Raw genomic sequence first — 61,245 nt, forward strand, 5'->3', positions numbered from 1 at the left:
CTAAAGCTTCTCGTTTATCTCTCAGTATCAAAAAATGTGAACTACTCCCGATTCATACAAGCTCTGACTCCTCAATAGCTTTGGTTAAAGTTGAACCTATTCAATTCAATTCAATTCAATTCAATTTTATTTATATAGCGCCAAATCACAACAAAAGTCGCCTCAAGGCGCTTTATATTGTACAGTAGATAGCACAATAATAAATAATATTCTTCACCAGGCTAATAATCACAAATAGTTATAGCTGATTACTTTTATTTAACCTAAAGTTAAATATAGGGCTGATAATATCTAAAAAACCCAATTAGCAGAGAAGACACTAATATTTCTAACTGTATCATGGAGATGAAGAAATCACTTAGCCACTGGTTAACCAGAGACCTCGCTATTTTTGGCAGAAACATCCTATCTAAAGCTGAAGGCATCTCCAAATTGATTTATCCTTGTCACTCTCTATATATCTCCTCTAAAAACATTAATAAGGCTAACACAGTTATTTTCGAATTTTTGTGGAGGAATAAAACCCATTACATTGAAACATCTCAGCTTGTGAAGGAATACAATAAAGATGGTATCAAAACTCCAGAATTAGAATTTATGGTTGGCACCCTTAGAATTAAATGGTTAAAATCTGAGATAATGAGATATACCCACAACTTCTCCCCATAATTAAACCTTATGGAGTCATAGGGTAATAACACTTAATCAAAAATCAATTTTCAAGAGTGACTGGTTTAAACAAAAAGATTATATTCATAACAGATTTGTTGGATGATAACGGTGTCATTCTAAGTTACACAGACTTTTTGGAAAAATATTGTCTAAACTGTTCTCAAAGAGAATATAACAAATTTTGTGAACTGGTCCCACTGCCTCTGCTTCATTTGATTAAAAATTTTATGATATACAATAATTTCTCATCAGTGCTCCCAAATTTATTGCTAGGGCAATGTCAGCTGTTTGATAAAAATGCAATAATAAATTTATCAGTAGTTTCTTCAAAGACAAAATATTTACAACAGAATGGTTACATTACATGGTTCTAGTTTAGTTAAAAGCATACTAAAAATTCATGAAATAGCCTATTCTACCTAAAGTTAAAGAAACACACTTAAAGTAATAAACAAAATTAATCCTGTGGCAGAATTTCTAAAAAATAGATTTGGTTTTGAGGTGGATCAATGTTCTTTTTGTACTGATGAAAATGAAACCCTAGAACATCTTTTTTTCTATGCCCTATCACACAATGCACTTGGTGCAACTTAAAAATTGATTTCCTAAATATTAATGATGTGCCACTATTTGAATTACATCATAAATTTTTTTATATGGATCATCTAGCATTGGGTGTCTCAGACATTATTAACATCATCATACTTTTGAGTAAATATCATATCCATTGTGCTAAATGGAGGAACGCTAAGCCTTCTCTCCCTGGTTTTATTAATGACTTTAAGATATTTTTTTTTTTGCTAAAAAGACAAAAAGCACATATGCCAAAAAAAAACCAGGATAATGCCCGTCTGCTATTCTAAATTTTGACTTATGCTGAGGCTTATATATTGTTAAGTAATGTAGCTGCTTCACTTAGGCTACTAGCAGGTTGCTGAGTAGACATCTGAGTAGTGGTTTGTTTGAAATCTACCACTTTTTCCTTCAGTTTCCTTGTCAAGAAACAACTTCCTGTTCAACTGAAATTCCTTCCTGTTCAACTGAAATGCCTTGATTTTTCAGTAGTGTGTGTGAGAGCAAAAATTTCAGTTGTGTGTGTGAGAGCTAAAATTTCAGTAGTGTGTGTGAGAGCGTTTCAGTAGTGTGTGTGAGAGCGTTTCAGTAGTGTTTGTGAGAGCGTTTCAGTTGTGTGTGTGAGAGCGTTTCAGTTGTGTGTGTGAGAGCTAAAATTTCAGTAGTGTGTGTGAGAGCGTTTCAGTTGTGTGTGTGTGAGAGCTAAAATTTCAGTAGTGTGTGTGAGAGCATTTCAGTAGTGTGTGTGAGAGCTAAAATTTCAGTAGTGTGTGTGAGAGCGTTTCAGTAGTGTGTGTGAGAGCGTTTCAGTAATAATGTCCCTTACGGCACCTCATATTAAAAAGCCAAAGAAACTGACAACAACTGCTCTGGTCAAGTTTGTATTTGAGCTACGCATCTTTGAATAGAAGACATCAAGAGTGCTTGGCAAACTGCCAGTCAAGCCATGTTGCAGTAGGGCAACATGCAATAAGACCTACTTGATACCTACTGTTTTCAGGTGCACTTAGAATCCTTTAATTTTCTCAAAAATCCACAGTGCACCTTATGTATGAATTCTGGTTGTGCTTACTGACCTCAAACAGATTTTATGTGGTACACAGCGCTCAAAGATTTGTCAAAAAATGTTTTAGTACGACTTTGGTAAGCTACAAAGCCGCACTGCTTGATGGATTGTTGGAACATTACGCTTACCGTAGTCAGGAGCCTCGCGGAGTAACCTGGGTGCAAAAGTCCGTCCACTTCAGGCCTCAAAGTCAAACGAACACTACGGCATCACTGAGAGTTAAAAACTGTCTAAATTCTTTCATCAGCGTTGCTACTTTACCAGGCGTAACATTTAAGTTTAACATCCAGGCATCCATGAAAACAAAATTTATTAAATTTAACAGTTAGCAGGAAGTTAGCTCGCTAGTTTCCACCTAAACATGATATACCATGTTCTGACTGAGATTTCTGAAAAAATTAAAGCGTACAGCTCTGCTATCACTTCCAACATGAATGAAGACAGAAAACTAAACAGCAGTGATGTTTGTAGGGTTACTGAAGTTGGACTAGCTGGTATATAATGATGTGCTACGTGATTGCTAGCGACATAGCTATGTTAGCTTAACATAAACAGTGAAGCTGGAGGATGAACGCTAACTTTTTTCCACTCAATAAAAGTTAATGTGAGGTTTCCCGATGGTTATGGACAAAAAAAATTGCATGGCAGGATGCTGCAAACGGCACAAAGAGCACATTGCAAGTTTAGAGGTATCTCTAAGTAATAATCTGGCTCGTTTTAAGTGTTTCCACTGAGAAGAGTTTAACATTTTGTGTTGCCAGCACTAATTTGAAGTCGCTAAATATCATTTACTTTCTTCTTAGCTCAAGTTGTTTCCCATGTGGGTGGAGCCATCGCCAAGTTGTTCTTTTTTTGGAGCCAGAAGTGGCCACAGTAGAGCGGTAAGTTATCAGCTAATGCTAGCAAGCTGCATCTATAAGCTATGCACAGAGACACATATTTGATAGTCGGTGTTAAGTAAGACTAATAAGATTCAAACGTTTCACTCACCAAAACTAAAGCACAAACTTTGATGGTGGTGTATAATACACAGCAGGAGATTGTGTCAGATCATTGAATTTGACTACTTCTGAGTTTTTCTGTCAAAAAAAGAGGTTTGGTAATTGGAAGGTTGGTTCTCAGCAGGAACCAGGAAATAACAGGACCAGGAGGATATGCAGCATCAGTCAGCCTTTCTTATATAAAAGGAAAAAAATATATATTTGAAAAGAAAAAAAGTTTCTGAATAGAAAAAAAAAATATTTTACATACCATTAGTCATGCACATAATTAGTGTCATACTAGGTTTTATCTAAGTCCATTGGACTGAAAAAAATTACAAAAAGATACCAGGTTTGCCATCTTATTTCATTTTTAATTTGCATTTAGCTGGTATGATTGCAATGGTTCTACAATGGCAATGAGCAGTTGGCTGACAAGGTGACACCCTGCTACAACTCCAGAGCAGGGCCAGCTCTACAACCTGGAGTGGTTCAACAAACAGTTAAATCTTTCCAAGATGAAAGAAATTAAACACTCTACTGCAAAATGTAGGCCATCCATCCATCCATCCATCCTCATCCGCTTTATCCGAGATCGGGTCGCGGGGGCAGCAGCCTAAGCAGAGAAGCCCAGACCTCCCTCTCCCCAGCCACCTCCTCCAGCTCATCCGGGGAACACCAAAGCGTTCCCAGGCCAGCCGAGAGATATAATCTCTCCAGCGCGTCCTGGGTCTGCCCTGGGCCTCCTCCCGTGGGACATGCCCGAACACCTCACCCAGGAGGCGCCCAGGGGCATCCTTGTCAGATGCCCGAACCACCTCAACTGGCTCCTTTCGATGTGGAGGAGCAGCGGCTCTACTCTGAGCCCCTCCCGGATGGCCGAACTTCTCACCCTATCTCTAAGGGAGGCCAGCCACCCTTCGGAGGAAGCTCATTTCTGCCGCTTGTATCCGCAATCTCGTTCTTTCGGTCACTACCCACAGCTCGTGGCCATAGGTGAGGGTCGGGACGAGATCGACCGGTAAATTGAGAGCTTCGCTTTTACACTCAGCTCCCTCTTCACCACGACGGACCGGTGCAGCGTCCGCATCACTGCAGCCGCAGCACCAATCCGCCTGTCGATCTCCGGCTCCCTTCTCCCATCACTCGCGAACAAGACCCCGAGATACTTAAACTCCTCCACTTGGGGAAGGAACTCATCCCCGACCCGTAGTGGGCACTCCACCCTTTTCCGGCTGAGAACCATGGCCTCAGATTTGGAGGTGCTGATCCTCATTCCCGCTGCTTCACACTCGGCTGCGAACTGCTCCAGTGCGAGCTGGAGGCCCTCACCGATGAAGCCAACAGAACCACATCATCCGCAAAAAGCAGAGATGAGATTCTGAGGCCACCGGTGAAAGCCTTCCGCCACTTGGCTGCGCCTAGAAATCCTGTCCATAAAATTATGAACAGAATCGGTGATAAAGGGCAGCCCTGGCGGAGCCCATCACCCACCGGAAACGAGTCCGACTTATTGCCGGCAATGCGAACCAAACTCTTACAACGGTTGTATACGGATCGAATGGCCCGTAGCAATGGGCCAGACACCCCATACTCCCGCAACACCTCCCACAGGACACCCGAGGGACACGGTCGAATGCCTTCTCCAAGTCCACAAAACACATGTAGACTGGTTGGGCAAACTCCCATGCACCCTCAAGTATCCTTGAGAGGATAAAGAGCTGGTCCAGTGTTCTGCGACCAGGACGAAAACCGCATTGTTCCTCCTGTATCCGAGGTTCGACTAACGGACGAACTCTCCTTTCCAGCACCCTGGCATAGACTTTCCCAGGGAGGCTGAGGAGTGTGATCCCCTGTAGTTGGAACACACCTCCGGTCTCCCTTCTTAAAGATGGGGACCACCACCCGGTCTGCCAGTCCAGGGTACTGCCCCTGATCTCCACGCAACATTGTAGAGGCGTGTCAACCAGGACAGCCCTACAACGTCCCAGAGCCTTCAGGAACTCGGGCGGACCTCATCATCACCAGGGGCTCTGCCACCGAGGAGTTGTTTAACTGCCTCAGTGACCTCGACCCCAGAAATTGGCGGGTCATTCCCTCATCCCCAGACTCTGCTTCCTCCTCGGAAGACGTGTCAGTGGGATTAAGGAGGTCCTCAAGTATTCCTTCCACCGTCTGACAATTTTCTCAGTCGACGCAGCAGCGCACCGCCAGCACTATACACAGTGCAGGTAGAGCACCGCTTTCCCCTCCTGAGACGCCTGACGGTTTGCCAGAATCTCTTCGAGGCAGTCCGAAAGTCTTTTTCCATGGCCTCTCCGAACTCCTCCCACACCCGAGTTTTTGCTTCAGCCACTGCCCGAGCCGCATTCCGCTTGGCCTGTCGATACCTGTCAGCTGCCTCTGGAGTCTACATGCCTACATTTTGCCTCCAGAGGCAAAATGTAGGCATGTTTTAATATTCTACCATTCACTGGCCGTAAGTGATAAAATAGTAGAAAATATCAACAGTAGCCAAGTATTTTATGATGCACAATTATCCAGACATATATTAATTTCAACACTACCGACCATTCATCTTTTTCCCTTGTTCCAGCAGGTGTGGCTGTCCCCCAGGTGCCCCAAATGGCTTGTCACCGCTCGCTGTGATCATGAAAAGATTTGCTGGTTGTGGTGTCACCCGACGCTATCAGGAGCAAAATGTTCGCAGCACAGAGCACTGCTGAGTAATGACTGGTACCCAAAGAGTCACCCCAACAATTGGATCCCTTTAAGATTAATGTGAACTTAAACTGCACCCAAAGCCATAAGAAAATGGGAAAAAAGTTGGAAATAAAACAAAAAGTCTGCAGGAGGGCGTGCTGCACAATCTTCTACAGGCAGAAATATTTCAGAGAAGTCAGGAAATGCTACTGAAATTAAGGTTTTGATGGAAGAAAATGATTAATCTTTATGTCTCATGTTTTATGATTTTCTGTCATTTCTCTTCATTTAATAAGTGACATAGAAAGTGTATTGCTGACCAGATTGACCAGCTGATTCTGGCCACCTGCGTAACCTCTGGCAGGCTTGAGTGAGAAAAATGGATTAGAAAACAAACAACAGAAGCGCCTGAGGCTCATACTGCTGGCTGCATGTTAGCACCATGCAGCTTCAGTAAGAGAAAAAGCAGAGCTCACATGTCAAGAAAAAAATAAATCAACAAATACAGTGAAAAAAAAAATATATATATATATAACCCAGTCTAGGGGCAGTTGGTGGAAGATGACGGGGGGCAACAGTTTCTTCCTTTAAGGCAGTAGTTGTCAAACCTTTTCTCTCATGCACCTCTTCTGCTGCCAAAAAACATTTAGTACCCAAGCCCAACACTTTGTACTAAGCATTAACAATAAAAAGTATCCAAGTTTAAAATTAGTGACAAAAAGGATTAACGTGTTAGGATCAGCAAACTCTTGTTTGTATTTTATTCTTATTTTGCCCAAATAAATCATATTCATCCTATTAAGTGTATTTTCACTCCATGTTTTCCCCTGGTCATTCAGTTCTTAGCGGCAGTAGCTTTAAGGCCAGCAGAATGAGAACCATAATATTTTACTATTACTATATAACCATTATATTATACTATTTTATGCTACTGATGTTTTATTTTTAAAGTATTTTTTCTCTAATTAATATGTTTTTAATCCTTTATTATGTTTTTCAGGAGTCTCTTTACCTGTCTGTTGTCTGGTGTCTGTGTGCGTGTGTGCGTGCATGCGTGGGTGTGTGTGCACGCTTTTAACAAACAGAGACATTCATCCTGACTTCAGTGACTAAAAGAAAGAGAGTTAATGATCAGCCAGGTCAACATGACCTGGCTGCCTTGAGAGTCAAACTGTGGCACCATTTAACTGTGCTTCCAGGTGAATGTTGGCACAAGACAGGGTTGCCAGGTCCATGGTTTTCATGTGAAATTGGGCCACAGTGTGTGGCTGGATGGGTTGACATTTTGTGCCCATGGGTTGGGTAGACCTACTTGACATGAAAAGTAAATGAATATGTAAAAATAAAAATATTATTTTCATAAAAGTAATCATTTAGTTTTACAAGAATCCTACTATAGTGAAGCCAGAGCACAGACTATATATAAAAGTGAAACTCCTTAATGTCAGATTGCTAATTAGTTCTAAGTAAGTAATTAACAATAAAATACTTGTTTCACTCATCAAAAATGTCATAGAAACCTTTTCTCACACAGACTTCTTGTCTAGATTACACAGTAGGTCATAGCTTTCATCAAGTAATCCAATTTAAAAGTAAATATAAATTACAAGCACTGTAGTGAATTAGGAACATGTCCATTTGCCCCAAACCTGGTTTTTATACCATATTTTTTAATGCTGTTAAAAATATGGAACATGGGAAACTATGGATGCCATCCTCAAAAGGCCACTCCAGGAACTGCAGATTTTCAGTCATGCTGAAAAGCCATGAAGTAGGCTAGCCCTGGGTTAGGGTAAGTGTTGCATGTGCCAGATCTGTCAAAGAATGCAACATACACCTGATATTTGACACATAAAAGGTGGATCTGTAGCTGAATTGAGGCAGCCAGACTCCTGGTGACTCAAGCCTCTCAATGAAGTCCAGATGTTGCCCATAGAAAAACTCAGAAATGGGCCAAACATTCATTGGAATCTGGGACAGCCACCCATGTACACGCACAGCTTGTTGTAGTGCTGTACGTGATATTTAATGGTTAACATCTCCTGGTCATTGGGCCGTTTTTATGGTGTTTGGATATCCTCCATGTGTATGCATGGGTGCTCTGGTTTCCTTCCACAGTACAAAAACCATACCATACCATGATTTATTTATATAACACTTTAAAAACAACATGGGTGACCAGAGTGCTGTAAATAAAGCTGTAAATAAATAACAATAAAATAACAGTTTCAGTTACCCACGAATAAAACTCTGTTTTTAATCTGGATTTAAAAACCACCACTGATTCCCTAATGTGAAGAGGAAGATCATTCCAAAGCTTTGGGTCGACTATAGAGAACACTCGGTCTCCTCTAAGTTTCAGCCTTGATTTAGGGACTGAGAGCAACAGCTGACCAGAGTGAACGAGAGGGGACATAGGGCTTCAGTAAATCGGACAAATACACAGGTGCCAGACCATTTAAGAATTTAAAAACCAGTAAAAGGATTTTAAAATAGATTCTAAATTGAATTAAAAGCCAGTGTAAGGAGGCCAGAACCAGTGTAATAGGTTCAAATGTTCTTTTATCAGACATGCATATTAGGTAAATTAGTTATCTTAAATTAGCCATGACTGCTAGGTGAGTTTCTGAAGGAATATAGAATAAAGAGTATGGTTAAAGAAATGGTTAAAATGGTCCTGTAATATTTGTAATGTATCTAGTCTTACTGACCGCTCTGAGTGGCCAGTAAGACTAGAAAAGCACCATATAAAAGACTATTTCCTTATAAAATACACAAATTTTCTGATGACACAGATTGATGTGAAACGTTATCTTTAAAAAGCATTTTCTTGCATTTTCTTATAAAACGCAATGACCTTCTTTGCTATAATCCACAAGTAAACACTGTAACGTAAGGAAACAGTGTGAGGATTACTAAAGTTGTGTATGTAAAGTGCTGCACCTTTGTTTTCAACTTGTGTATTCATATTAGTATCTATATATGACCATTAACAGAAAAGCGGAGAACATAGGTTTCTTTCCTCTGCAGATAACAGTTCCAAATTGAGTGAATCGACAGAGATGGAGTTAAAGAGAAGGGGATGTGAAAAGAGAGACCAGAAAGAGATTAAGATCGAGGAGCAAAGGAAAGGAAAAAACACAGCAGGAGAAATCAAGAAACAAAGACAGAGTGAGAATACTAAGGAAAGGAGCACTGAGATGGAAACGATAGAAAAACGAGAGGCTGACAGATTTAAAGGCACTAAGAGGAAGAGGTGTGTGTGCTTAGGGGGGGGGGCGGGAGGCGTGTGTGTAAAGGTATAGCTGGGGCATCGCAGGCACGGCTGCCCAGGTCTGCGGTTTGTTAAATAGCTTTTTGATGGAATTGGTAAAGCAGTGAAGCTTGTGACACTGTTAGCTGGCACACCAGAGAGGGAGGGAGAGAGAGCAATGCAGAGGTTAAAAGAAAGAAAGAAAGAAAGAAAGAAAGAAAGAAAGAAAGAAAGAAAGAAAGAAAGAAAGAAAGAAAGAAAGAAAGATGCCAGTTGAAGGCAGAGGGGTAAAAAAGAAAAGTGAGTTAGAAAGAGATTGAAATGTTGATTTTTCTCTTTTACTGTGGAGTTATTCTGCCCTCAAGAGGTCATAAATGTTGCAGCAGCTTAACAGTGTCTGCAAATGCCTGCTTATTGAGCTGACAAAAATAAGCTGACTACCACAGGTTGTTAATGCTGCTGAGCATGTGGGATTGGGGATTTCCACACATTAGAAAGAGACATTTTCCACATTATACGCCGCAGCTTCTCTGGTATGTTGGTTTTTTGTCACACAGGGAATTATGTGCATTATCTGTCACCACTAGGTTTGAAATAAACTGAAGAACAAGCTTTCTGCATGGGGACCTAAGACCACTGTGGCTGAACAGATGCTAGCAACATCTACATAAACAGTATGAAGAAAAACCTTTCAAACAGAAACTGTTTCTTGTGTGTGAGTGTGTGTGTGTGTGTGTGTGTGTGTGTGTGTGTGTGTGTGTGTGTGTGTGTGTGTGTGTGTGTGTGTGTGTGTGTGTGTGTGTGTGTGAGTGTACAAGTCTGCACAGAGAATACATTGCATGCACTGAAATGTGATGCAAAGATTGACAGATGCAAAGATATTTTGCATCTGTCGATCATGTTTAAATCTATAGTGCATGAATACATTTATTATGAGAAAACACGTTTAATTTCTTTTGCTGTTGGGTTAAACAGAGCAGCCTTGAACTTTAACTGTTCAGGAATTTGTTGCACAAGAAAAGGCACAACAAGACAAAACATGAATCAGTGTTAATGCACCAAAACTAAACAGTATTAAATGTCCTTTCAGCCTGTTTCAAATGTTTCTAATATTTTGTTTACAGGTGACTGGATAAAATATTTCACAGCTTTTTTTTTTCCTTGATAGATTTTAAGCTTTGTGGAAGAACCCTGAATGCAGCACTGCTCCTGTAACTAATGGCTCCCTACTGCTGCTCACCCACCATGATACACACACACACACACACACACACACACACACACACACACACACACACACACACACACACACACCAAGCCAACGTGACTCACTCATGCACACACACAGATTTAAAAATTCATACGTAAGCTTCTGCTCTTTTCTGCTCCGAAGGGTAAACTTTGATTCCACAATGCTCCCGACAAAATAACACATCACAGCATCAAAAGACTATAAAGAAAGTCTATTTTTGTGATTTTTCCCATTCCCCCTACTTCTCCGTTCCAGATCGATTTGTTTCTTTGAAGACGGATTGTGAGAAGAAAACAGAACGGCTCAATCCATCATTCTGTCTGCCTGAGGCCCTGTGCCATAAACAATACATTACTGGTGGTATCTGAAAGCGCCCATAGGAGACCGGCACAGTTCAAAGCTATAACCACAAACAAACAGAATGGAACCACACAACTTATTTCGGATAATTCATACTGCTATCCCCCCCCTGTTGCCAGTTCCTCTGCTTCGCACCACTTAGAATCACACTGAAGGAGCGTTTAGCGCATGCATTTATCAGACACTCTTAACGCAGAACAAGAAGAGACATAGTCAGCATTCATGATTCACTGCGCAACAGAAACAAGCTGCTGTGCCTGTGCCCCAGCACAAGAGGAGTGAGGGAATCCTGCAGAACAAAAGCCAGGAGAGATGAGGGGTGGAGGATTACAGCTTCGTGGATTTTAATGCTCTGATGTTAATACGGGGAAACGGGAACCCAAGTAGCGAGATGTCTGATGGCATTTTTTGGCTTACAGATGCTGCATGAAAATGAGTTTGAAATGTCCGCAGTTTCTTATTTATTGCATATATTTGTTTCAGTGATCAAAAATGTGGATGCACAGTCTCTTACTGTCTTTTTTTTTTTTTGGCTGTTGTTGTTTTGTTGACTTTGACTGGAAATAAACCAAATATCGATGTGGAGTCACCTCCTCAGTGGAGTCACAGGATGAAACTGTTGATATTTGTTGTTTATACAAAAGCCAATGGAAATGCTTGTGGCTATCAAAATAGCACCAGACAAAAGCAGAACAGAATAGATCTCCATTGTCCTACACAGTACCCTCCTCATAATTCCAAAATGACAAAGGACACGTTAAAACAGTTTATATTTGTTGCTTAAATCTCATGAGAACTAGCCCACACATTCCTGCAGATTCAGTCATGCTTGCTTTCTTTCTTGACTTGGGTGATGTCACTGAGTAGGAGGCTCTAGCTAGGGATAGCCAGGAAATAAATGTAAACAGAAAGTGGCCACTGAAGCCATGTGTGTGACACTGGTTGGCAACTTCATTTCACACTTCTGTCTATAACTACACTGGCAACATTACTCCTCTTAATTTTGTCATGTTTACAGTAGTAGAGCAATAGAAAGATCTGTAAACAGTTGGAGCAGCACTCTGTTCTCACATTGCTCTGCCTTACAGAAGTGGTAGAAGCAACATGGGAGCGTAAAAATGAATTCTAACATGTTATTCTTTCTGTTTGGACATCATAAGAGCTCGTAGAAGCAGTATTAATTTTATGACACCCAGTGCGGATAAGCCAATCAACTCTAGTGCAAGACATCTATTTTCATTCCTGACCTGAAGCAAGAGTATACACTATGTGGGATGGGCCATAATCAGACATATCACGTAGTCTGAATGTGTCGTGAAATACATCAGCCATCGCCTCCCTAGCATCTGTTGAAACTTAAAAGCTCAGACTGGCAGTAGATAGATGTTGTCTGATTGGATTGGAAGGCTTTAATCAAGGAGTACCTTCCCATTCACTAACTTTACATTGCTACACTGAATTTATTTTAATTGAGTGGAACATTGTAAAATATTTTTTATGAATTTATAGGTTTTTAGTTACATTTCCACTTTTACTAATTATTAAAAAACAAATGTATCCTGATATTTCACTCACTGATTTTTGCTCTGTCACCATATAGTGCCACCGAAATCCCAGCTGTCACGCAGAAATCACTCTTGGCATTTTTAAAACTCAGCAGTGAGCTGGGAAAAAGGGGAGCTATAAAAACACTGATAAGACAAACAGAGCCGTGTCTTTAAGTGAGTGTTGTGATAAATGTATTGATTGATTTTTTCTTTGTATAAGGAAGTAACTGAGTCATTATCTACTAGACAAGGTTTTGTGTAGGGTTTAATTATGCAGAAACAACTGACAAATTGAGAGCTGTGGTCCTCTTTCATTAGCATAATCCAGATTTGATGAAGAGCATTATAAGTGTTGCTATTACTGCAGTAGATGTACAATTAACTTATGCACTTTATCATCTACAAATATATCTGGCCGTGACAGTGACCCAGTTAGTCACCCAGGTTGCATGTGTGAATCTTTTTTCATTGTCAAAGATAATAAAAGAGCAAACTAGTTCAAGTTTTTGTAATTAAAGCCAAAGGAAGCTGGCATTGGGCGAAAGCCTGACTCAAGGACAGAGGGAGTATAAACACAGAAATCAATACCAAATCTTTCCAACGCACAACAGAATTCAGAAAACAATGCATTTTGGAAATGTTTCAGTTCCTGGCCCTCGGCGATGTTTCTTCCAAACACAAAGGCCATGTCCTGATACAAATATTTATGTGACTCATTAGAAAAAGAAAAAAAAAAATCTAAATGAAATATTTTTTTAAGACCGTTGGCGCAAACAGTCCTCGCCAGATAAAGAACTTTGCCTCACGACAGCAACACAAGGTCATCACAAGTGTAAATGTTTAACGTGCTAGTATCGAGAGACATAAAATGAAATCATTTATATCCAAAGCTAAACGGTTTTGTATTAGTTGCAGCACCTATTATTTTCCGACTTAAACTGAAAGTGAAAAGCACGCTTGCCCTCATTTTACCATCTACCATGAAACTTCACAACAGATGCATCAATTTATAGGATCATTGTCTCTTCACAGCATGTGACCAAACTAATGGCTTGTTGCTTTAAGTGAAATTTGCAGCGAAGTGAGCCACAGTGTCACTTTCCTCAACAGTTAGTATTGACGAAAACAAGGAAGTCTCTGGGTAAAGGCCGGGATCTGCGCCGGTCCACAGGCTCATTAACCAGCATCTATCCTGCCCTATTAGCTGTAATGGAAAGGGTCCCTTAAGGTGGCGGTCCTGTTACTTTCTAGTCCCAGAGACAAAAAGGCAACTATTTTCACACTTACACACATACTGATCCCTTGAGGGCCCCCTTTCCTGTTTAGCCTGCACAGATGGAGACTATTAGCCACTACCGTTTTTAATGGAAACAGGTTATCAGAAACAGTCACAGAGTGTGACAATGCTCGTGCTTGCTGTTTCCCCAGACAAGCAAACAAAGAAGATGTCTGCTTCTCTGTCACAAGGATTAAAAAAAAAAAAAAATACCCTGCTGTTTTCAAGACCCTGAGCAGAGAAATCTGCTATTTGTTCCTGGTACAAAACACCCACAATGTGTTTACCTTCAAATAGAAGCCAGCATGGTTTCCAGAGGCAGGCATAGTTTGCAGTTGGTGTTTGTTTTAACAAAGGCTTTCATCGCAAAAGTGCAGAAGCTGACAAGTTTAACCCGTCAAGAGGGAGACAAGAGAGGGCCTCGAGAACAGAAACGCACTCACAGACAATGCATTCAGTGCTCGTTTAGACACGCGAACAGGTCCTTGGAAAGATGCGAGCTTTATCAGGACCTGTACAGCTTGTTTCTCTCACACGCTCAAAACAAAAACTATATGCACACAGTACACAGTTCATCACATGTCAGCTGTGCACATTAAACTAACAGTCTATTGTAATGTTTTGGGCTCTGCAAGGAGGGTACCATGTGTGTGCAATGTATTACAGAGAGGGAAGGGGACAACATAAATATGAAAACCATTCAAGACCATATGAAAATCATTCCTAAAGGATTTTTCTTAGAAAAGAAGATTATTTGGATACTTTATATTTTGAGTCTTGCATCACCTGCAGAGGCACTGGGAGAAAAATCAGTCAGTGTGAAGTGGTGGTGGGTGTCAAAGAACAGTCTCCTGCTGTTCTCCCTAGAGCAGGACAGGGTATCAATTTAATGTACTTCATTTTTTTCCATGCTACTCCATTATTGGCAAAAACATGTAAAATGATACTTCAGCGAAACACACACACACACACAAAGGAGTACAGCTATGACATTTCTTTGATCCAAAGAAATAGCTGGCTGCTCGCCTTAGTATCCCTGTAAGACTGTTAATGGAGAGAGTGGATTCGGATTTCGGGGAATGTGCCAGGTCGCTGTCAGTGAATGGATGACATTTGGCCTGGTGATGCAGCCTCAGGACCCCTTAGATCAAGCAGTCATCTCCAAAAAAAAAAAAAAAAAGAAAATCAGAAATGAAACCAAAGTGTAAGTGACAAAAATTGAAATTCTAATGGTTACTTGAAGCTGCCTCCAAAAGTAAGTCAGTCCTCATAGAAACCTGTGTGAGAATGCTCAGTTGTAAGTCAGTAGAAAAGTTTTTTATGGCTTTTTTTCCACAGCTTCATAGCAACAACATATATTTTTTAGTGCATGCATTTGGGTGCTGTTAAGGCTAAAGTTAGTGTGGGTGATTTTGACGGATGTAAGGAAACAGAGAGAGAAGACTGCAAGAGGTGTTGTGGTAGAAAAACACCACATTTGTACAAAGGACAATATCTGTAAGGTTTCATGTTGGTGTCATTATCCACATGACATCTCAGCTTTTTTCTCAGCATGGGCAATCAGTGTAGGAAACCACACGCTGAACATCATTGGTGAACAATAATTGTTTATTGATATGTTTGTTTCACATGTGGTACAGTTTTTTTCTGCAACCAATTAAAGTGTCTAAAGACATGGGAGATAAACGAGGGCATTATATACATGTGGTGTGCCTCAAGGGTTGGTTTTAGGCCCTGTACTTTTTAATTTGTATATGCTCCCTCTTGGCAGTGTCATCAGGAGGCATGGAGTGAACTTCCACAGTTGCGCTGATGACACTCAGCTGTACATCTCCGTGTCTCCTGATGACACCAGACCAATGGATGCCCTTTTTAACTGTATTTTAGATATAAGATCTTGGATGGTAGAAAACTTTTTACAGCTTAACCAGGACAAAACTGAAGTTTTAATCATCGGTCCTGAGGCTCAGAGAGAGAAACTCTTGTCTAAATTACAGGCATTTTCACTATGTCCTTCGCTACAAGTGAAAAACCTGGGTGTTATTTTTGACTCTGAGCTTGGTTTTATCCCACATATTAAACATGTAACCAAAATTGGATTTTATCATCTAAAAACTATAGCCAGAGTCCGCCCTATTGTCTCTCGGGCCAACACGGAGATGCTGATACATGCTTTTATGAGAGTGTGGGGAGTGAGTGGGAGGGTGGGGTGGGGTAGGCTGTTTTTAACCATGTAAAGCACTTTGTGCTACATTTTTTGTATGAAAAGTGCTTTATAAATAAAGATTGATTGATTGATTGATTGATATTCGGTTAGATATAAATGATAAGTAATACTGTGTACCCCTTTTTGTATAATACCTATAATACATAGTTTTTTTATTTATTCTTTGTATTACTTTTAAATATATATGTGTATGTAGATGGCTGGCTGGCTGAGCCTGAAAAGATGAGTGCTGTCACATACTGAGTGAAGAGACTGAACGGGTCATTCGGTAAAGACTGAGAGGTTTGACTGATGGTCTGTACAGTGCACTGGACCCAGAGATTGGATGAACCGACAACTGACATTTTGTCCTCTTTAGTTCACTTCTTTGGATCTATTTCTTCTACATTTTCACCATCGTTGCTGTTTGTTGCTTTAACACTGGAGCATAATCTCATTTATAATGTGAAAAAAACTTGCCTCAGCTCAAAAATTCATCACAACAAACCTAATTTATTTTTTGGCAAATTCTCTCTTTTATTCTTGTTTCTTTATCCCAAATTGCACATTTTCATATCTATGTGTGGATTAATATGTAACATTTTGCTTAAACTCAATCACTTGACATCCACAGGGAGAAATGAGAGGAAATAATCCCTCAAAATCATTCAAACCATGGCACATCCTCATCCCTCAGAAAGAAAAAGGGATGAGGATTTTTTTTTTATTAAAAATAAGTATAAACTTGTTGAAACTATTGTGGTTTTTATTCATTCCTTACATGCAGTTTTTTCTTGTTTAGTACCTTTAAAGGTGCTTTCAGACAGTAAGTGGGTGCCATAGCCCATATCGCTCACAGTGCACGCACGATAGCTGTTGGCAGCTGATGTCTGAGGGAATAATGGAGGAACTTTTTTGGATCTCAGAGACAAACAGAGAAACTTTGGAGAGAAAAAAATGAAAAGGCAGTACACACATCTCACTGATCATTAAGCAGGAGTTTCAAAGTTTGACTCTAAGTCAGGCCAATAAACAATATATATTGTTAAGGAACTTTCTTTGGGCGGTGTTTCAGAGGTCATTTGCACAATAAGTGCAGTCTCAATTTCAATACAAGTGACCTCATTCACCGGTATGCTATGATTCATTGTCTGTCTCCAGCACCGAGGACACAGAGATACCTTAGACCTTCCCTGTAATGGCTTTGAGATAGAGGCCTTGCATATTCACCATGCTTCTGCTTCTACATGGACCAAACAGCACTGTTTCCTTGTTTGAATGTTCTTAGTTTGACATCCTTAGTTTGTTATCCTTGAAATAAAGACACTGAAACTTGAAGTTTTTGTCATAGTGATAATGTATTTAGGTTACAATAAGTGCTATTTTTTCACTATGTAATCATGAAAGTGATTAAAGATAGGTGCAGCTTATGGGTTGGAAAAATTAAGCCAATACAGAAGTGCCTTAAACATGCTTTATATCTGAAGGCCACCTGATGGCAATAACTTTGGTTGAAATAAGGAGTCTATGGGAAAACAGCTTTCTGACTTGATCGCGTGAAACACTTTCATGAGTGCGCAGTTACTCATTTTGGGTCATATTAAATTAAAAAAAAATTATAATTATTAAATAAAATATTATCTGCAGTATACTTATTGGTTAATGATTTATAAATGGCAATTCAATTCCATTCAATTAGATTTTTATAGCCCCATATCACAACAACAGTTGTCTCAAAGCGCTATATAATGTAAGGTCAAACAGTTAAAACAGATGACCCCCCTATGAGCAAGCTATTTGGTGACAGTGGGAAGGAAAAACTCCCTTTTAGTAGGAAGAAACCTCTGGCAGAGCGTGGAACAGAGAGGGGCAGCTGTCTGCCCCCACCATTTGGGGACGAGGGGAGGAAGACAGGACAAAGACACACTGTGGAAGCGAGCCAGAGATTTATTATAACTAATGATTAAATGCTGAGCGGTATACAACACCTAGTGAGTGAAAAAGAAACACTGGACACATCATGGGTATCCCCGAGCAGCCTAGCTCTATTGCAGTGTAACTAAGAGAGGATTCAGGGTTTAGTTAGCACTGATACAGCGCTAACTTAAAGGAAAGTTCTGAATCTAATCCTAAAAGTGGAGAGGGTGTCTGCCTCTGACACTGAATACAAGTTGTTAGCCAATGAGCAGTGTGAGATCAGTTTGGGTTTTTTTGTTTTGGTTTGTTTTGTTTTTTTATTAAATGGTGGATGTGAAAACACTAATCTCAAAGCTTCAACAAATTTTTCAATATAGTTGAAGGTAGTGCCTTTGGAAGGCCATACCAGAAGCTCTTAGCCTCATTTATTTATTCCAAAACCCACTTTGATATGTGTTTGGAACACATCATTGCCCTGTTGCAATACCCAGTTGTGTCCAAGTTTCAACTATTTAGCTGTTGGTTTAAATTGAAAAATTTGGAAGCGGTCCTCCTTATTCATTAGTCCTTCCATTTTGTGCAATGTACCAGTATCAGAGCATGATGCTACCTGTACCATGTTGGAGAGCTGCTCAAGTGTTCTTTGAAAGAGACAAAGATTGAGGTATTTGGCCTCTTCTTGTTCTGGCCAAATACCTCAATCTTTGTCTCGTCAGACCAAAATACCTCTCCAGGAAGCATTTGGTTTGCCCACGTGGAAAGTTTCAAATTTCAGTTGAGCTTGAAAGTTTTGATTTTAAAGCAGGAGCCTCTTTCTTACTCAGCATTAGTTGGTTGTTGCTGGGTTGTTTCTCAACAAAGTCCTTCTCATCTGAGGGTGACAGTCTGGGTCTTCTTTTGATGTGTACTTAACATACAATTGATTGTCTGTTTATGATTTTCCAGTGCCAAATAATATTTAATATAATGGGCTCTCCTGCATCACATATGCTTTTGTGACTGATGATACTGAAAGTAAAAGTATGATCAACTGTAAGTGGTATTGCATTTAGAAGCAACAGCAGCTCAAGCAGGAAATGCCAACATTCTCCTGACTCAGTAACTGCAGAGTTTCAGATCTCCTCTGGCATTAACAGCAGCACAAAAACGGTCTGCCAGAACTGTCATGGCATGAGTTTTGATGGCAGTTCCTGTGTGTGATGTGTTGGGGCCCCAGTAAACTTGTCCTTGCCTAACCACTTGGAGAAAAAGTGTCAGAGCCTTGTTATATTGTGTTCAAAAAGCAGCGTGCCAAGGCTTATGCAAACAAGAATACAAATACAATCCTTATGTGCTCTTTCTTGATCAAAAACCTTGCATTCCTGTAGTCTCATGACAGCGAATGCCTCTACAGAGCAAATAAGTCTCCTTAAACTAATGAGACACGTAAACCTTTGAACCGCAAATTGTATTTTTTCCATTACTGTTTGTACTTATTAAGCTCTTAATTAGTGACCATGAGAGGTAACGACTGGCATTGTTCAAACCTTGCAATGAAGTGAAATCATTACCAAATTTCAAACTTTTTAATAGACAACCATTACCATGAGTAACATGTTTACATTTCCCTATGAAATCAGTGCAGCGTAATGTTAATTGAACATTTAATTCCAGCTCCACAGTTGTAATCAGGGTCTTGTAAAGTGGCACTTTATTGTGAGCTAATTACTGTGTCTTGGGAAATGTAAAAATCTAATTGAATGAGATTAACAGAAGCAAGGTTCACGTATAAAGTTAAATCCAATCTATCCTCACCACTTGAAACTGATCATCTGAGAGAAACTCTCTTACTAAGTTGGCACATGCAAACACACACCCTCTGAACCACCCACATATACGCACGCTGCAACTGTATGCAGTTTATGTGTCTGCACTTCATAATAGTCCATTAGCCTGCACTAAAAACACAAATTAGTTGAGATGAAGAAACAGACCCAATGGGGTTTAGAGCTAATATGAAGCCATAAAACACACAGGCACACACAGTCTCACTGAGCTTGTCAATAAAGAGGTTTAACTGGAATATTACTGTCTTTTCATAGCCATGTTACGCATCCAATTTTCTCCAAAAGCGCTTCTTTTTCTGTTTATGTATCTAGATGGGTGCCTTGTAGTGTATTTTATGCATGTGCATTGGTGTGAGCCTGCACACGCACAGTTTGTGTCTCAGAGTAATGAAATGGATGAATGGTAAAAGGAAAAATGCAAAATAGAGGCTGGATAGAAGTGACATATTCTTTGGCCTGTGAGAGACAAAAAGACAGACAGGAGTTGGAGCAAGGTCACCAAGGTCATTAATTGCTCTTTTTATTTTTTGCTCCTTAGAGTAAAAAGCAGCAATTATTATGTGCCTCTTTTTCAAACAAGCATGGAAAGAAAAGTAGAGAGCAAAGAAGTGTCAGAGTAATTTTGTTTTCAAATTGCAGAGGTCTGTGGGGAAAGCAAAAAGAAAAGCAGTTTGCGCAATCCTTGACATTCCCATCAGACCGAAGCTCAGAAAAGAGGTGTTGCTCTTTTCTCTGAAGAGACCTTGAGAGACAAATTTCATTTTCTGTGTTTCAGAGTCTCTGCTGGTGTCTTCATGCATATGTTACTCTCAGATAACAGCTGAAATGCCCCCCATCTGTAATTGTAGTCTGGTGGCCTGCAGAGAAGACAGAAGTGTCAGCAGGGCATGGTAGCAAATTGCCAGAGTGGCTTTTTCCAGACTTTTTGTGGGTGGGTTTATGTTTAGTGTGTGCTTGTGGATATTTGTTTGTTTGGTGGTTATTTGGCATTTAATTGTAAATGTGTTTATTTTGGTGGCAGTATGGAGTGATTTCTCTTCTTCTGTTTACTTGGGATAGCTGTTTAACTCGTCTTCAGTTTTGTTTTTGTGCAGTGTTCATGATGATTACCCATCATCCAAGTAACAGTTCAGAAAATTAATATTAGAACAGGAATGATTAAACTACTCACCAAGTTTAATTTTAAAAACAGTAAGAAAATATGGAAAGGACACTCAGCAACTTAAATGCATCTTATTTACAAGTGTACTTTTTTCTATATGGATACTAAAGCATAAAAGAAAACTCTGCACATCTATGAATGTCTTCCTGCTGAACATGCCAGATAGTTTTCGTCTCTGTGCCTCACCCTCCATCCCTATTTCTTAGTTCTCACCTCGAGGGCTCTGCCTGGCCCAGGAGTCATCACTGATTCTCACAGTGCCCTATTAACACATTCAGCAAGCAGAGAGCAAGAAGAGTTTTTGCATAACTACCTGTATCTCGAAGTCTGCTATTTTGGCTTTTTTATGCTCATAGCTGGCTCCTATTACAGATATGTTTCTTCTGTTTGCCAACCTTTTGTGCATATCATTTGGTGTGCTGCTATGGTCTGGTTTTTACCCCTTTTGTTCTTTTTTGGAAACAACACTGATCAAATAAAACACTTAAGCTGTGGGCTGTAAAAACACACTTAGAGGAGAGGCTGGGGGAAACTGCAATAAGTGACAATTCTCTGTGGGTTCATCACTGCAAGGAAGCCCAGTAAATGCAGTCATGTAAATCTTGTGTATGTCTTCACACTGCTCTGAACTCCAATTCTACTTTTGCACTGAGCTGATGTTATCTTGTAAGCTGAGCTCATGCTGCATTATAGACTTTGATTAGTGGGAATATACAGTCCTATGAAATACCAATTGCATCCCATCATAAAATTATAGAAACAATTGTTTTGTATATGACTTTAAAAGTCTCTCATATCTTTGTACGGGAATTTTGACCCATTCTTCTTTACAGTATTGCTGTAATTCATTGAAATTTGTGGGTATTTGTTCATGCACAACGCTCTTAAGGTCATCAGAGCATTTCAATCAGGTTCAGTCAGTTTCTTGATTCTTTTATCTTTTTCAGTCATTCGGTTATAGATTTTCTGACCTACCTGTCATGTTTGCTGTGTGGCAGGCAGGAGACTGGACCCATATGCAGGACTTGCAGGACATGAACTAAATGAGGCAGCTTTTATTGTGCTGTGAAAAACTCACATTACAGGAAATAAGGAACGATGCACAATAACTAGAAGCCAGCAGAACTAAGGACTCAGAAAACTGGAAAACAAGAAACAAAAAACAAAATTGGAACTACAGAAACACAGAGGAAACGCAGCACTGACGAGGTACAACACAACAACAGACAAAGGGAAAAACAGGGCTTAAATACATGAGAGAGCGACGAGGGAATGAGAAACAGGAGGGAAGCACAGCTGGGGATAATCTGACTAATGAGACACAGGAAGCAAAGCAGGATACACTGACATAAGACGCAGACTATCAAAGTAAAACAGGAAACAAGACTGTCTAAGCTTTAGCTTTCAGACTTGTAGTTGACTCTAATTAGTTTGGCATGCAGAGTTTATTATAAACTCAATAGCTGCAACGTACCCAGATCCTGTGGCTGCAAAACAAGCTCAAAACATCACCCCTCCACCACTGTGCTTGGCAGCTGGTAGGAGGTCTTTGTGCCATCAATATGAAATGCATTATGAGAAACATCTCCACTTTGCTTTTGTTTTTTCAAAGTGTGTTTTTCCAGAAGTCTTGAGGTTTTATTGAGATGCAAATTTGCAAACTGAAGTCATGCTGCCATCTTCTTCTTAGAAAGAAGAATCTTTCTCCTGGAAATACTTTCACACAAGCAAAACTTCAGTCTTTTTCCAGTTTTGCTGTCATGAGCTTTAATGCTTAACATGCTAACTGAAGCCTGAGAGTGTGAGGTGTAGCTCTTGGGTATTTCCCTGAGCATTGCACGGTCTGACCTTGGGGTGAAATTGCTGGGACATCCACAACTGGGAAGATTGTGCCATTCGTTTAACACACAGCTGAATGCTCTAGACCAGTAAACTGATACAACTTCTGCGTTTATTGATATGGTCGCATTTGCTCAATTTGATCAATTAACCAAATGAATGTGATTAGCAACACTTGGCTACTGCTTACCCATTTTATTCCAATGGAAGCAGTAAGGGTGTGCTTAGGTTTTTCACTGGACTGCATAGAGTCCTGCGAAAACTTTCTTTCTTTTCCACATGACTGTAATGCTTTCTCTCTGTTTATATGACAAATGAAAGTGTTAACGTTTGGCTACCAAAAGGCTACCAAGACTAAAGCTCCTGTAAATTAGAGCTCACATCCAGTGTGCCTTCATCTTCAGTGCTTATTGAAGTGCCGTATATACAAGCATTCCCTTTCCTTCATTGTATAAGGAGATTGACAAATTAAAATTTTACATGAATTTTACATAAACTTTAAAGTGAATCTATTTTACTCACACTATATTGTGAAAAGTGTTGAATTTAGGTGTTCCAATCACTTCAGTGGCCACAGGTTTATAAAATCAAGACCCTAGACATGCAGACTGCTTCTACATTCACTTGTGAAAGAGTGGGTCACTTTCAGGAGTTCAGTGAATTCCAGCGTGGCACCGTCATAGGATGCAACTAGTCCAGTTGTGTAATTTCCTTGCTACTAAATATTCCACAGTCAACTGTTAGTGGCATTATTAGTGGATGCCCAGGGCCAAAGTGCACAGAGGTCATCAACTTTCTGCAGAATCAATCACTACAGACCTCCAAACCTCATGTGGCCTTCAGATTAGGTAAGATCTGAGCTTCATGGAATGGGTTTCACAGCAGAGCAACCGCATCCAAGTCACCAAGCGCAATGCAAAGCATTGGATGCAGTGGTGTAAAGCATGCAGCCCTTGGACTCAAGAGCAGTGGATTCAAGTTCTCTGGAGTGATGAATCACGATTTTCTGTCTGGTGAGTTGGTTTGGAGGTTGCCAGGAGAACGGTACTTGTCTGACTGCTTTGTGCCAAGTGTAGTGGATAGGGTGGAGAGGGGTGGAGGGGGTTGATGTTCAGGAATTGGGCTCGGCTCCTTAGTTCCAGTGAAAAAAACTCTTAATGCTCAAAACTCAACCTGATAGAACACTTTGGGCTGAATTAGAACAGAGACTGCAAACCAGGATCTCTTGTCCAACATTAGTTTCTGACCTCCAAAATTCCCCAAAACACACCTAAACCTTGTGGAAAAGAGTTGATTCTGTACCTGTAAAAGGTCATGACTAAAGACGGAAGAAAATAAGGTCACTATATGTGCTAGTATTTGCTGTGAGTCATAGGCTCAGACTTCAGACAGTGTTCTCAGGCTCAGGTTTTCATGCTCTTTGATATATCAATAAGAGTGGATATCCTTCATAACACAAACACAAAAGTCCCATCAAACTGCTGTTCAAATCTTTTGTTTATGAGTGACATCACAAAGGCCAATTAACATGCATACACTTTACTGACAGGGTCATGTAGACATTCAGAAAAAAAAGTCGATGTGATTTACAGAGTAAAATTGTGGATGTGTAACACATTAAGAAAATAATAAAGATATTGTCAAACAAAAACATCCTACTCTAATCTTTGTTTTTGCACAGTGCATGTGCTGCTCTCCCTCACTGTTGGTTAAACGTATTCAAATGTTTAATGCGTTGCTCACAGATTTTGAGTACTTTTCCTCTGCAGGCTTCCACAACTCCTGCCAGTTCAAAGAAAGTTGCCTTTTACAAAGGTGGACCTTAAAGAGCTGGAAGCTAATGCTGTCAAGCAGGGGCTAAACTGAAGGGCAGCAGAGCTGGTATAGTACGACATGAATAAGGATGGTTTTTTTAATCTTTTAATAATTTAATTTAAAGCCAAATTGAAGTCCTGATAAGCATAAAACTGTCTGCTGTTTCAATGAAATCTCTAACATCTCAGAAGAATTTATGCCATGCATGCCAGAGTTTGCAGGGTTTTTCTTTCATAACTGCTCTGCTCAGCTAACTGCTAAGCTATATGCAAGTACTGAGAAATATCTCACAGGAACAATAATGTTCTGTTTTTCACTGCAACACATCCTCATTTTAGAGCTAAAAGTTTAAAAACAAACTTCTCTTGGCTTTCACTATTTAAACAATACTACTGTTGTTTCACTAAAACCGTTACTTTTTTCTCAGTGTTAAACTATGTGCAACTGTGTTTTCTGTGAAACCTCCAACCATTTCTCCCAGTGAGCTTCCACACCCAGTACTTTCTGCAAAATAGGGAGAATGATGGTTTGACAACCCAATTTTTCTTTGCAGCAAAAAGGTGATGGCCACCTGCCTGTACTCATTGAGTCATGCTGGTCTCCTGGAGCCACGATTGATCAGTCTGTAATACAGTCCTCAAGGGGAGCCATATTGCACCCACTGAACCTGGGATATTATACTTAGGAGAGTTTTCTCACCATAAAGTATGACTTATCACCAAACATCAAAACGAGTGAAAGTCTTTTCTACTGTGAAAAAAAGCAGCAAAAACTAAAATTATATCATCTAAACGTTTATAAGCAGCTAATATCAAGTGTCTTGTAAAGAAGACAAAGAAAAATTCATATGTGATCCAAAAAGACAAAGCATCCAATGTTAACAAAGCATACATTTAATGTGTATTTCGATCTTTGCACCTTTTTATTTGTTTTTCTCCACTAGCTTGTGGCCACCAGAGATTATGGTGCTTGTAAACCTGAACACTTTAGTGCTGATCTATTGCTGATCTGATGGCTGCAGACGCAGCAAACAAGACATTTGGAACATAACAAAATTGTATATCTGATATAAATCATTGCCCTATATGTCAATGGGGACATTGTATTGGGGGAAAAAATAAATTATGGTTACTCTGTGGGTTAGCACTGTGGCAAACTCAAACTCCAGGTGAGAAACTGATTGAATCATCGAGAGGAAGAGTCTGCAAATGGCTGAGCATAGAAGCAGAGCATCCAAATAGGGGATTGCTGCTGTGAAAATAACTCAGTTTGACTTTATGCCATCTTGTCCCGTCCCTAACACATCCATAAGTAATGAAATCTTTCTCTCCTGACACCCAGACTCATTTTAAACATAGGCTGTAGATATTGTTGTCATGTCACAACCCAGCGGCGGTGACTCATCGCCTACTTAACTCTCGAGTCTGGCTGAAAAACAAACTTTGCTGAAAAATGATTTCGCCTTGTTTGCCAAATAGCCGTGAATTCGCATTGATTTGCTGTTGATTGATCAAGTAGAGATTAAATACCTTGCCGAGAGGAGCGGTCCGCACATTCATCTCTCTGCGGCGACTGCTGGTGCTTCAGCTCTCTCCCGGCACTTCAGTTTCTACATCTCTCTCCACAAAAGACCTGTTATCATCACAAAGGCACACACACGGAGGAAAAAGCCTTATTTCATTTATCAGTGCCATGAGGATAATGATAGGAGAGAATTAGAGGACATATCTCCCCCTCTGTCTTTATTTCTTTGTCTGCTGCCCTGACAAGAGTTGTTTCTGACCTTAGCAACAACCTGCAGCAACCTGTTTCACAATCTGTCTCCCTTTACTGTATGTGTGTGTGTTTGTGTGTGAGTGTGAGGTTGTGTGCGAGTGAGTGTGTGTCTCCATCCCTCTCAGCCCTCTGCTATTACCGCTAACTACTCCAGGCCACAGTACTTCAGATATTGATTTTTCCCCTTGTTCATTCTGTCTTTCTATCCCCTTAAAACCACTCCCTTGAGATGGTGTGTGTGAGAGAGAGAGAGAGAGAAAGTGTGTGCTTTCAAACAGTTTTTGTTCTGTGGACCACTTTTAGTTTAAGAATGCACTTTCTGGTCACTTTCTAAACTACATTTTGCTTCTTGTTTTTGGCCAAGCATCTGCCCCTCTTTTTGGCATGGATGTTTGGATGGATCTGCATTTTTCTAGTTCAGCTGTGAAATCTCACTAATCTTGAATAAATTTCCATTTGCAGAGGTCCTCTCAGGTTTTGAAATGCAAATATGTGATTTTATGAAGGTACATGGAAAATCACACACATAAAAACATCTCTCTTTGGGTTAAATGGTACAATTATTCAAACCATCTGAGTTTGAATTTGCTGTGTATGTGTGAAGACACACTTAAAGCAAACATGTTTATTTTACTTTTGGTAAAAAAAAAAAAAAAAGTGTGCAAAAAGGCTTGAACCACTCTTCATTTCTTTATATTTTTCTAGGAAAATAAGAGATGGATTCAGATGTTTACTGAAATATACAGCTGTAATCATACATACAAATGCAGCATAAATGACAAAAACAAGCTTGGCAGTCAATATTTGATATGTCCACCTTTATTCTTTAACACATTTGACACAGCCTGAACTCCTTTAGGCAAAGCTCATTTAAGTGGCTTCAGGAATAGTTATCCAGACTTCGTGAAGGACACCACAAGGTTCTTTGGATGTTGGCTGATTTTTGTTGTGTTGTCAGTTGTCAAGATGATTCCACACTGTTTTAATAATGTTGGCCAATCCATGACTGAGTGTTTTATTGTGTGCTTTTCTGTCCAGGTATGCTTTTAGTGCATTGGCAGTGTGTTTGGGATCACTGTAATGTTGAAAAATGTGGCCCCTGGTAATCAGACACTTTCCAGGTGCCACTGCATTGCAGATCAAAATCCGATGGTACTTTTCCGAACCAAAACCATTTAAATCAAAACTGAACCAAAGACCTGTTGCTGCTGATTTGCAGTGCAGTTCTTGTGAAATCCAGTATACTCTCTGGGGATCTTGACCGTTGGCTGCGGGGGCTCTGCCTGGGGCATCCCTCCATGGTGTGGGCACACAGTTGTTATCGAGATGTGTGGCCTTGGGTCTTTAGTACTCTCTTGGGCTGCAGATGGCCTGAGTCCCCTGGGTCTTTCTCTATGCCTCTGGCTCCTGGAGGGCGTTGTTGCGCCTTCACACCCTCATTATCAAGTATTTCATCACAAACACAACACACACACACACACACACAACACAACAAGACTGTTGGTTAGTGCATGTATTTCTTCACTTTTCAGGTGCTTTTCTTTGGATGTGTTTTCTTACAGGTGCAGCAGTTGGAGACCCATTGCATTTTCCCACTTGTGCTCTGTCCTCTTGCTATCATATTTTTTACCTATTTTACCCCTTTTTCCTTGCTATTTTTCTTCAACTCTGGCATTGCCATATTACAAGTGCACTCATGTGAACAATAATAATAATAGAAATCAATAAATATAGAAAGAAAAGACAAGGCAAGCACAATAAGAGGAGCCTACAGAGAGTCTATGGAGCTCATCTTTGAAGAGCAAATGCTTAGCACAATGATGCATTCGAATCCTGATTCTGACTCTGCAAAATCTGCCAGTCCCGACCAATGACTGTACAGGTTACAAAAAGACTACAAAATGTACTGAAGTCTGAATAAAAGGTGATTCAAGACTTTTTTTTTACTAATTTTATAATAACTCCCTAAAATACGTATACATGGATTGTTTGTACAATAATGTTAAATTGAACTTTAAATGAGTTACTATTTCATGTAATGACATAAAATGTCCAGAAGATGGAGGCAGAGGGCTTTGTTTTGTGTTATGTGGTAGGAGTGACTGATGGGTTGAAGGAGAGGGTGGGTTTACATCAAGGTCCTTATCTGCTCTCTTTTTTTTCATGGTGGTGATCAACAGGCTGAAAGGTTGAGGTCAGGCAGGTCACTAGCGACTTTGTGATCTGTAATGAGAGTAGCGAACAGGTTGAAGGGCCCTGGACAGGTGGAGATATGCTCAGGACAGAAGGTGAATGAAAGCCAGTAGAAGCAACACAGAATAGATGTGTGTGAATGGTGAAAGGTAAAGCTACAAGTAGTAGAGACAATGAAGGTGGATGAGTTTAAAAACCTGGACTCAACCATCCAAAGCACCAGACAGCGCACCACAAGAGAGGTGAAGGAGAAGTGCAAGTGGAGTAGGTGGAGGTGGGTGTCAGGGGTCATTTGAGATAGAATGAGCACAAGAGAAAGGGAAAGCTTGCAAAATAGTAGTGAGAGCTGCTAAGATGTATGGCTTGGATACAGCAGCATTAACCAAAAAAACAGGAAGCTAAGCTGGAGGTATCAAATCCCCAAAGCTGAAGATGTTTACGTCTTCAGTGGAAATGACCTCTATGAACAAGATTAGAAATGAAAAATCTGGACATAAACCTCTGATGTTGGAGTCAGTCTTCCAGTTTTGAGGTTACAAGTTCTAATGTTTCTATTTATACTGAAATCCGTTTGCACTTTACCTCGTACATCTGCTCGTTTTAACAGCTGGATAGTGTCGCGGTAAAATCAAACATCTTTGGAGCAACTGACAGGATTTGAATTCCTGCTCAGAGTATGCAGAGTATGGAGCCTGCAGGCGAATAAGAATTCTGTAGTAGTTTCGCTATCCTCTGGGGGGCAGTAAAGCGCCTTAAAGGCATATCTGCCAAAATAATATCAGAAGAAGAAGAAGCTTCTTCGTGGAGGGAATTTTTGTTTGGTAATGTCAGTCTTCGTGAATTTTGTGACACCGAAACGCACAGTTTTGGTTAATGGAGTAATATATTGTGCACTTTCTTAAACTGTGAGATTATTTTACTCATTCTGTTCAAGAAAAGGCAGACGGTGTGTTTATACCTGTTGTCACTTTTTGAACGGAACGTGTAGGAAAAAGTCGGTGATTGTAGTTGTAAGTTGGCTAATAAGGATAACGTTACGTTACATGAAACATTAGCCCGCAGCTTTGTAACCTGAAATGTGTAGTTAGACTTGTAGGGTTTTTAAAACGGAAGGGCAGTTAAGTTACCCAACAGTTTTTTTAAAAAATGTTAAAGTTGATCTTAAATCTGCAATGTTGACTATAACTTTGCACTTTTGCTGTAACAAAACAAATTTCCCACCTGTGGGACTAATAAAGGTCATCTTATCTTCTCTTATCTTATCTTATGAAAAGTAGAGCCAATCAACACATATATCTATTTCAACATTTGCTGTAGTAAATATTTTCAGTTCAGCTCAATGCCTGTCGCTGTGCCTAGATAGCACTGTTGGTCCTCCAGTAGTATCAGATAACTATTGTATCACTGCCTGCTGTGCTTGTGTGTTTATCTGGTAAAATACATGTAGCTGCTCAGTGTTTTGTTAATACTGTCACTTATTTTCGTTCCTCCTTTCATTGTCTTAGGAAAGTAATGAGTGGACAGGATTCCAGGAGAGGCTCTTCTAGAGGAGGCAGAGGAGGAGGAGGAGGGAGTGGAAGTGGTGGCGGCGGTGGTGGATGGAGAGGAGGTGGTAGTGGAAGTGGTGGCGGCGGTGGATGGAGAGGAGGAGGTGGTGGTGGTGGTGGATGGAGAGGACGAGGGAGTGGTGGTGGATGGAGAGGAGGGGGTGGAGGCTGGAGAGGTAGACCATGGAGAGGAGGATCAGGAGGAGGTTGGAGAGGTGGAGCAGGAAACCATACCTACAGAGCGCAGAGAGGTGAGTTTCTGACACAAACAGTGTACTTTGTAAGAAACCATTAGTAGAACTATATTTTTCTTTTTCTGTTGGAAAAATACATGTTACATATTAGTGTTACTGCTATGTCTAAAAACACACACAAAAAACACACATTTGTGGTTGTGTGGAATGAACAGCTGCAACAAAATAACCAACTGCTCAACTGTCTCTTCAGTCCTTTGTCAGACTACTCTTGATGCATTGTGTCCGTACAAAGGATGGACACTCTACTTCACAGATGGTATGTGTGCATTAATGGGTCCCCGTCACACTGTTACAATAAGTTTAGAAAGACGTCACATTTAATAGTCAGGATAATGTGTCTTTGTCTGTGCCTGTAATCACCATGTCTTTTAATGTCCAGGATTTATAGAGAGTGGACCTAATGTGGAGAAGATCAAAGTGTTTGAGAAATATTTCACTTTCAGGATTCATCTGTTTGACAAGGTTCGTCAGACGAACTCACTGCACAACACACTGGCTCTTTGAGTTATCATTTGTCCATTTGTCACAGTGGCACTACTTGGTGGCCAAGCTATCAGACCCTAATAAGAGACTTAGTATGGGTTTTTTTCCTTTAATTTCTCATCCATCTGTATTATTTTCTTTGTCTGTTTCCATGTCACTTAAAGTGACCTTTGTTTTTGTGTACAGGATGAAATTGAGCGTCAGGGAAGTGTCCTGGTTGATTATGCTGACTTGATTGCAGACAAAACTGTGCGTCACGCACTTCCTGACATAGTCACACAACTGAAACAACAACCAGAGGTGATGTTGAACTGTTTGGGATTGGCTATTCACCAGGTACGCACACAAAAGACCCTACCACACATTTTATGCTAGCGGCATGTTACAGTCTTAATGATACATGTTCATATTATAACAAATGCCCAAATTCTAAGTCTCTGTAATTCTAAAAACCCAAACCCTGACTGAAAACTCTCTGCACATCATTCAGGTCTTGACTCTGGATTTGCAGAAGCAAGCTGCTGAGCTGCAAGAGGAAGAGTTTCCTGTTGCTACACCAGTCATCAATATTCCCCATATTAGTGCGAGGTATTTCATTCGGTGAAGAATAATGAGTTGTTTTCCTGACAGCCACTTTGAATGACAATGAATAAGGATGACTGCATTTGTGTAAATCACCCGCAGGCTCTATAACTATGAGCCACTGACTCCACTGCGGATGTTACGTGCCAGTGTGTTTGGCCGGCTAGTTTGTGTGAAGGGAACAGTGGTGAGAGTGAGCAGTATTAGACCGCTATGCACCAGGTTGGCCTTCAGGTGTCGAACCTGCTCGACCACACTGTCTCTGGCTCTGCAGCATGGGAAATACACTACACCTACCAAAGTATGTACACGCACACTTACACGCTAACTTTTTTCTGCAACATTCTTCCTGTACTTAAAGGCTGTAAGTTATAATGTATACATGCATATGGCTTTCCTGTCAGCATTCACACATCTCTTGTTTGTGTTTTATAACCTAGTGCGGAAAGCCTGACTGTCGCAGTCATACCTTCATCCCCATCCGCAATTCTCCTCTTACACAGACTGTAGACTGGCAGATCATCAAGTGAGTATATCATGTACAGTGAAAAACTACAGTAAGACATAGCTAACAAAAATGGTTGTTGCAGTTGTTATTTGAGAGCGGGAAAGGATGCCATGTACTGATATCTAAATGTACATGTAAAAATGCATGAAAGCTCCTCCGAAGAAAAGCCTTTCTGTTGCATGTATTTTTGAGGTATATATAGCATGTCCGTAAACTACTCTGTTGCCGGTCCATATTATAATCACCCTAACCCAGGGGTCCCCAATCTCAGTCCACGAGGGCTGGTGTCCCTGCAGGTTTTAGATGTGTCCTTGATCCATCACAGCGGATTTAAATGGATAAATTACCTTCTCAACATGTCTTGAAGTTCTCCAGAGGCCTGGTAATGAGCTAATCATGTGATTCAGGTGTGTTGACCCAGGGTGAGATCTAAAACCTGCAGGGACACCGGCCCTCGTGGACTGAGATTGGGGACCCCTGCCCTAACCCCATGTCAATTACATTTAATTTTAAGTTGATTCATGAAGAATCTTTGTATGCAAGTTATCATTCATTTATATTAAGGGATTTTACTTTTTGTTTTTTTGCTTGTATTATTTAGGCTACGTTCACACTGCAGGCGAAAGCGCATTAAATCCGATTTTTTTGACCCTATGCAACCCATATCCGATCACGGTATGACAGTGTGAACGGCACAAATCCAATATTTTCAAATCCGATCTGGGTCACTTTCATATGTGGTACTGAATCCGACACATATCCGATGTTTTAGAAAGCAACTGCTGTTTGAACGGTCATGTCGCATTAAATCCGTCTTTTACATCACTGACACAAGACAGATGCCAATTATCAGCGCCGGAGAAGACATCGCGAACGCTTCCTGGCCATCCAGTGTAGATGTGAGTGAAACTGTTGGGAAGACAACGTGAACATTTTATTTGTACTGTATAATCTGCAGATTCTGACAGAAATCTGCAACTATCCTTTGAAGCACCGCTCCTCTAAAACAGCAATAAGGATAATTATTAGGTTATTTACATTATTATGTAAATAACAGAATAATTTAAAGCAAAAATTTGGAAACGTAAAGTCCGAAGTCTTTATATTAAGGGCCATCAGTCAAACAATACTGTTTGCTCTGGGTCTAAACAGAGCGCGTTGTGTGTGAAGTCTTCTTTTGCGCATGCGGGCCACTTTGAGCATTCACACTAGAGCGCGTTTGTTGTCGCATTTTATTTGTAGTGTGAACAAGCAGACAAAAAAATCGGATTTGATCAAAAAATCAGAATTGAGCATTAAGACCTGCAGTGTGAACGTAGCCTTAGTGTGTACCTTTTACTGTGCATCTGTGTGTAGGTTTTATGTGTCACTCTGGACTTGTTCTTTGCACATTGTGCTTTATCAGCAGTTCACAGATATGAAGTATTGTCTTTAAAGGTCACATCTCATGCAAATAACTTTTGTCATGAATCCCTGATCAATTTAATTTGAGTTATTTTGTGCCACTTCAGGGTGCAGGAGTTGATAAGTGGAGAGCAGAGGGAGACTGGACGAATCCCACGGACAGTGGAGTGTCACCTGACCTCTGACCTCTGTGACAGCTGTGTGCCTGGAGACACTGTTACTGTGACAGGGATAGTGAGAGTTAGCAATGATGGTACAAAAACACACATTCTGATCATTGTGAAAAGTTAAGCCAAAGAAATGCCGGTGCAGTCTCCAATTCGAAATATGTAGTGAAATATTAAAAATGTCTCAACTAAATCAAGCATTTATTCAACAAAAACTCTAAGCCTGAAGTTGGAGTTTGCTGGAAGAAGTGCCCTCCTACGTAGACATCAAACATAGTTTGACTGTGTTTTTTAGGTCCAGGCACTTATAGAGGAAATAAGGATCAGTGTATGTTCCTCCTCTACATTGAAGCTACTTCTGTCAGCAATACAAAAGGTATTCTCTTTGAGATCTTCACATTTATATTAATAGGCTTTAGTCTTAACTATTTAATTAACTGGAACTTTCTCTAAATATGTAGGCAAGCAGTCCAAGATGGGAGGTCAAGGTTCAAGCGGGACAGTTGAAGATCGCTGTGGTGGGGAAGAGTTCAGTCTGAAGGAACTGTATGCTATTCAGGAGATCCAGTCACAGCCTGACTTGCTGCGACTTATTGTGCAGTAAGATGATTACTTACTGCATTTAATGCAGCTACCCAGTTTCATGTAGTATTGTTTTAAGAGTTATCACAGTGTCTGTGTATTTAATTTTTGTCCAAACAATGGAGTTTGAATGGTATGGTGATGAGTCAATTTTAACAATTTAATCTCAAGTTATCTATGAAGTTAGCTTGATTATTTATTTTATTTTTGTCAAGATTTAGAAATATAAAATTCTTCAGTCATCCAAAAATGTACTTTTTGATGATGATGGCATGCTACTACTGCAAATCAACATGTTTTGACTAATTGCGTCCACTTGTTTTTACAGCTCTTTGTGTCCTGTCATCTACGGCCATCTGGTGAGTTCCGCAAGACTGAGTACACTAACAAGCTTTTCATTAGAAATTACTACTTCTTTCCCGTCAGGGCTCAAATCAGCGGATCGTCTAACTCCATCTCACCCTATCACTAATATCATCCTCTGTCATCCCATCTGTTTGTCCTCCTTCGCTATATTCATGAACTTTCTCCATGAATCTTCCTCCTTTGCTCCTGCCTGGCAGCTCCATATTCAGTATCCATCCAGTGTATCTACGGTCTCTTCCCTGTCCAAACCATTTCAACCTCCCAATCACTCCCAATGAAAATCCGAACCCTTTTGGCTCTGCCTTGCTTTGTCATGCTCTTCAAACCATATATATTATACTTAAAAGTAGTTTTCACTACCAACTAGTAAACCTTGCCTTTCACTCTTGAGCTATCCTTCTGTCACAAATCAGCCCTGACACCTGACTCCACCCACTCCACCCTGCCTGCACTCTCTTCTTCGCCTCTCTTGTACTCTGTCCATTGCTTCGGATGGGTGACCCGAGGCATTTAAACTCATCTGCTTTAACTACCTCTACTCTTTGCAGCTTCACTGCTGCTAATGAGGTCTTACTTGCAATGCTAAAGTTTAGTCTAAAATCTTGTGGCTCTTGTAATTCTTGTCTTTTTGTCTCTGCAGCTGGTGAAAGCTGCCCTTGCTTTGGTTTTGTTTGGAGGCAGACAGAAACAAACAGGCAAGAATAGCATTCCAGTGAGAGCAGACCCCCACATCCTAATAGTGGGAGACCCCGGACTGGGAAAGAGTCAGATGTTACAGGTAACTCTTGAGTGACACTTTGAGTAGAGAAATGAATACTAAAGTCATGTCAACAGTGCCATGTTTGTGACTCATAAGCTGAGACTGTGCTGTGTGTTTCCTTTTTGAAACTGTGATATGTTCTTCTTCGACCTAGTACTATGCTCTACGTTTGTCTTTTACTCTGCATAGGCAGTGTGTAACGTGGCTCCCAGGGGTATCTATGTTTGTGGCAACAGTACCAGCACCACAGGTACGATGTGTTAAAGTAGAAAATTCTTAACTAATTTGTTATACAGTAGTCAATAAGTATTTGGTTAAATATAGTCAAGTTAGCAATGTGATCTTTACAGTTTTTCTGTTTTTCTTTAGGACTCACAGTAAGTTTATCTCGAGATGCAGGAACAGGGGATTATGCTCTGGAGGCCGGTGCTTTGGTTTTGGCAGATCAAGGTGGGAAATAGAATAAATGCATTTGTTTTTAAGCATATTTTTATGTGCTGTGTACATAAAACATTGCAACCTGTTCTAGTGGCTTTGAGGTAATTGCACTTTGGTCTCTAGCCGTATTGCTTAAGAAAACATGTATAAAGTATTGTGGGTTTTTTTATAAACTTCACAGCATCTTCCACAAAGTATTCCTCCACTGCTTTGACCACTTTTACTTAGTCTGCCAGGCTCAAGTTATCAGACAAGCCTTTCACCCTGCAGGGGAATCTTTTTGCTTCGCATGTGTCACAGTTAGTTGCTTGTGTTTCTTTTTTTACTTGTTTCTTTAGGTCTTTGCTGCATTGATGAGTTTGACAAGATGGGGAACCAGCAGCAGGCTCTGCTAGAAGCAATGGAGCAACAATCTGTGAGTCTGGCCAAGGCTGGTATAGTTTCCTCTCTGCCTGCTAGAACCTCAGTTGTGGCTGCTGCAAACCCAGTTGGAGGACATTACAACAGAGGCAAAACCGTCTCTGAAAATCTGAAGTAAGTTAAAGATGGAGGATACAGCAGATTGTATAGTGTGTGACTTGTATTTACATTTGTGTACTCTTGTTCTGTATAGAATGGGATCAGCTCTCCTCTCTCGTTTTGATGTTGTCTTCCTGCTACTGGACATCCCAGATGAGTCACATGACCGCCAGCTGTCGGAGCATGTCATGGCGAATAGGTCAGGGAGAGGCAGAACCAGCAGTGCCACAGTTACCAGAAATAACAGTGAATTACAGACCTCAATCCTATTAGAGCACTCTGACATGCCACTGTCCGAACGTTTGCAGGTAAAGATGAGCTGTCTGCTCTCAGTGCACACGGATCACAATGATATCACAAAAAAAGCAATTGTTTTCAGGCATTAAGTGCATATTTTTCTAGGTCCCTGCAGGTGAAACTATAGACCCCATTCCAACATGCCTTATAAGAAAGTACATCAGCTACGCTCGTCAGTATGTCCATCCTAAACTCTCTCCTGAAGCAGCACAAACCCTTCAGGAGTTCTACCTGTCACTGAGAGCTCAGGCAAACCCTACTGATGCCACGCCAATCACCACACGACAGCTGGAGTCTTTAATTAGACTAACTGAGGTAGGTTTGGATAGCGGTGCATTCTCTCAACACACCTGGCAAAATTTGATGGATGAATACACAAAGTGAAAATTCAGTTTTTGGGAACAGAAGGGATAAGTTTCCTGCTGGTGTCTCATGGTAGCTGTTTGTGTGTAGGCAAGAGCCAAGTTGGAGCTGAGAGAAACAGCCACTAAGAGTGATGCTGAGGATGTTGTTGAGATCATGAAACACAGGTAAGCCGAACAATCGATGCTCACAGCTTGCAGGCAGCAGCGTTTATAAATGTAAGAAAATGAAAGACATTTTCTATCCTTCCAGTTAGCTGCTGCCATTGATGACACATTACCTAATTTGAAGTATAGATCAATTGCTACAAGGTACCAGGAGCAACAGCATTATAGCACAATAGTAGGGTGCTAAGCATAAAAGTAAAAAAAAATCATTGCTCAACACTTGTACCTCTTATATCATGGCTTCCGCTTCTTAACCAGCTGATTAAAGCCCAGCTTTTCCACCATGTTACTGCATCAGTAATTTGCATCCACCGTTTGCTTATTGTCATATGGACAATATGGACTAATATAACCCTCTCCATCCATAATAGTGTCATGTGGAGCGGAGCTAGCAATGCTCAGTTGAGTCATTTGTTTCCTCTTGAGTTGCACATCGCCACCTGCTCATCCTCTTTTGCAGTCTGGTTGTTCTCAATGGTGTTTTTGCCTCACACACATTTGTTGTTTCCACCTTTAGTAGGAACAGTTTTCTTGCATATTTTTGTTGGAGGTTGTTGAAGTGGCTCCCCTTCTAGGAACTAAATTGTAATAGGAGGCTGAAACACAGCTTTTGCAGTCAGACATGCTTGGACTTGTTTCACTGGGGAACGTAAATGCATGGTGTTGCTATTGCAAGAATACCACTATATGACACTTTCATATCACAGAAAATCCATACTAATATGTCTGAATTGCTCACACCTGCATATAAATTTCTCTCTCCTTTGTTTTGTGGTTCTTGTTTTTCAGTCTGGCCAACACATATTCAGATGGTCTCGGCAATCTGGACTTTGAGCGCTCTCAGCTTGGGTCTGGTATGAGTCAGCGCAGTGCTGCAAAACGACTGGTCAATGCACTGCACCAGCACGCTCAGAGGACCGGTCAGAAGCAGTTCGATGTACAGACGCTTCGATCCATTGCCGACAGAGTGAACGTTAAGGTGAAAGCACTGAAATTTAAAATAATAAATAATAAGAGTCAAGCTAACACTGTCTGATTTACAGTATAAAGGTAAAGGCACAAACATTAATAATGTTCACTCACCATTTGTGAGCAATTACTTTGGATGTCATCACGATACAAAAACTTTATTAAAGGAAAATAGGAAAAAGGTATTGAATTGTTTAAGCTCTTTGTGAATAAAAATGTAAAAAACAAAACATTAGAAATGCATGTACAGAAACTGCTTTAGCCAACATGGAGACCACATCAGCAAATGTTCTAACTCTTGATTATCCCAAAATGAAATAAAACTCCAACTTCAAATGTTTCATCAAACACAGCACATCTGTAATCGTGCCTTACTGACTGAAATCGATCAGATATTGTGTACAGTACTTTTGATTTTTACACAAAGCTTTGTACCTATATAGAGAAGATTTTCCAAAAACTTTTATACTTTGCATTTTGTAACTATACACAGGTGGGCTTCCCTCTCCCCACCACAAACCTTAGTGATTTCATACTTAAACATGAATGAAAACTATATGCTTAATTGCATTAAATGTATAATGTGTATTCTGGAAATTATATTAAGTCAATCATTAATTCTTTCTAGGTGATGGATTTCGAAGGCCTCTTGAGTTCCCTGAATGAACAAGGTTTTCTGCTGAAGAAAGGACCCAAGCTGTACCAGCTGCAGACAATCTGACTTCTTACAGCTTTCACAGGCTCAAACCTGCAGACTTTACCAAAAGGTCGCTCATTGGACCATGATCTGTATAAAGGAAAAGAAATGGAGACTGCAGTTTAACCATTTGAAGAGATGGCAACAACCACAAACAACAAAAACAAGGCTGATTTAAAAAAGAAAAAAAAAAAAAGCTACTGAAACCTGATCTTTACCGCTTCCTGTAAAGACGACTTCCCACTAACCAGAGAAATGTTAGACTTGAGATTGATATAATTTATTGTTTTAACATTTCACTCATAATCCAGATAAAGATAGGTTTTCAGAACTGGGCAACCCTTAGTTTAAGCAAAGTTACACATTTTGCCTTTAAGTTACACAACTTTGTCTAAACTGAATATGAAAGAAAACTGATTACTTAACGTTTTTTCTACAGAAGAATGTACATAATATGTATATGATGTTTATGTAAGCTTGTCTGTGGTTAAATTTTAGAGAAGGCACTAATATAACCCTCTCCACCCATAATAGTTTCATAATAAGTTGCCATTGTATTATAAAATTTCTCATTTTTCTGAAAGATTGACTTCAGTATTGGGTGTCCTGTTGGATGTATAGTATTTGCTTTTCATTTTTGTCTTAAACATAATTACCTTTATGGTTACGTCCTATCCGTCTGCTGTGCACTTTATTAAATGATGTGGAACACTCAGCCTTTTGTTTGTTGTTGGTTTGTTTTTACAAAAAGGGAGGTAGTAAAAAATGCTTTTAATTTGTAATTCAAAAGAATAATACGCTAAATTTTTACTTATTATTTAAGAAATTGTTTCAATTTAATAACGACAAGTCAGACTATTATCTGATTTTTCTATCTCTTGATACAAGACTTATTTAAATAAGCGATTCTCTTTTTAAATTAAAAGCGCTGAACGAAAGTAGGTTTTACGACATCATGTACCGTATCGATTTACGGCAACATGGCAGCCTGCTGGCTCGATGTGGGTACCCGTCGGCTCTGACCATCAGGGTCGTTAACTTCATGATGAACACGCGGGGAGACTGCACGAGGCCAGTAGGTCGATAACGTAAGTATCGTGAAGATGATGACGCTGTGTTTTCGGAGGATTTCTGCACCGCTGTGCTGCAACACAACAAACGTTCGCTGTCTGGTGTCCGCGCGGAGTGCGCCCGTGTGCCTACTGGAGCCCGCATCATGGCGGCTCAGATACACACCTGTCACGGAGTTCGCTAGGTTGAAACGACCTCAGGTGAGCGGCTCGTGCCTCGCGAGACTCAAATGGACGGACAGCCATGTCGCTTGTTGGAGTGGGGTTCTCCAGCAGGGAAAGCAGACTCCATGGCACGTGCAAGGACCTATACCCATGACCCAGGGAGGTCACGAGCGGTGTGCGGCCAGTTTCCGGTCTCTGCTGTCCCCGACAGCTCGAGGACTTTGCAGTGGAAAGACCGACGAGAAGCCGGACAGTTCCACTGGAGAGGAGAGGGGTGAAGCCGGCGCGGTACCAGGACACGGACTGTTCAAGTTCAAAGAGCTGGTGAGTACAGAGGTGACAGGAGAATAAAGTTCACAGAAGGGAGTAAGCACCGTAGATGCGTGTTGTACAACAATTAATAAAGTGCAAGTCATGTATGTTCATCAGCTTTACGCACGGCTGCTGGCCAAAACAGTGCAATGTTGCATAGTTGAAAAAGGAACTGTGGTCGAATCATTAACCAGAACAATGACTCACTGCAAGTTTATAGGGGCGATACTTGGCCTTGTTAAGAAATGGCAGTTTAAGTTAGTAAGGAAATAAAAGTATACTGTCTGTGTGTGGGGGGGGGTCTAGGAAAAAAACGCGTTCAGCTTCAGAATCTATATATACTTTCAATCTAAAGTGCTTTACAAAGATCATGAAGTAACACACAGTTGCTTAAGTAGGATTACATTGTTGTAGGATTTACACCAATGTAATCATTGGTGGATCCACACTAGAAGAGCTTTGTGGGTAATTTTCCACTGAAGAGGGAGCACTGGGCTTTGTTCCAGAAAAAAGGTTTACTGTAAACTTGTACATTTCTCAAGCATGAAGTAAGAGAAACTGGATTTTTGTGTTCCAGAAAGAGAGCTATCCCAAACCCTGGGTCATTTACTGGGCTGATGGACTCTGTGAACCCAGAGGTTTAAAAGTCGAGATATTTGACAGTGAATTTCCCCGTAAAACTGCCTTGTTAGGTTTAATTAATACAAGTCCATAAGTAAATAGTTTTTCCTGTACATAAAAAATGGCCTGTTTAAAATACCCATCAGTCCATTTTCTTCCACTTGTCGTGGTGGGCTGGATGTTGTCTAAGCAGTCAGAGTTTTATTGGAAAATCGTTGCAGGGCTAACACAAAAAGAATGATAACCATTGATGGTTATCTGCAACTATCCTTTGAAGCACCGCTCCTCTCTAAAACAGCCATAAGGATAATTATTAGGTTATTTACATTATTATGTAAATAACAAAATAACTTAAAGCAAAAATTTGGAAACGTAAAGTCCGAAGTCTTTATATTAAGGGCCATCAGTCAAACAATATTGTTTGCTCTGGGTCTAAACAGAGCGCGTTGTGTGTGAAGTCTTCTTTTGCGCATGCGGGCCGCTTTGAGCGTTCACACTAGAGCGCGTTTGCTGTCGCATTTTATTTGTAGTGTGAACAAGCAGAAAAAAAATTCGGATTTGATCAAAAAATCGGAATTGAGCATTAAGACCTGCAGTGTGAACGTAGCCTTATTTGTTAATAAGGCCAATGCAGAATCGATATATGTTGCACATATTACTGAGAACAGCTGCTAGAAAAGATTTAGGCTGACTGATCTGAAGCAAGTTCTGTGATTTCTTTATTTATTTATTTTTATAGCTCTAGCTGTAAACTCTGTCGTAATATTTATTTATTTATTTATTTATTTTCTTCAGTATGAGAATCCATGGACAATCCCCAACCTGTTATGTGTGTGTCGGATTTTGCTGGCTCCATTCTTGGGTCATCTGATCATCCAGCAGAAATTTCACCTCAGTTTGGCTCTCTTTACGCTGGCCGGAGCTACTGACCTGGTAATCTACACATAAACAGACACTTATGCTAAAGCACTTCCTGCACAGGTGTGTGGTTCCAGTCTGGAGTTGCACACCTGTACAACAAATCTTGTAAACTCATTCTCAGCTATTGAGGATTGCAAATAGTTTTGGACATTTAACACATGTTGATGATGCATCTATAAAAATATTTTTTTAAATGTGGTAGTTGGAATATTGACTATTTGTGTATCAAGTCGAAATCAAGATGCATGATATGCAAATAAACTTAATTAGGCTTTTAAATTGGGACTCACTGCATTCTGATCTGCCCTGAACTTTTAAAACTAATTATCTTACTTTGCCCAGCTTTGAAACTTGTACCACACTGAATTTACATCTTTAAAAAAAACATCTTTATTAACATTTATTCATTTTTCTGTCTCATTCTCTCTTACTCAGTTGGATGGTTACATTGCCAGAACGTGGCCCACTCAAAAGTCGGCACTGGGCAGTGCTCTCGACCCACTGGCTGACAAGATTCTCATCAGTATTTTATACGTCAGTCTCACCTATGCTGAACTTATACCAGGTATAATACTCAGTATATTTCTGTATTTTCTTCCTGTCTCAAACAAGGATATGAGATTTTTAACTGTGGACTTCTGTTTCAGCTCCACTGACAGCTCTAGTGATTTTCAGAGACATTGGTTTGATAGCTGCTGTCTTCTGGGTCAGATACAAGACTGTACCTCCACCGGTGAGACAAATTTCAAGATTTTTTTTTTTTTTTTGTGCATCCCACTGTACAGAAATTTGCTGCAGCGAAGCTGTGGGTGCAGCAGAGGGCGCTTGCAATGTAGTCCTCACTGCCAAAAATGTCACAGTTGATTTTAGTCATTATGTTATTTATATCCATCTGTCCCTGTATTTATAATGCATTTTAATTGAAAGGAAGCACTTCGAGAGTGCAACCCTCTGTCAAGGCAGTGCTCTCGTTGAGTAGTATTTACTTTCAAGGAATAATATTTTATTTTGTATATATTTATTTTGGTTTCTTTGTTCTTTTTAAGCATACTTTAAAAGGTTTATAGTGCAGTAAAAATCAGATAAGGCTAGCATGACAGAGGTTGATGGGTGAGCATGACAGAGGTTTACTTTGATTACTCAGATATTATGTAGGAATAGAAAATATGTATTGATTTGTGAGTAAGTTGAAAAACATGAATAAATAAATCTATAAACAATTTATGTTGTCTTCTACCCAAAATGTGATGAATATTGCTAAAGTAAATCTTAACTGTTCTTTACTATTTTAGCGCTACAGCTGGGCCACAGTGATTCTGGACTGCCTTGTGAGTGTCTGTAATACTGAATATACAGTTTCCTCCTCTTATTTCTGCAGGTGACCCTCACCAAGTTTTTTAACCCCTGCTATACTACTGCCCAGCTCAAGCCCACACTCATCAGCAAGGTGAGACATACAACCAAAAACTGAAATGTGGAAATGATTGAGGCTGGAGTGATTTCACAGGAACCATATCTTACAGTCACAAAATGCCGGAATTAAAATAAAAGTAAAGATTGCAATAAGCAAAAGTTACTAAACAATAAATGATTAATGCCTTCAGGCTACTCATCAGCACCTTTACACAGCCTGTTGTGCATCTTGCCGGAAACATCGACACATTTGGCATCAAATTGGATGTCAGTTAAACTCTGTAAACATTGGATGTTTTTAAGGTAGACATCCAATGTGATGAGGATATGATCAAAGCTGTTTTACTAGTTTGTGCCTGTTGTGTCCGCATCTTATCAACACCCAAATAATTCAAATTCAAAATTCAAAATTTCATTTTTGTATTAAGCCCTGTGCTTCAGTATTTCCCAATGTTGCACAGTTTATTTATCCAGGCTTTAATATTCATAACTTCAGCCAACATTCTCAAGTTATAGGGTTTATTACTGCAGTATTGTAGGCTATGTAAAATATGTAACTTGTCTTAAATACATCTGACACTGATTCATTCTAAGTTTCAATCCACAACTAGCCTTTAAACAGTCTGAAATACTAGCATAATTTCATTTCAAATACGTGCAAAATTTTATCATGGCTTCATCTTTCTTTTCTAACTTTTATTTTATTCATGTTCTTTTTCAATAGATTAACACGGCCATTCAGTTCTGTCTGGTTGCAGCTTCTTTGGCTGCTCCGGTCTTCCAGTACACAGACAGCATCCTGCTGCAGTGCTTATGGTAAACCACACGCTCCACATTACTTATGCAATCGCAGTTTCATCCACTTAGCTTTAATATCCAAAATGTCCTTTTCCTTTCAGTCTGGTGGTACAACCAAAAAAAAAAAAAAAATTGTACAATGGATGCAAATGGTCTCATCTCAGTCAAGCACATAAATGCTGTTTGTTGCAGCACATTGTTCAGGTTAAGTGTACTGACTCATTTCAGTCTGCACCTCAGAGTGAGCTTGAGTAGAAATCAGACCAATGACAAACATGTTGTGCCATAATAACCTACATTTTTACAAATCTACTTCAGCAGACTGTTGAACTGAGCATCGTAATTGAATTTCAAGCCTTACAGTTTGGATTACTGATATGAAACTATCGGCTTTTATTTAGTTAGATTTTAGAGTAGTAAGTCAAATCTTGCATGCTTTTGTGTTCTGTGGTTGATTAAACAGACTGTTATATCAAATATCTAAACATGGTATATACAGTTAATTAGTTTTTACATTAAATCGAGTGTTAAGTTAAACAACAGCTGAAGAAAGTAATGAGGTTAAATTAAAGTTAAAGCTCTAAATACTGTACTGTTTAACCAATGTGTCTTTCTTGATAAGACCACTGGGGGCAGCATAGTCACATTTTCAAATTCAACACATTTAAAGTTTATAACAAACTGGAGATTAATTCATTCCTCACCACAATAAGATAACAAATTGTATTATTGTTTTAATATTAATATAAAAATGATTTACCTTTCCTTCATCTTTTTTCTAACTTTGCATTTAAAAATAATTTGACCAAATACTTTCAAAGTTTGGAGTATATTACAGCACATGTCATTTATCATGTTGCAGGTATATTACAGCAGTGACTACAGCTGCATCAGGTTATAGCTACTGGCACTACGGCCGTAAGACTGTTCAGGTGTTGAACACCAGATCACCGTCATAAACGCACCTGGAAACGCACCGAAAGCAGATCAAAAGCAGCCGCCCCAGAGACGCTGAGCCCCAGTAAAAGGACGGACAGACAAGCAGACAGATGGACGATCGCCAGGAGCTCTGAGACCAAGTGGATGTGACAACCATACACGTGTCGCTATGGAAATGACACACGGAAACCAACCGAGGCCGCAGATGGTTTACTGCAACACTACAGAAACGCCTAACAGCAGTTGAGCCAGCAGACAGCATTTAGAAACAGGATAAAAACAGCAAACGCAAATATAGACCGTCCACCCACAACACGAAACACACACGTCAACTGTTATCTGGCAAGAGCGTCTGTTTATTTTTTTCTTAGGTTTTCAATCAAGGGGTTGCAATGTGAACCTAATTATTGTCACATGATTGTCATTTTTACACAACGGTGATTTATGATTAAAAAGGAAATCTGCTTTCGTCTTTGTCCAGGAGAGTCTTTCAGATGCAGTGGATATTTTTTTTTTTTTTCTCGGGAGGGGGGTTAATCTTATGGGACACACATCTGACAGCTGATCTATTTAAAACCAAGAATCGGAGGATTAAAATTTGGGTGCGCGGTGAAATGACATCCTAGCTGGGCTCCACGGGCCCAGCAGATTCTCTGTCCTGATTCATTTAGTGCTGCTTTGGCCTTGACAAATGTAAGCTCAATGCCGAGCTGCAGATTAGTATCCTTATTAAGGAATGTGGAGTCAATGATCCTATTATTACTTGAATAATTAATAAAAAGCATCATCTTTTAAATTGCTTTTATTAATCCAAACCTTCAAATTATCAGCTGTTGTGAGAACAAAAGACCTCAACTTTGGGAAAGGTGAGGATCCCATTTTATTACTTTCCTGATGTATTGTAGACAAAAAAATAAATAATTCTGGTTGGTTGCACACATTTCCTTTGCTTTTATGTATGTGTATCATTAAAAACCACAGCAGCTGCAGTGCTGTTTTCAAGTTCTTCCAGTCTTGGGATCAATATGCCTGATAAGCCAGAGGTTATGCAGAGGCCCGGGGAGAACACGAGCCATTGCGGATGAACTCCTCAGGCGGTCGTATCTTACGCCACTGCGCATTTTTTCCCTCAAGAAGAAAACTAGTGTGATGAGGGGAAACGAGAAAGCATAACCTTTTCATCTCCACCATTTATTTCCCAGCAATCTTCTGCACCACTTGGGTAATGCAGCTTCCTCGCCGAGCGTGTGCTGATGACTGCCAGGCTTTTGCGAGTTGTTTTCATGGCCTTGTGTGGGATGTCTCCTCATTATCTCTTCAGTGAATAAATTTAAACGATCCCATTTTAATATGAGACATCCATCACCGAGAACAAATTGATACCTACGCTTATTAAAAGACTGCTTAAAGAAGTTCTGCCGCTTTATATATTTTTTTCCCCCAAAGTCCATATTTGATAAGACAAATTGGATGTGTACAGTATAATTTGGAAGTTGTTTGATGCCCCACAGTCTTTTCATATAGTGTTTGGGAGAAGCTTTAATTAGTTATGCCTTTGAGATTAAAGATAGGGAAAACATACCTTCAAGCCCTCAGTGATGGACTTCAGTGAGATGCGTGTCATCGTGACTGACAGATATTGACAGCTGTTATTTACACAGTGATGGTTCTGTCAGTAAAGTGAGTCAGAATTTAGATTACAAAGAGCTAAAGATGAAAACTGTCTTCAGGATTTATTCTCATTATAACAGGACCGCTGAGATGCCTTTAAAACATTTCTCAGGTTAAAAAAAAGGCAAAATCTTCCATCAAACAATTATTTAGTGCTTTTACCCAAGGCTTGTCTTTCTTTCTTTCTTTCTTTTTTTAAAATATGATCTTCCCTTTGGAAATCCATCTCTTATCCCTTCAAATTCTTCCAATATCATTCATTTACGGTTACTGGAGTCTAAATGACTCCTGGTCTGTTGCAATTAATCTTCTTGTCTAGTCACATTTACAAAGAAATCAGTGCTCTTGTCTCAGAAAATGACTCTCCCACTTATTAAAGTAAAATCACATTTTAAAAAACACATTTGTATTTTCTGGCCTTGATTAAAGGATCTTCCATTTACATTTTATGCACTGTCATCTCCAAAAATAAGTTTTTAAATAAAGTGAAAACGATAAGATGATTTAAAAGCTATCAGGAGGTCATCTTCTGCAAGAACACAAACCAAATTATATAAAAAAAAACACACATAGTGGGGATTATTTTTCTTTAGATACAATGGCTGAGGCCACTAATAAACAAAAGTTTAGTCTGGCTACTGAACCCATTCACCTTGAAAGGGAATAGTTTAAGTAAGCCACTGTCAGGCCTTTCTCAGCCACTAGATGGAGGAATGGCAAAGAAACGCTGAAGGTGATTTTACATTAGTGTCAGTAGAGGCCTTGTTTGGCCTTATCATTTTATCATTAATGTCCAAAAGAGGCAGTCAATAAATACTTAAAGACCTCAGCAATCGACTGTACAGTGATGTGATTATTTTAACAGATAAGCATTTATAAGTAAATAAAGGATTTAACACAAGGTGCAAAAATAAGTTGACAATTTAGGCGTTTATATGTTATATATTTAACAAATATTGCACAAAATCATATTCTTTAACTAGTGACTTTAAAGAGAAATTGTCTTCATTTTCAGGATTTAAAAACTGGAAGCACAAAAAAATAAACAATTATTTTCTATAACAAAAGTGGAAACTGGTGCACAGTTTGTTACCCTACAGCTGTGAGCTCTAGTGTAACAGACTGACTTCTCCACTGCGAGACTCGAGAGAAATGAGGGTCAGCTAAAAGTAGAAATGATGTAAATTATGTTAGATTAACCAGATTACTCAGTTTTCTAAACAATAGAGCAGAACCTGACGGTTATTGCTAGTTAGGAATTGTGTGTTGTTTTCTTTATTTTCTACCTGGTGCTACTTTTATTATTTCCCCCCAGTTTTTTTCCTTACTGCTCATCTTTCAGTTGATGCCGAAACATACCTGTTCTTCAAAACTTGAGAAACTGTCTCCTGGGACTATCCATGCTAAGTGAAGCCAGGTTCAAAACCAGTTAAAGAATCCCTCCAACACTCATACAGATGATTTAGTGATGGAGGCGAAAAAAGCCAAATGTGCCTTCACACTTCACAGCCCAGCTCTCCAAAACCCACAGACAGGCTGAATCACACTAACAAGGACAAACTTTGGATCTGTATGCTTGTGTCAGCATGGCCCTGCGGCTACCGCTCACTGTTTCAGTCAGCCCTGCATCAAGTGAGAAGTGCGAGGTATCCTCTGTCCTCCAGAGCTAAAGAAAGCTTAGCTCTGCCCAACAACAGCTCTACAGAGACTCCGTGTTTCCTGATAAGATGATCACTTGGATTGGAATTTTAAAAGAAACCTGTCTTTAAAATCTAAGGAGCTTGTAAAGAAAATGACTGGACTTCTTTAAAGTTCTAAAACCAAATCGTGTTGAGTCCAGGTGTTTAAACTCTAGTGGAGGAGGGCCGGTGACCCACTATTAATCATCCCATGAGCCAAGCTGTGAAAAAAGGCGTGAGTCATTACTACTAGAGGTTGTGGGTAAAACCACTGTGAGACTTTGCATGAGTTGAGTGGGGGTTGAGGTGCCTGGAAAGGGATCTCAGGACTGCACTGTAGGTGGCTGACAGCTGCTGTCATAAGCCACCCTCTGTTCAATGACGGTCATTCACAGTGGACATAGATGGCCTCTTTTGCTCCTCTTTCAAACCATCTGTGCTCTTGATCCAAAATGTGAACACTGGCATCCTTGAAAGAGTGACCTTTATACTTTTAAGTGTAAATGTAACATCTTCAGGAAATTTAAAGAAATCCAGTTGCTTTCTTTCCAGGCTCCTTAGACTACCATTACCTGGATGACTGAGAACTTATACAGACATATCCTATACAGACATGTCTTTGAAATCTTGTTTTGCCTGCTTCGCTTTTCCGTTTGTCTGTCAGGTAATGTTACAGTGGTGGATGCTCATATTAAACATGACTTTTGGCTCATAATTCCTGTGAGTCAAAAGTTTAGGATTTAGACTCCTCTAGATACTGATTTTATATATATATATATTCAACTATTGACATATGTGTCACACATCTCTGGTTGTGAGCGTATAAGCCCCATCCATCGCCTATCTAGTCATTTTGTTTTTAAGGAGAAGCCAATTAGAAACAAGTGAGCTTAAAGCACTGCTTCTCAATGTTTGGGACAAGGATGAGCCACTGAAGGTAGGAAAAACATGAAGTGAAACTAAGCTGAATAAATAAGATTGTCAAAGAGAAAACAAGACGAGTTCATTGATGCTATCATGTTGGCATTTATTTAAGTAAAATTCAACTTTAATCCTTTAATTGTTGTTTTTTTTAAGAGTTTTGGGGCATTAAAAATTTACAGCATGCAAGGCAAAAACTTGGGAGCATAAACAGAGGGCAGGGTGTTCTAGGGAGAGGAGCTAAAAGGCCTTGTTTCATTAAAGCAGCTCCAGTAAAATCTAAGGACATGGACTATGAAGATGTACTCTGAAATGAATAGGTCTCCTTTCAAATTGCTAACAGTAGTTTAGTAGAGGATTGTATTTGACACCACTCTTCCCTGGTCACTGCTATTCCACTTCAGTGTTTTATTGACACAAACCACCACCTGTGTGTAATATCTGGCCTTTGCTGTGTAGGTTATCAACAGCATCCTCTGAGGAGTCTGACACCATGGCTGTTGCCATTCCCGATCCTGTGTCTGTGCTTGTGTGAAATTTCATGTGAGTCCATGCAAAATCTGACAAGACATTTCAGTCTGGAGCAATGTGGTGGACTGAACTGCTGACATCACCATCCATCCCCGTAACCACTCTGCCAGCATGAACATATTTTCTCACGGTAGTCATATCGCTTCACTGGATCAGGTTCAGTTGAACTGAATTTAATTTGTGGTGCTCACGGCCATAAATAATTACAGTTACAAGACGCCAGCAATGTGTTTCCCGTTATTCTGTATAATCCACAAAACATGTTGCAGTCAGTTTTGCTGGCACTCTTTCTTTAGTACAAAGTTGTGAACAGACTCTTTTATAATCCTTTTTAGACACTTGAGGAAATTTAGAGCGGATTTTCAGGGAGAAGACTGCAATTAAAAGGTTTTCGAAAGGCTCTTATCAGAGCTGCGAAGGCAAGGATGTGGCTGCCACAACATCCGGGTGCACTTGATTTGTCTGTGGCTACGACAAGTAAACAGGCATTTTCCAGTTGCACAGCTCCGTGGGAGTGCTGCCTTTTGAGCGTGTGTGTTCATGCAGCTCCGTGGTGTGACTGGACACGTCGTAGGCACAGAGACTTTGAGCTGCCAGAGGTTCTGAGCCAAACTTCACTTCAAACTTGACTGCTTATGAAACCCACTGAATCAGAGTCCTTATAGTGCTTACACCAGGCCTACACTCACAAAGCCGTACCAACACAAATCCATATGGGTACTATAGCTCCGCACACACAAAAACACACATGCTCCTGCACACTTACATCTTTTCTGGTCCTGAAATAGCTCTCAGCCTCCCACTCTCCCTTATATAAGCTCCCAGCACGGAGATCTGCTGGTGAAGATTGGGGTGTGTGCAAATGTGTGTGTGTGTGTGTGTGTGTGTGTGTGTGTGTGTGTGTGTGTGTGTGTGTGTGTGTGTGTGTGTGTGTGTGTGTGTGTGTGTGTGTGTGTGTGTGTGTGTGTGTTAATGCATCTGTCTGTTGATGTGTGTGCACATGTGCACTTGTGTCTGTGTGAGTGCCAGTGTGTGGGCAGTAGGAGTGTCTTAAGTTGTGTGTTTTTGTGCAGCGTTTATGATTTGAGATTCCTGTTGATAATGCAGTGTGCAGCAAAGTACAAGCAATTTCTTGAAGGAAAGAAATGTTTTTAAATTCATAATCCCTGCCTTTTTTCTGTAGTTTCTGGCCATCATCTGTTATAAAAGACCTGGGCAAGGGCAAAGAACACATTTAGTAAGGCGGCATAGTAAACAAACTCTAGCATTTAATCCTAGGACATACCTAGGATTCAAAAGGAAAGAATTTCAACACCGTAGCACTGTAATTGTCCTTTATAGTGGAAAATTTAATTTAAAAGTATTACTCTAAAATCTTATTTTAACAAAGATTTTTATGTATACTTAATTATTTTTTAATAACCTGTGAGCCAGATACAGTAAAATGTGACTCAGTATTAGAAATCCAAACAATAAAGAAAAAGTGTTTGCATCATTATTATCTGTTTGCTACATTTGCTTCTGCAGAGGGATTCTGGTGCATAACAAGGAGACCCATTACCAGAAACTCTGAGCAGTCTCTGTTTTGAAATGGCCTTGTATTCTGTAAGCAATGTTTCCTTCTATCTGGACACTGAGGCAGGACACATTTTGTACGAGTGGGTGACTGAGTGCAATACACTGATCAGCCATGACATTATAACCACTGACAGGTGGCATGAGTAACATTGATTATCTTGTTACAAATAGCACCTGTGATGTGATGGACTGCATTTAGCACAGCAATTTGCTTCCGATTTGATGTGTTGGAATTAAGAAAAATAGGCAAAAGTAAGGCTGTGAGCAGCTGTGTTGTCTATTTTAGTGGCTTGGACATCTTCAGAACATCAGGTCTTATCAGGTGTTCCTGGTATGCAGAAGTGATCCAATGAGGAGGGGGCATGACTCACTGAAGCGCTTCTGTAGCACAAATTACTGAAACTCTTGATGTTACTTATAATAAAAGTGTCAAAACAAATTTGAACTGCAGCTTTCTGGAGCTGTACCCATTGTAGATATACTATATAAGTGGGAGATATGAAAAGTAAAGAATCCAGAATAGAAAACTATGGAAAAGAGCCAGTCTATGGCTAAAATGGGAACAATAGACTCACTGGGTACTTTATTAACTGCTTGTTAACTAAATATCTAATCATTCAATCACATTACAGCACCTAAATGAATTGTGTGGACGTGGTGAAGACAACCTGCTGAAATCCAAACAGAGCATGGGAAATTAAGTGATTCTGAACATGGTGTGATTTTTTTGTGCCAGAGCACTTCAGAAACTACTAATCTAAAGAAAATATCCAGTGAGTGGCAGCTTTTTGGGGAAAAAGACTTTGTTGATGTCAGAGGACAGAGGACAATGGCCAGACTGCTTCAGCCTGATAGGCAACAGAAACTCAAATAACCACTTGCTACAGGTGTGCAGAACATGTCTGAATGTAAAATACGTTGAAACTTGAACTGAAGGACTGACACTGAGACTAGTATTCACAAAGACTGGAAAAATGTTAGGGGAAAAATTCCATTGCAACATTCCAAAGTGTCAGAATTTGACGTAAATAACATCAAAGCATGGATCCATCCTATTGGTGGTTCAGGCTGGTCCTGGTACTGTAGTATAATGGTGTATGGAATATTTTTATGGCCCACTTTGGTGTATGGGGTATATCAGAAAACTGCCCAGATTCATTCTGATTTTCTTCTAGAAGGTCTTTGCTCCTGCTGATGCCTGTTTATCCCTGAAGGGGCCTACAGTAGGCACATAGTTTGGCAGAAGATGAACTGGGGGGACCTGGTTTAATGGATCTCCTTTTCTTTTATGTTGGCAGCGACATGTGCAATTACCTGGGAAGATGTGGCAGCAGGATACACTGTGAGAACAAGGCAAGCCTGTGGAGGTGGTGTGAAGCTCAGAGCAATGTTTTGCTGAGAAGCATTGAAGTAGGTGTTAGTTTCAAACATAAACCCCTACTTAAGCCTGGCAACAGTATTCCCTGATTGAAAGGGCCAATTTTCAGCAGGAAAATACACCCTGCCACCCTCCAGAAATGGTTCAAGAATGGTTTGAGGGACAAAACAAAGATTTCAGCTTGATTTTGGACACCTCATTTCCCATATCTGAATCTAATCAAGAATCTAATAAAGAAGGGATACATTGCTGCCAAGATCTTATTGTGACAAGACATCATCAGGGGTGTTGTAGAAGCCATTCGTGAAGGAGTGTTTTGTAGCCATAAGAGGGAACTAAACAATATCAGAGAGTGGGTTTGATGTTCCTGCCTGTCATTGTAAATTCTAATAAAAACCTGTTTTAGCAGACAAGTCAACTGCCAAAAACTTCAGTTGATCATAATTTTATAATTTAAAAGGGTCTTAGTTTTTTTGTTTGTTTTTTTAAACCTAATCCTCAAGGACTTGCAACGTGCTTCATGTTGCTTGAATTATAAATGCAGAAAAGAAATTCACTGGAGAACTCTGCACCCCCAGAAATGCTACTAAAAGGCAGCACTTAGCTACCGATTACAGTCTGTGTTCGCTGCACTCGCTGTATGAAAATTTAACAGGAAGATTCTGAACTGAAGCCATCCGTGACAAAAACTCTGAACCTGGCTGTGGGAGTTTCTCAATTGCTCTGTGTCATCTCACCATAGTACAAAACCTACCTGCTCTTTTGCACTTTTGAGTTGTTTCAATTTCTTTTCCAGCTGTTTTTGTCACATCTCAGTGCTCAAGAAGCCAGAAGATTTTACTGCAAAGCTGCTAAAATATATAGATACATCCACACTATTTGAAGTGTGTCTTTTATTTTAAACAACACACATATCTTAGTTTAGTAGATATGTGTGTTGTTTAAAAGGTTCAGAGAGGAAACTGGAGACCCAAAATAATCATTTATGGCATCTTGACAAACATAGACATTCTCATCAGCTAATACTTTTTAAAAACATTGTCCCTGGGACAGTGAAAAGTCTATTTGATGAGCATTCGGCCATATTTACGTATCTATATCATCTGCTGTGCTCAAGTGTGAAAAGTTGCCTTAATATATGCAGATCTGCATAATTCTTTTCTTAGCCTGCAAATCTCTGCATGATTGTCCTGGTCAGTCTGCACTGTAAATTAACTTCAATCAGTATATAGAATTCTTGTCATGTTGATATAATTTACTGCCTTTTAATGTCAACGCATTTAGATTATTTAGTTAGACTGAATCTCGAAGGAAGAGTCTAACAAACTTTAACTTTCAGGTTAAATTCAGTAGGTAAAGCCACAAAGATACATGCTTTAACCGTTTCAGGCAATAGGATTTCTGCTGCTGGCTCAAATGTAGTTACACAATGCCTCTTTAATCCTCATTTTCATCAGTGTTGGTTTTGATTTCATATAAAGATCTGTCGGCTCTTAGAGCTCGCTGTCTGTGTGTTCAAAAATGCCTTGCTTAGATATTTGATGAGCGAGCACAGACTTCAGATGTGTTCTCTCACATCTTTTCTTTTCACTATACAAGACTAAACAGTGTTCTTGGTAAAAGTTAAATTCGCATTAAATTTATGTAGCTCATCGTTTCAGTACAGTCATGTTTTTGTTTTTTCAGCCAAGCTTGTCTACAAAATGTTAATTTTGTATATTTACAGATAAATTTGGCTCTGGCAGTGACGAACAGTATCACACAATATCATGGCAACATGAGTCTGCACGTGTCTTTTCATGCACTGAAGTGTGAGTGTGTAGGAGGCTGCATAGCTGGTAAAGTGGGCCCTGAAATAGTGCATATCATGAGTGTGTAAGACCCTGTGGAGGTTATGGGGTCACACTGCTGCATTGCAACAAGCCCGTGTTTTTGTGACTTATGTAATGGCATATGGAAATAAATATTTTCATATATAAGAGTACATAGGCAGCAATGGGGCTGGTTGGCAGTGTTCCCTGTCTTGCTATCTTAAATCCACACCATTAATGACACTTGAAAATACTACAACAATCTTAAAATATGAATGTCATTAAAATATGATGTCATCAGCATCTTGGTGCTTTGAACCTGGCTATTGCAAGTGAGGGGCAGATCTGACTGACAATCTAGGGCACAAAAAAACGTTTAACTGGAAGTGATTTACTAAGATCAGAAGGTCCACCATATTTTATACTCCTTTGTTTTCTCTAATTGGGGCCAAAATGATCTGAATACGACCTGAAGCTAGTGACTGAGATTATAAACCCATTAAGAAGTGTTTACCAAGGTCGTAGAGTAAGGGAGAAATAGAGTCATTTTCCCACAGACTTGCATACAATCAGTCTCCTTCTTGCAACCAGAGTTGTTGCCCCCTGCTGGCAATTGCAAATAATGCAGGTTTAAGGCATTGGGGTCACTTTTCTCTTTCCTTGGAGAAGAGAAAAGCAAAGCCAAAGCCTCAACTCTTTTATATACGGCTTACAGATATAACATACAAGGTATTCTGAATGCTTTTAGTTTTGTTGCTCTGTAGCTGTTTTGTAGTTACATATGACTGATTCACATTTCAAAACCAATAAAGCCATAGCCATCTTTTACATACAGTCTATGTGATCAACCAATTCATCAAAAACTTATTTAGATACATGATATTTAACCATACAGACTGTGTTGTTTAGTTTTGGTTTTATTTACCCAGTTTCCATCTGGGAGATTCCTGGATCCATATTAACCTCCTAGGACCTGGCGTCCACATATGTGGACATCACATTTTGGGTTATTTAGACCAAAATACTCAATTTTGCTGTACAAGGGCCTGATATCCACTTACGAGGACATTATACTGGTACTTTTCTATTGAAATTCTAAATGAATATCCTCATACGTGGCTCTCATTTTTCTTAGAAACAAAAATTAGGTTAAAAAAATATCTGGTAATTCTTTGTTTTTACATTCATCAGGTCCCAGTCAGCCCAAATATCAAAGAGAAATTAAAAATGCATGCTGTGGAAAAGTTCGGGTCTTAGGAGGTTAATATAGTGGAAGTTAATTCATTTATTAATTCTGCAATAAAAACGATAGCCAAATCTCTCTGCCTATAATAATAATTGTAAGTTCTAGAGCATCAGGGATAACATTCTTCTCCTTTTCATTATTTTTGTTTGTTTGTTTCTTACTGAAATGGGCAATCAGTCCTCAGAGTAAGCACTGTGCGCAGCTACTTATTGCAAAAATGATTCCAATAGCACACTGTGTGAATAATTATTTTTTCATCCCTCCAAAGACAGATAAATGTGTGAGCTCACCTTTTTGTGCCACCGTTTTCCCTGTGAAATCACCGCAGATGCATTTTTATGAGCATTTTATTGTATTTATGTATTATGTATGTCTCTTTTGTCTCCTTCTCTGTAAGCACTTAGTGACATGTTTTACTGAGATTGCTTTTCAGAAAACAGAACTGGATTTAGATCTACCACTTATTGTTAAACACAGCACGCAGGAGCAGATATTGCAGACATTCACAAGGTTATGTCCTTAAATGTCCTTATAGGGCTCTTGTTCCACTGAGTGATTACACTCCTACTAACACTTCAGTAATTATTTTTTGACTGCACCAAACCTGCCAATTTCAGATTTTGCATTTAGAGGAAGGAACGCATTGTCGGTGATTTGTGCTTGTTTGTCCTCGATTGTTCTGTTTTTTCCTTCATATCATCCAATATTCAGTTATTCAACATTCACGATCTCGCCCACTCTCTTTCTTCCTCTGTTATAATTAGCTGTGTTTGTAAACATAAAAATCACAGCCATAAAAATACACAGAAAGTAATGCTGTGTATTTTGTGTCTGTGGAAACTCGTGCATACTAGATACTTTTGCTGTTTAACTGTTTTGGCCACAATCCTATGGTCTCTGTTAAGGAAAACCTAAATTCTACAGCACACAGTGATATAATATAGCGTTTTCCCAGCTTTGTGACAACAGCTTGGAGATTTCTGTTTCTTCTTTTACCTTCACCGTTCCCCTGAGCACAAAGCTGGCTTAATATAGCAGGGGGAAACACAAAACCCGGCTTTAGTCCGATACCAAATTATTCTAGGCCCCAATTTAACATTATTTATATCAACTCTGACAGTGTTTTATTACATAGGAAAGACCAACATGCCATTAATGATAAGGTGTCAGTGTTATTAAAATGTGAATTCTGATTACATTTACATTGCCATCAATGTACAATGTACAGCTTCAAAAAATACTAATAAGTATGTGCAATTAGTAGCAGGTGCAATAACTGCATTAAGAATATAGTTGAATACATTCAGAAAGCAGCACAATACTAGTACAAGCACTGAAGTAAATGTACTCAGTTACATTCCCATTGGTACTGATTAGTGCTCTCATCCAATTTGGACTGTAAGATGTCAGTACTGTACTTCAATGTCTTTGGTGGGCTGGCGCTTGGGGGGGATCATAGCTCGGGAGGGCGGATGGATACAACTACATGCCACCCCCCACCCCCCACCCCCTTATGTTTGAGTTATTAATTCTTTTTGTGGATATTTTGTTGAGTCTGTTTACATATAGGGCATTTTCACATACTTCACTGAAGAGGTATGTGCCACCTTGTCTAGGCCTCTTGCCCCTCCTTTGCCCCTCATGTAATTTTTTCTAGATCCGCTACTGTGTAAGCCTGAATAAAATTTAAACAGTTGGGTAATCAAACTAACAAAAGAAACCAATAATTTAAAGCTGGCTGTAAACAAACTGACTCGTTACCAGCGCGTCACCAAATCTTCAACCAAACCTTGTCTAAGTAAAAGCCTCATGACACAGTATCAGCACCAAACCTGACTGATGTTCAAATCCCTGCACCGTAGCTTCAAAGCATGATGGCGAAACTACTCATACGAGCAGAGGCTGTTATGACAGATTAATGCCTATGGTATAGGAAGCACATAACATAGCTGTTAATATAGTGTGTATTCAAAAGTGGCCTCATTTGACTATAATCCTTGTTTGGTTTGATTCACCCTCCACTAAAACGCCCACTCTCTTTTTCTTTTCTCCCTCTAGCTCTTTATTCTCTCTCTCCTCTTCTTTCTCCCTCCTTCCTCTTCTTCTCTCCTCATTTCTCTCCATCTCTCCCACTCTCTTTCTTTCTTTCTATCTCCCTCGCTCTCCCTGTCGCTCCGGCTCTCCCTCTTTTATCCCTCCCCCATCTGTGGGAAGCTGCCGTTGTGCGCATGTCGCCGATGAGTCAATTTGTGGAGGCAGTGCATGCACACACACATACACACACACACATATCCTGTCTCCCACGAAGGCATCTGTTTCAGTCTGTCTCTCTGTGAGATGCAGCACCAACAGAGAGAGGGGGAGACAAGAAGAGGGAGGGAGAAAGAAGAGAGGAGGGAAGGATAAGAAAAAAGAGGTGTGAGAACAGAGGCACAGAGCAGAAAGAAAGGAGAAAGAGAAGAAGGGCTCAAATAAAAAAAAATTAAGAGTGAACAAAGATAAAGCAAAGACAAAAGACAAAATACAAGACTCTTCTTCAGAAGAGGAGAGGATGCTGCTGCAGCTGAGCATCTATGCCTGACTTCTGAGGAGTTCTCAGCTCGGACATGACTGACATGCAGCATCCCTGCATCTGAGCATCTCTAGTCCGTGCATGTGTGTGTGTGAGACAGAGAAAGTGAGGGTTAATGTGTGTGTGAAGCCATGGCGAGTGCTCAGCCGGGGGTCCACGCGTTGAAACTCCAACCTCCTTCCGTCTCTCACACGCTGAGGAACGGAAGCAACTTCATTAAATGGGATGAGGTAAGGACTGATTTTCCTCAAGCGCAAGCAAATAGTTTTATTTAATTGTACTACTTGAAAAAAATAAGGAGGCTGAGAAAACAATCAAAGAATTGAAACTAGCTGAATTAATGTGGAGCATGAGAAATTGAGGAGGAAGAGGAGGAAATGTGCCATGTTGTCAGATGTGTTTACTATTCATTTGCTGATTGAGCTTTGGCAGTAAGTACCTGTGGATCTTACCAGTGAGGCAGATAGTGTATGTGTGTGTGTGTCTGAAATGTGTTTCTGATCAGTCTTCTATTGGCACCTGTTGGCATCCACCAGTATTCACTTACTGTGTGTGTGTATAAAGCCCACACATACTTACTCCTGTGCCCTTCATGAGGACAGTCAAACACAAGGTATTTGCAGAGCTGTGCGTGTTCCTCTGTGTGCATGTGTGTGTGTTGGTATGCTGAAGTACGGAGCGCTGACAATGAGGAGGGGAAAAAAATGCTGTCCGGTTGCCATGGTAACTGACATGGTTACCAGCACCTAAACAGATCTTATGTGTGTGTGTGTGTGTTTATTATCACTGCCTTGAGCTTTATAATGTCATGAATCATACTTATGGAGAACTACTTAAGAACTAATCCAATGTAGAGCTGAATCCATTCACAATAGCTGAAACTAGTGTGTGTGTGTGTGTGTGTGTGTGTGTGTGTGTGTGTGTGTGTGTGTGTGTGTGTGTGTGTGTGTGTGTGTTTTGATATTTGAATCTCTCCAACACGTAGAGCCGGGTTTTATGAAAAATAGAATCGGTTGCTATGGCAACAGGTGACAACCAGGGAGCTAGTTAACCAGCTTCTGAGCTTCTTCTTCTTCTGGTTTTTCTTCTTCCAAACATAGGCTGTGATAACACTCAACAAGAAAACAAAAATCCTGCAAAAGAATGTGAAGAACTTTACCAGTACGGACATCTAATGTTTAGAGGACTGAGCTCAAGTTGGTTCCTGTACCTTCTCAGAAATAGGGATGGAGTAAAAGTCCCTCCAAGGGTAAATATATGCCCTTTTGAATAGGTATATTAATGATAGCATAAGAGGTAAGAGGTATAGCTTTGACAGATTTTATTGAACAGTATTAGGAGACGGTTTCTATACAATCAAGAAAACAAAAGAGAAAAAGAAGTACCATAGAAATATAGTGGTGCCACATGGAAAGTAGATGCTGATGTGTGACAGACAAACCATTGAGTGTCAGTAAGAGTTTTAATGCTAGTCATTTTTCATGCATGCAAACAATTATTTATTTAAATTATTGTGTACTCCTTTATATCACTTTGCACCATTAAATTAAGGTGCAAAATTCTTACCTGAGATTGGAGACAAGTTATAATTATAGTACTGACGAGTATACCCTTCCTTTCCCCCTGTGACATCTGGAATAGTCCAGCTTAAATCTTAAATCAATAAATTCTATTATTCTCACTCACAATTCACAGCTTTTTACGTATGAGGAGAACGTATGTTCTTTTCTAAAGATTCTGAAGAAATATGACCAATTTTAGAGTTCAGTGACTAATTTAGAGTTGGTTCAGTTAATGTATTTGGTTACTGTAAAAGGTGATATTAGTTAGTTTATTAGGTGGTATTCCTTCCTTGTGGTGGACTTTTGGACACTAGTGGATGTTCCAGGCTCTTTTTTGCATTTGTATCCCTAAAATATATTTCCTACCTTTTCATATGATTTCTTTTTTTGTCCATCGTTCAGTGGTTAAAAGACAGGTTTTTTTTAACCTAGTTCTGTTTTTATTGTGTTTTTTTTTGTGCTTGTAAGTTTGTTCAGCAATGCATTTGTGATGTATTGACTGAAGGAATCTGAATCGTCATCAGTGTCCTTAGCTCCTGTTGGTATTGATTTCAGCTGCTTTCCTCAAAGAGGGGATTCGTTTATTTCAGTAGCCTATACCCTTTTACATTGCTAATGGATATTTTGCCTGTCATGGCTAAAAGCTGCCAAACTACATTAACCTTTCCAGTTGTCCCTGGGGCATCATTTAAGGCGGGTATATGGCTCGTTTATACGCGAGTTAGCCCGCATGTCCTTTTTCAATACTATGAGTTACTGTTTTCAAGTGGGTGTGTTATACCTATAATCTTTTCCTAACCCTAACCATATACTGTTTTTCTGACAGTGTATATTATAAGCCAGCAGCCCATTTAACCTATGTGCCAGACATTTTTTATGGTTTTAATTTAACTAATACCTGAATAGACTACTGTTCCTGTTAATAATTTTTACACATTAACAAAAAAGCTTGAGCAGTTTCTTGGAAGCAGTTTTGCTGCTACAAACCTGATATCCATTCACAGTAACTGAGTCCAGTAACCTTGTTAGGCTAAAGCCTTCACCACTGTATGCAGCTGTGAAGGATGCAAAAGATTCATGTTGGAAGTGGGAAACTGTCACTGTTTCACACCTCCCTGCTCTTGTTTTGCACACAGATAACACTGTTGTTGGGTTTGAGCATCAAATCGATTAAGGTTTAGCTTACAAGAAGGTGGACAGCACTATTAATTAGATGTAACATTAAATTGTATTGGAACATCTTATTCCAATGCCTCAGACAAGATTGTTTTCAAGTCCGTGTCAAGGTACCAACAACAAAGGACACATTATGCATAGCACAGAGGCATCCGACAAAATATAGCATTACAAGCCCCGGGATGAGAAGGCACTGGCATGCCATAGTCTCTGTTTGTGTGTGCCCTTTTAGGAAGATTCAGTGTGCTAGGATGATGAGAACAAATAATTTGAAAGGGAAGAGAACTGGGTCCAATCCGTGCTGGTATGGAATAGGAAGAAGCAAAGCCTGTGAGCTAGTTTAAGCAGATGAGTTGAGC

At 39.8% G+C, this 61,245-nt stretch overlaps 2 protein-coding genes and 1 long non-coding RNA gene across 3 annotated transcripts; all 3 read left to right on the top strand.

Annotated features, from left to right (window-relative positions):
• Positions 1-2,160: 2,160 nt before the first annotated feature.
• LOC120443225 lies at positions 2,161-6,652 on the top strand. The gene is made up of 3 exons (XR_005615251.1): positions 2,161-2,245; positions 3,115-3,192; positions 5,891-6,652. It is a non-coding gene; the product is annotated as an uncharacterized LOC120443225 (long non-coding RNA).
• A 23,384-nt stretch (positions 6,653-30,036) lies between these two features.
• On the top strand, positions 30,037-39,237 carry mcm8 (minichromosome maintenance 8 homologous recombination repair factor; the record flags this gene model as incomplete). Its single annotated transcript, XM_031743894.2, has 20 exons — positions 30,037-30,214; positions 30,411-30,476; positions 30,600-30,682; positions 30,890-31,039; positions 31,194-31,291; positions 31,388-31,586; positions 31,726-31,811; positions 33,305-33,450; positions 33,660-33,740; positions 33,826-33,964; positions 34,275-34,305; positions 34,953-35,090; positions 35,262-35,322; positions 35,442-35,522; positions 35,849-36,044; positions 36,124-36,337; positions 36,432-36,641; positions 36,780-36,856; positions 37,646-37,835; positions 38,454-39,237. Coding segments are annotated over 20 exons (2,517 nt in total), but the record flags the coding sequence as incomplete, so codon positions are not given.
• A 248-nt stretch (positions 39,238-39,485) lies between these two features.
• crls1 (cardiolipin synthase 1) lies at positions 39,486-45,704 on the top strand. The gene is made up of 7 exons (XM_031743903.2): positions 39,486-40,081; positions 41,486-41,623; positions 42,047-42,176; positions 42,259-42,344; positions 42,990-43,058; positions 43,749-43,840; positions 44,685-45,704. The coding sequence occupies exons 1-7, from the start codon at positions 39,626-39,628 to the stop codon at positions 44,779-44,781; spliced, it is 1,068 nt and encodes a 355-aa protein (XP_031599763.1). The 5' UTR covers positions 39,486-39,625; the 3' UTR covers positions 44,782-45,704.
• Positions 45,705-61,245: the final 15,541 nt, after the last annotated feature.

This window comes from Oreochromis aureus, linkage group 13, assembly GCF_013358895.1.
Source record: "Oreochromis aureus strain Israel breed Guangdong linkage group 13, ZZ_aureus, whole genome shotgun sequence".
NCBI lineage: Eukaryota > Metazoa > Chordata > Actinopteri > Cichliformes > Cichlidae > Oreochromis > Oreochromis aureus.

Coding starts and splice junctions, on each gene's coding strand:
- crls1 (XM_031743903.2), top strand. CDS start 39,626: ATGATGACGCTGTGTTTTCGGAGGATTTCTGCACCGCTGTGCTGCAAC. Junction 41,624..42,046: donor TGGCCGGAGCTACTGACCTG/GTAATCTACACA, acceptor TCTCTTACTCAG/TTGGATGGTTACATTGCCAG. Junction 42,177..42,258: donor CTATGCTGAACTTATACCAG/GTATAATACTCA, acceptor CTTCTGTTTCAG/CTCCACTGACAGCTCTAGTG.